This window comes from Lonchura striata, chromosome Z (genome assembly GCF_046129695.1).
Source record: "Lonchura striata isolate bLonStr1 chromosome Z, bLonStr1.mat, whole genome shotgun sequence".
Classification (NCBI taxonomy): Eukaryota; Metazoa; Chordata; class Aves; order Passeriformes; family Estrildidae; genus Lonchura; species Lonchura striata.
This window is the reverse complement of record NC_134642.1, coordinates 4706026-4777925: the sequence shown is the minus strand read 5'-3', so window position 1 is coordinate 4777925 and position 71900 is coordinate 4706026. Positions and strand designations below refer to the sequence as shown.

At 42.4% G+C, this 71900-nt stretch overlaps 2 protein-coding genes across 3 annotated transcripts; one reads left to right on the top strand and one right to left on the bottom strand.

Annotated features, from left to right (window-relative positions):
* Positions 1–47572: 47572 nt before the first annotated feature.
* POFUT3 (protein O-fucosyltransferase 3) lies at positions 47573–58456 on the bottom strand. 2 transcript variants are annotated; one of them, XM_021534807.3, is made up of 5 exons: positions 58310–58456; positions 56230–56435; positions 55283–55568; positions 49041–49876; positions 47573–47820 (listed from the first exon to the last, which is right to left on the bottom strand). In XM_021534807.3, exons 2-5 carry the CDS (start codon positions 56308–56310, stop codon positions 47596–47598), a joined length of 1428 nt encoding a protein of 475 aa, XP_021390482.1. In that variant the 5' UTR covers positions 56311–56435; positions 58310–58456; the 3' UTR covers positions 47573–47595. The 2 variants fall into 2 exon arrangements, with proteins under 2 accessions (XP_021390482.1, XP_021390481.1); XM_021534806.3 differs by having other exon boundaries at positions 56230–56432.
* Positions 58457–62917: 4461 nt separating this feature from the next.
* On the top strand, positions 62918–71426 carry FNTA (farnesyltransferase, CAAX box, subunit alpha). The gene is made up of 9 exons (XM_021534805.3): positions 62918–63094; positions 63739–63824; positions 64382–64496; positions 65346–65450; positions 66141–66267; positions 66606–66754; positions 68708–68770; positions 69274–69445; positions 71025–71426. The coding sequence occupies exons 1-9, from the start codon at positions 62940–62942 to the stop codon at positions 71154–71156; spliced, it is 1104 nt and encodes a 367-aa protein (XP_021390480.1). The 5' UTR covers positions 62918–62939; the 3' UTR covers positions 71157–71426.
* Positions 71427–71900: the final 474 nt, after the last annotated feature.

Sequence of the window (71900 nt, the reverse complement as noted above, 5' to 3'; positions counted from 1 at the left end):
GTGATGTGGGACCATATCAAAAACCTGACAGAAGTCTAAGTAGACAACATCTTTCAGTCTTTCCCTGTTGACCATTGCCATCTCTCCAGAGGTCACCAGATTGAGCAGACATGCTTTGTCCTCAGTAAAGCTGTGCTGACTGCCTTGAATAACCTCATCATCTTTTACTGCAAAATCATCATAAAACTGACCAACATACAGGCCCTCGACAAATGAGAGGGATCTCCTGAAATGCTGGCATACCTACCAGCCTAAAACATTTTTCTCTGGGGGAACTCAGGGTTTAAAGTCTCTCCTGTGAGGTTATGCAACGCTTGTGTGTCACTGAGGTCTTCTTCACCTCCATCTGCTAACTGGGATCTCACAGTTATACTGGAAGAAAGGATAGAGACAAAACCACACCAAGGTGTCCTTTCTTCTAACTTGCATTGCCCAGATCAGTGCTAACCCTTCTCAGGAAAGGAAGAAAAATGGTAGGGGTATCTTTTCTGTACACTGATAATTAGAAGCAGAGACAATTTCTTAGGCAGTGCCATAAATTCTATGACTATTGTGCACCTTCTTTAGTATTCTTTACCTCTACAACATCACTTAAGCACATACGTCACAGGTCTTTCTTTTTACTGTAGCTATGTAACAGGCTGAGGGACTCAATTATTTTTCCTTAATCTCATTTCTAGTTATGATGTTTACTGAATGTAGCAGTTATTCCCTAGATTGTCTCCTTGAACTCAGCCTCATTATTTTATCATTTTGACAATGAACTGCATTTCCCATCTGCTGGCTCCAATTCTCAGTATAAGCCAAATCCCTTGGAATCTGGTTACGCTCCTCCTTGCTATTTGTTCATCCTCTGCATCATCTGTAAACTCTGAGCTCTCAGAGTTTTGAGCTCCCAGAGTCAGACTGTGCTCTCCATCTTTTAACTAGGGTAAATCTGGATCTTCTCCACTAAGGTCTGTGGAATTACTCCAGAGTGAGCAAACGGAAACTAGTGCTGGATATTGCTTTGGTTTTCAACACCCTCATCTAAGTAATTTTATATTTATATATAGACACATGTTATGAACAACAGATGTCCTAAAACTGACCTTGAGGACATTTTCATCTATTCTGTTCCTAAGCCATTTTTCTAGTCGACACTCATTTTTCCTCAGTCCTGAGTGCTTGCTTGAAGTTAATTCAACATTAATAAACATGATCTTACTGTTATGAATGAAGTTTTGGCAAAGTGAATATACTTCAGGTTGTGTTTACACTATTTTTTCCCCCTTTAATTTCCTCCTCTTTATTTTTTTAAATTCCTTTTTCTCAATAATTTTTTTCTTTACTTCAGAGAAAAGGGTTACTGTGCAGCAGACTACTAGACATGCCCAGGGAGAGTAGGTTTACTGTGCTCCCTGGAATAAACTATAAAAAACTTGTAAAGTGCCTGAATGCATGGAGGTTGATACTCCACACCAATGTGAAGGACAAACCTAGTAGAACTGCTGACCTGTCACATAATTCTGCAATTTAGTCTTAGGAAATCCCTTCCCTTCCCCACACCTCTGGAATACCAATGTGCAGCAGAAAGAAAAATACATTTTGTCTCTATGATTCTTTCCCTTCTGTTCTGTTTTTCCCACACTGGTGAATCTTACTGCTGGCCATAATTACAATTTTCAAAGTCCCAAGGACAGACCAGACCACACGAGAATAGTATGAAGGCAGATGAAATCTTTTATCAGGACATTTGTGCCAAATACTGCCACACACCTTGAAGGTGTTAGATGTCAACCAGATTAATTTCTTGCTTACACCTGTTGCCAAACTACCCTATTCCTCAGTTTTCTGTTTTGCATTTTACCCCCTTTTAATTTAATTTAATTTCTGCCACAGGAACAGGAGAGATGTAGAATCAAGGCTTTCCTCCAGCTTACAGCACCTAGTATTGTCTGACCTGTGGAAACAGGAGTAATGTGATCCTGTAAGTAGAGACTGTTTCATAATATGCACACACGAGGGAGTTCAAGTGTTTTTGGCATTACCTAACTCCCAAGTACTCAACTTTTACCTCTTATGTTCTCTTGGCAACATGTGGCGCAATATATATATTTATATATGTATATATATATGCAGTTTCCTAGGTTTTTAACACAAGAAGATACAAATAGTGCCACGTGCAAATACAACAAGCCCACCCACGTGATCCATCAGGATTTGAAATACAAGAATCAGCAGACATTGCTGGTGATCGAGTTAAAGGTCTAAGGTCACCAGCTAGCTGCTCTGTTGGGTGGTTTGGCTTTGCAGACAAGGTTTGGAGAAGAGAGGCACCACACTGAATAATAAATCAAACAGCGTGGGAGAAGAAGTGTGTGTTTTATGCATGTTTAAATATACAAGTTTAGGAGATCTGGGTTGGAAGTGAGCCCAAGAAATCACAAATGACATCTCTCCCTGCATCATGCTCTGCCTGGATCACCAGTGATCCTATTCCTCCTCTGCAGTAAAAGATTTGACTGAGGTCTTGTCTTCTAGCTCAAATGCTGATTCTTCTCTCCCTACAAATAACATGGTAAGAATACCAGGAAGAGTACATCTCAAATGGATGCTAAATGTGGGATAACCTGAGGACCAGATAAAACAACTTGTCCAAAGACAGAAGTTACTTAGAGACAAAAAAGAGAAAAAGTAGTCTATTTCTGGCAGAATAACATAAAGAAAGATCAGAGTAGCATGAAAGGTGAGGAAAACAGCAACAAAAGCATTGTCCCTCTCACTCTCCCAGTGTGAAATAATTCTTCCAGCACCTGGGCATCTCATCTCATCTCATCACCAAGATGTGCAGAGCTGCTCTACTATCAGCAAATGTAATGAAAGTCTAGATTTCAAACAATGGTTCTGCAGTATCATCTGGCATCCATGGAATCTGTATACCATGTGCTGGAGACAAAGGTGCAGAGGGCACAGTGATAATGGGACTCCAATGCATTTTATGCCACTGAAAGGGAAGGATACACCATGTTTTGCCCCTGTCTGGTTTTATCTGTACTCCTTTTCCTCCAGTTTCTTTTCCATTTGCTTTCATAGGATGAAGTATCTCCAGTGTGCTGAAATGCAGGTGCAACTCAGAACCCTGGCCTCACGCAGTGTGTCTCCAGTACCAGGGCTCAAAACCAGGGTTGCTGTGATCTGCCTTGTGCAGCTCCTCCTTACAGGGAGAACATCCTCCCCCGGCTGAGCAGCTCAGTTCTGCTAGGGCCCTTACCTGCCCTGCACTCTGAGTCATGCAATGTGCAGAGTAGCAGTGGAAAAAACATTCAGAATGTGTTTTCTGAAGTGTCTCCTGCTGCTGAAGGGGAATTTAGCAAGGTAGGAAGTTGTCATGGTCCATTGAGGAGCCGCATGGAGCCATGTCAGACACAAGGCAAAGCCGGAGGACAAAACCAGGTGACGCCTAATTCATGCACTTGGAATGATCTCCTCTGTCAAAAAAGCCTCCTCTGAATTTCAGGAGAACCTACTAGGGTTTCTGATAAAACTGTCATCTCTGATTTCAGTAAGCTTGCTTACTGTTTTAATCGAAACATGAAAACAATTATTTTTATAGCAGCTGTAAAGCACCATAAGCAGCAGAACTGTGAGGGCAGGGATTTTGCTGTAGAAAAATGTGTGCCATGTGTCAAGGAGAGTGGGACTTCTCACAAAGTCAGACAACAAGGAAACAAGAGGTGCCATGTGAGTTTGAAGTTGAAGAGAAGTGATAATTCAACACAGTGGGAAGTTGCAACATGTGTACTCAAGTGCAGCATCAGCTAGATGCTGTGGAGAATGTTTTTTAATTTGGAAGTCTCTTCCCTTCAGTTCCAGCAGCTACCTCTCTGATAGAAGCTAGGAGATGTATTTTTCAGCATTAATCAATACAAACCATGATTTCCCAGCCATATTGCCTTTTCAGAATCATCTGTAACAAGTTCCACTGCTATGCTGTCATTTCAAGAGGACTTAGAACAGTGGCTACTGGAATATATTGAATATATATTTTCATTAAAATAGATTGAAAATATATTAATATATTGAAAAATTACTCATAGCAGCTTAATTTAATTAATGGCAGCCTTCCTCTTCATCCTATAAATTTGTCAGTGGAGTAATCCAGCATTCCCAAAAACTTCATGAAGAATGCTATGCAAATTGTAATCCTGAAAATAAATTGGCAGAGAGCATGCCTGTGCATCTTATGGACCTAAGATCAGGAAGAAGCCATGGTTTGATGAAAGCAGTTCAAAATCATACCTTTCTCACGTCCATATGTGATAGTGTATTAATTCTCACAAGTAATCTGCAGTCTGATATCTAAAAGTATGAAATGCACTAATCTGGCTAAAGTCAGCAAAAGGTAATTGTAGTACAGAAGAAAACTTAAGAAAAAAAGCAGAATAATTGATGTCCATTTCAATTCCACATGGTATGGCTTCTCTCACTGGTGTTTGATTTAGAGTCTGTTGAGTTGCCCATTGAGAAAACTAACCTTTAACTCCTTCTATAATAGCTATTCTGGGCTCTTATGTTCCCAGCAGCAAAATTTATTTCCCAGTCTCAGGCCAAAGAAAATTGTTACAAAGAATGTAGCTGAGACATGCTGATGTCTGCACTCTCTGTATGTGCACACACACATCTGTGCATGCATGTGAATGAATGTTCCTTGCTAAGGACATGCCTCTGGTAGCTAAAATCTTAGATTAATGCCACCATTAACCTCAACAACATTTCTCTGAATTTATTCCCTTCTAAAAGGAACAGAATCTCACCCACTCCCTTGATTGATTAGAAATGTCATTGATCCTGATGTCATGCCTAGTGTGTGTTCACAGTCTGTGAGCTACATAAATTCATTCCACATCATTTTCAGATTGAGAGTTTTTTGTTAATTTAATTAAAGTTAGTTTTCTTAAATTTGCTGGAGAATAAGGTTTGGGGATTTTTTTAATCTGTATGTGCACTTTTAAAATATATTTAAAGTCAGACTGTTACTGGTAAAATTGGTTTTCATAAAACAATATATTATGTTGACATATTCTACCACAAAAATTTGACTGTCAACATTTTGATTGAAACTGTTTTTAAGAAACACTTATACGTTCTGTTCTACTACATCTGTTAAAATTCTTATTCTATTTTCTTTTTTTTAAATTGCTTTTATGAATAAAGGAAATTATTTATATGTATAGTTATGTGTGTGCATAGTATTTCCTAGGAAAATGCCTTTGAAAATTCATTGATCTAAAAAGGAGTTTCTTTTCCTCCTTAGGAACTTAATTCTCCAAAGCAAAATTGCGTGCCTACATTGAGTTACCGAAGAAAAGTTCCTGTTCTTTAGATCTTCACTGTCAGGCAAAAAGAAGTTTTACTTGAGTTCAGCATGAGCTGAAAATACAGGAAATTACTTTAGAAAAGCAGTGCAGCACCCTCTAGTGTGGACACATTTACATTAGTAAATAACACAGCTTATTAATACCTGATTAACTTGATGCTGACCCACTACACAGCCCAATGTCTAATTCAGACTCTTACTACACTTCTCACTGGCCTTGGGTAACTTGGTTCACTTTGTCTCTTTTTCTTCACCTGTAAAAAAAAAAAAAACAGAGAAAAATTACCCTTTCTAAAACACATTACACTGTCCTAATGGCAAGATCCTCCTGAACAAAAGGCAAACTGCAATCCTGATAATAACAACATGATGATGTCAAGTCTGTCCTTTCTACCTCCAGAAAATGTACTGTGCAGTACCAGGGCTAGGCAAGCTCCCTTGTGTCATGCTGCACATCATCTTTCAGGCAACAACTTTGGGTTTTTTTAGTGTGATTTGCACCACCAAAGCCATGCTTTATGTACTAAGATCATAGTCTACTGCCAGGTTTTCAAAACTCATCAATAGTGGACTGGTACTTCTACCCCTTGGAATGTCTGCTGCACATTCACTCATGTAGCCTGGAATACCACTCTCTCCCATTAATAAATTACATTATCTTGCACATTATTTTGGGACTTAGTTAAACGACAGAACTTGCTTGGGGAAAATGAGTGAGAAAGAAGGAACAGAGACTTGGTCCCTGTATGATTACCTCTCCTAATGAGGTGAACAGATCTTCAAAATGTCTGAGCTCTTTAGAGAGACAACATTTAGCTATAAAAGAGACTATATGAGGAGCTGATCTTTCACTTCTACTTTGTATTGCCCTTTTGTCATTCTCCACCATTCCTGTTGATGGTTACTGAGCATAGCTATTGCTAAAAGCTGGAGATTATCATATATGCCAGAGAGAGAATTTCCCAGCAGTTTTAGTACACTGGAAGTGATGGGGAGGGGTGGGAAAGAAGATTAGTGTGCAGAGTTCTTTCTTTAGAGTGATCTCCCTGGAGTTTGTCTGGGACTCTGCTCATCCTGCATGTGTATGTGATAGGCTTATACATAGGTATATATTCTTTTCAAGCCATATTGCCATTCCAGTGCATAGCCAGATCCATAAATCACAGGTGGAGTTAGACTGGATATCTCCCTGTTGATATTTTATTGACAGGACTGTGTTGCAGGACTGGACCTGCAATGTAATGACCAAGAACTTCTTTGCCAGAACTTGCTGGGTACAAACCACCAAATCTTTAATGTCTTTGACTCAAACATGAAGAGACAAACTAATAAAGTAATTAAATTCCTGTCTAGGCTGGACAAATGCAGAGCAGACGAGGAAATAAGCACCAACACACACAGACAGTTCAGATGCACTGCTGCCATCTCAATAACTGGTTTTCCCACTGCTTAAGCACATGCAAGAAAACCAGGTCCAGACCAGTCTCCTTCTAGTTAACAAAGTATTTTATTATTGTGAGAGGTGGTATAAACTTTTCTTCCTGTCTCCTAGTCAGGTTCTTCTCTCTTTGCTGCCAGCAGTTATGTCAGTCAAAAGGCCCTTCCCTTCTTCAGTTCTTTTTAGCCCTTGTGAGAAAAAAAAATTATCTATCAAAAGTAGACCAGAGGATACAGCAGACCTTTTTGTTTTCCCTCTGCAATAGGATCCAAGGCATAAAGTCCTAAGGGAGAACTCTTTTCACCTGTGAAAGACAGGAACTGGGACATACGCAATATCCAGGTTTTTCTTAGCACTATTCCTGCTTTTGGATCATACTGTGAAGTGATCATACTTCAAATCAGAAATCTGTGGTTTCAAAAAAAGATGGGGAAAGATATTTTCTCTGTCTTGAAATCAGCAGTGTTCAAAGCCAAAATTCAGATTTTCAGCAGGCTTAAGTTAACACATGCTATCTCCAGCAGGCAGAGAGGAGTGAAAAAATTGTGAAAAGTAGTAAGATTAGAGATGTGCTATAAGGAGACAGAACATTCTAAGGATTGACAAACAATGTATTATTGGATTTGATACCAGTTACATATTTCTTCTTTTATTTAAAATAGTGGTTTTGGAGCATCAGTTTATACTGGGATCAAGTCTTTCACTGATGGTACCGGTGGTTTGGACATCTCTGCACTACTGGCAGGAGAATTTGCACAACTTGCTTATACACAGTCACAAAAAGCAGCGTGAAAGTGACAGTGAGAGATTAAGAACATTATTGGACCTAGTTATCACAACTCTCCACTATCTTTAAACTGCTTTTTTTCTATTTCAAGCAGAATTGATATATTCTGATCCTGTAAGAAGGTAACATTCCAATTATCCCTGGCCTTGCTTTGGACCAGTTGCAGGTCAGGTAGGACTCCATGTGCAGAAAAGTGGCCAAAATACCTTATGCATGGGGCATAGGAGGATACTTTCTTGAACACAGTGCAAGCTTTTCCCTTAATGAATTTTAGGTGTTATTAGCTGTGTCTTCCAGTATAGTTGAATTATCTGTTCAGTATTGTTGCACTTAATCTGTGGGTCAGGCCTCCTGACTGGCAGCATGTCCAGAAAAAAGGGGATGTGCATACTGCCCAGCTACCATAAAGCTGGATATTGTTATTGCTCTGTCTGTGTCCACCAGCTGGGACCAAGCCCTCTCAGAGCAACATAAGGCTAAGGCCACATATAATCTAGGATTTAGCCAGAGGATTTTATCTTCTTCAAGATAATTAATGTATTTCATAAGGCTAGATGAAGCAAACTACTTGGACATGAACTTGTGATTATTTCAGCTTCAACAGAAAACCTTGGCAAGTCCAAGTGATTCAGGCAGAAATTTAGGAGGCTCTTACTGATCTGAACTATGGCTGTTTAAAGCCAAGGGCCTGCATTTCATTGGATGGAAAACAGAGGTTTTTTCTAGTGTAATTGTGGGGATAATACAGCAGCAGTTAAATGGGGGGTGGGGAAAGAACAGCAGCATTGTGGGGAAAAAAAGAAAAGCTGCAGAAAATCTGAAATTAAATCAACAAAATGCATATTGGATAGTTGGTAATTCACAGGTGTATTTTTCCTATATGGAGCAAAGGATTTTTTCTGTGTCTGCTTTGTGATATGCTTAACACAGAGAGGAAAATTCCAGGCCAGGATGTGCCTGTGCTACTATTGCCTTGTTGCACAGAACTGAGCCACACATATGTCTAGGTGAATCAAGTCAAGTGTGTGCTGGACTTCTTTTGTTGATGTAAGGGTAATAACCTGCTAGATTGGTGAGCCTGTGCTTAGATGCTGCTTGGGAAGGTTTTCGTCCAGTCTGTGCTCATCTGCTTCTCATACAGCTGTGCCCACATCAGCCCACAGCTGGGTCCCTCTGTGGAGCCTGAGAACCTCAGCCAAGACTGAGAACTGTGCAGGAGCATCCCAAAGGAGAATGGAGCACAGAAACACTGACACAATGTTGGACATCATTCCCCTGAGGGGAAAAAATACATACTCTGACGGATGGCAAGACAAGGAAATGTCAGAAATTTCATCATCTGTGCTAGCAGGATTTTCATACATGCTTCTAGCTCTGAGACACACTTCGGGGAGGACACCGGAGGCTGACCAGATGGCACTGAGGATATGAAACACACACAAGGCAGATGCTTTCAACAGCCCTAATCTTCGTTTTGCTTTCTGAACAGATCTCAGAACGATTCTATGTACTGCTGTTACTCAGAGCAAGCGCTGGGACAGTAATGCACCAGCTGCACCTCTTTTCTGGGTATTCTCCACATTTGGGCTTTCCCACCATCATTTACATCTTGTATGAGCCAGATTCAGAGGAAGATTTTAAAATCTTCTGATAGCTATGTGCTTACTGAGCAGCACTGTGTTAGCAGTCTCAAGAAGAAAAAAAAAAGTGTTACTTCTGATTGTGAGAAACCAGGAAAGTTTGTCAGAAACATCTCTTTGGAATAGTGTCAAATCATTTCTGTACCAAAATTTATCAAATCACCTAAACTGGCAGAACATGCCTCGTGGTGCTCCCTCAATGAAATAGGATGTGACATTTTCAAGCTATCTTTCACTGCCCTCCACAATCAGATTAAACAGAAAATGCAGAATGTTCTGTTGTAATTGGCATTAGTGTTTTTAAAACACTTTCAGTTGCAAATCAGGGTGAGACCTGGTAAATGCAACATACACACCGTGGAACCTAAATGAAATTTCAGGAGCAAACTTCATGCAGTGCAGTACCTCTGCAATGCCCAACACACAGGGGCGATGTGGGAGACAAAGATACCACTATTAAATCACATGTGCAAGCACTAAATCATGGTGAAAGCACGTATCTCATGGACTGCTTCCAGTAATACAGGTATATGAAGATATTAATGCAAAGTTTTTTCATTGTGATAAACTTGTGTAGGCAAACCTGTGTTATGGACAGGTGAACTGGGTGCAGAATTCTCTTGATTCTTTCACATGTCTAAAATTCCTTCTTCTTAAACTGAAAGCAAAAAAGAAAGCCAGAAGAGAATAGCATAAAATTATAAAATGTTCTGCTCTGTGCTCACTCTAGATTTTTCTCACCTACTATTTCATCAATATATGTTTTAGTACTCAGCAGGTAGCAATTAACCTTTATTCAACAGGCTCATTTATCATATTAGTTTCCCAGAAAAGCAGTCCAGACACAGAAGAGTCCATTCTACTGCTCATTATTTCCTCAGTCAGGCACGGCTGAGGCTTTGAAAGGGTTTAAGAATTTGCTTATATTTCATTAACAGCAAGGAGAAAGTTCTGTTACACCATAAATACGTACCAGCAGCAGAAAATAACACAATACCGAAAACAAGAATTTCATTACTGAATTAATGTTTCTTTCTAGTTAGAGGTGCATTTTGTCAGTTTCATCACCGTGTCTACTTGTTCCCTCTCCTCCTCTGACCCCAGAACCAGGTTGCTTCGTGGGGCTGTAGTCCTTGTGTCTCACTTGGAACATCTGTAGCTTTATGTCTAATCCAGCCAAGACATCTGATGCCTGTCTACGTGGCAGGACACCTCCAGACTGCAATTCCTCCAAAAGAAAGCTGACTAGGATGAGTGGACTATGTTGGAGGTGCCTCTATTTCTGCCTCTCCTTCCTCAGATGTGCAGGACATTTGGAGACAGCAGTCAGACTGCTTAATTTATATTTTGGTTGTTATTTTGAAGAGAGAGAGCTCCATGCCTCAGTGAGGTTCTTCCTGCAGCACCTGTCTATGCAGTGCACTGCAGCAATTCTATGCTGGAATTGGGGTCCCAGTGTGGCACACACCCTGAAAACAGAGACCTGAACCTTTCCTAGAGAGACAAATGAAGTCTCTCATTTGGACTAAAGAAAAGCACATAGAGGCAAAGTGGTTCCCTGAGATCATACAGCATGTGAGTGGCAAAGTGTGGAGAAAATCAAGGCACCTTTACTCCCAAGTGAATACCACACTCCACATCAAATCACACACTACTTCACATTAAATTTTTTATGTTTATCTGTCCTTTGGATCAGAAAGGTTTCTCTGTCTTTCTCCAGCTGGAATGCCAACCTAGCAAATTTAAGTCAGGTTTGACAAAAACTAAATGGGGGGGAAAACATAATTCTGTCTTATTGGGTGAAAAGTAGCATGTGGACCACACTTTTGCCTGTGGTGTGCTCAATTCAGATAGGTTTCTGAAGACTGGTCAGTTAGCATGGAATATGTTTTTCTGAACATCACAATCTTTGACTGAGTTATAATAAAAGGAGACAGAGAAAATAATTAAGACAGTGTGCAAGGGAAGGGAGAGGACGTGTTTTCCATTAAATTATTTCAGTGGAGTCCTGGCCAAATGAATAGTTTCTTCTTCAGTTAAAAACTAGAGAGAGAGTTTCTTTGGCCAGGTCATCCTTTTTGCTTGTTCTTGTGCTGAGTGTTTTCTGATTCACTTTCTTTAGATTAATTGCTTGATTCCTCTCTGTTTCTCACCTTCAGATACAAAACCTGCTGCATGGTGTTTCCCAGTCTGCTAACCAGTGAAGAAAAGCCAGAGAAAAACGGCTGTGCATTAAAGTGCCAGCCTTTGTTCCACTGGAAAAAGACTGGCTAATGCACTGTTAGACAGACTCTTTATAGTAATGATGTCAGCTGTGAAAATTCGGTGCCCACATGCAAAAGCACTTCCTTTCCATGGGGCTATGAGAGTTCAAACTTCAGCATTTCTGCCCTGGTGTGTGACCATCTCCCTGAAAGAAGAGATGATTGCTAGGCAAAGAGCCAGACCTCCCTACACGGCAAGATATCCATGCATGTCTTCCTACACATTCTGGAGAAGGGAACTTGGGATGCTGCACCCACGCAGCCCCTGCCTCCTGCATACTGAGGCATCTTTGTGCTCTGCCCTTGCCTTGGTGCAGCCCAGTCTACAGAAAGCTCCCTGCAGCCAGCAAAGTAGCTGGCAAACTGGCTGTTATCCCACTTCTCCACTGCTCAGACTGGGAGAGGGGAGAAAGAACAAGGCTGTGTCTCATATTCTGAGTTATTACTCCAACACCCTGGTTGCTGTGGTGCCCCAGTGACACCTGTCCATGCAGTGACACCTCTGTGTAAGGACAACTTCAGGAGGCCATTAGTAACTGGCTTACCTCAACTCAATTTTGGAGCAGAAATTGATCAAGAATAATTCAGTCTATATGAAGTACTATATTAAAAGAGAAAGGTATAAAGTAGGCAATGAATGAGGTGAGTACAATTTTGCTAGCCACCTAAGCAGAGGTGCTGCCAAGCACTCAAACCTCCCCATCACCTTTCTGCTCTATTCTTCACAGCCACAAGCCACGCATCTATATTTGGAGGGCAAAATGCAGAAATTCTCTGCAGCAGGGAAGAGCTGTCTGTGTGTGGGGAGCTGTCTGACTGCTGGGCACTGCTGGGACTGGTGAGCTTGGCTGCTCTCAGCCTGGCCAACAGTGGACACCGAGGGGGATGCAAGCTAATACAGGAGTAAAATGCTGCCTCATCAAAAACCTTTGATCTCAACCTGTGCTTTATTCACCTCAAAGTTATTTCTGGATTAGATGTGGGCACTGAAGCCTCGCTTTTTAAATGAAATATTCTTCTTTGCCCCCCTTTTTTTTTTTTTTTAAAGGAGAGAGACATTTAATTTCTTATATTAATTTCTTCAATAAAGCACACAGTATTTGTTGGATGATTAAAGGCTGTACTGCTCTTTGGCAGACAGCATAGTTCTGCAATTCCAACCTATTCACATCCCTCAGCTCTCCCTTGAAAATGCCAAGATTTCCCTTCCTTGCCAAATGATGAAAGGGATCTGCCAGCTGAGAGGGGGTTTTAAAATAATTGCAAGCACAAAAATGGCAAGTAGGGAAAAACTTGCTGGGCAGAAAAACCACCTGTCACTAGTGCAGCCCAGAAGAGCCCTTTCTCATTTTGGGCCTGTTTTGACTGATTCACCTGGTGACTTCTAAGGTTCAGCTGTGAAACAGTGAAACTGGCATGCTCTTTCAGCTCTCAGAGCTGCACAAGACAGAGCTTTTTGTAACAGTATTTGGGAAAGAGAAGGGTGATGGCATTTTGGATGGTGCATACCTGTAAGGCTCCACACTAGTGCTGCTCCCCTCAAGGGAGCTAACAGGAGGCATAGTACAGAGAATGGTCATGTCAGAGTCAAGGAGCAACACAGGTTTCCCATGGTACACAAAGGTTTGCAGTCCCTGTCTGAAGGAAGAAAAAGCATGTAATTTGTCTTATACTTAACCTCCATGGGCTCTGGATTAACTTCATCTACATATTATTAATCTTCATTGTTACTTTGCTTCCCAAACCTAGCAAGGTTTTCTGATGACCTTCCTGGCTTCAAGATTTCCTCCATAACACTGAAATACAGCAGCATAGGGCAGAAGCCGGGTATGAAGGTTTAGCTCTTCAACAGCCCTCTCTGTGGCATGAATGACAAAGGATATATCTGCCATAGGCAATATAGAAGGAGTTGTTGGGACACCCCACTCCCCCTGACACAGAACACAAGGACTTTCTACTGAAAAGTGAAGATGAGAGATTGGTCCTTGGAAAAAGCCCCACAGACCAGAGCTGTACGCCACTGGAGACTGACTACCTAATCAGCCAGGCCTTTATCCAAGGATCACACTGTGTGTACCTGCATAGCCATCCTTGCCAGCAACATCCAGCCCCAATCCCTTCTCCAACTCCAGCTTTCAAAAGGGAGGCAGAAAATGAGGGAATCTCATCAGAGTTCCCTTGTCATACACACGGTGAGGAGAACAACCTTCTCCTCCTCTGCACTAAGAACAGGGTGGTCAGAGGAGAAAAAATAAGTCTCCCAAAATATTTAAAGCAGGGATCACTACATCCCACATCTCTCTCAGACACTTGATTGATTTGACTCTCATGGCAGGTGGCAGCAAAGACCTGACCTTACCCTTTAGTAGAAACATGGTTTGTCACTCACAGGATCAATCCTATGATTGGTTTAACAGCATTACAGTGCATCCAGATCATCAACCAGCTGGCTGAGGGCAGCCTAAATAAAGGCATCAACAAGGTCCAAAGCTGTCCTTTAATTTCAATTATGAAATATCCATTTTATAACAAGATTTTTTTATAATATATGTGTTTTCCTACCATGTTATTACTTTTGTGTACTTAAATAATATTTAACTTCAAGGGCAGCCTCAGTCATCTGCTCCAAATTTATTCATATGCAAGTAAATATCAAACAATAATGCCACTGTCAACAAAAAAAAAAAAAAAAAAAAAAAAAAAAAAAAAAAAGAGAGGATAACAGGAATATATTTGCAAACTTGGGATGACAGTCCAGAACAAATGTCAAGAATATACCAGCAGCCATAACAAAAAGACACCAAATGTCTTTTTCTTTATTTCCTCCCTCATCCCACCCTCCAAAAGGCTACATTAAAATAAGCATTTTCTAGCAAAGTGTTTGGGTTTTTCCAGCACACTGGGATCAATACTTCCTCTCCAAATAGTTGGAAAATGAATCACTGATCAAATGTCAGCCACAATTTATACATTGTGCAATGTTCTGATTTCAATGCAAGGCCTGCTCTGTGAATATTTCCAGACTTACGGAGAGCCTATTCTGGTATTTCTCCCTCTTTAAATTGCTTTTGTTCTTGAATGTCACCAGAGCATCTTAGTGGACACATGCAGTCAAAGCAGTTTTCTTAAGAAAGCCAATTGTTTGCTAAATAATTCATCAGCTACACAAAAGCCAAAAAGGGGCAGAAAAGCTCCAGAATGAAACACCACTTTATGCAAATCAATGTTGCTCATACCCTTCAGTTCTGGAGGCCAGTGGTGCTTTGCACAGAGCTTGCACAGCACAATGTGTTCAGCAGCTCACCCTGGCCACACAAGGCAGGCTGGAGGGACAGATTGGTGTTTGCAGCCAAGGGAGTGACCTAGCTGGTGGTGGGCGAGCTGCAGACCTCTTTGCCACGGGATGGGATATAAGTTGCTAAATTTTGATGTGCTTTCCACATCCCTAGTGGATTTACAGCAGTATCCCCTCCCCTCAACACACTGCACAGCACTCTCACCCCACTGTCCCACCCCAATTTGTTGCTACCACAGCACAGCATTTTGAAGTTCTGAGCGCAAAGAATCATTTTCTCCCCTTGAGAGAGTAAAATGCAAATTTTCTGCAGATGATAAGTGTCTTGCTTCCTTGTCCTTGGTCAACTCTTTTTTGCCAGGGTGGAAGAAGTGAAATGAGCTGAAGAAAAGAGTTGATGTCCTTCCAGGTGGAGAAGTGGAGACTGACTGGAAACCCTCACTGGTGGACAATACCTCCATGTTTTTTCACAATCTGGACACATCTGTGAACATCTGGGAGTCTGTTTCTGGAAAACCAAACCATGCTTTGAGCAATGGAAAGAACAAAGCACATAGCCAGTGTGTCTCCTGTGTGGGCCCAGTTACCCTCTCCTCAGCAGGAGAGTGAATCAAGACTTTTCTACCTCTCTTCTAGGACTGGGTAATGTCACTACCACTGAGATCTCTCCTCTTCAAACTGGGTTGTAACTGGCCAACATACTCACAACTTGTTAGAACTACTGGGACACACACAGATTGTTACTGCATAACATTCATTTTCTGAAGAAATTAGTCTGAAAAGATTTCTCTGCTCTTAAGCAAGCAGAATGTGCCTGTCTCCCTCTTTTCACCTTCATGTTCATATCTGGCTGTGCAATTTTTCATTTGATTTGTTTGGTTTACTACTGTGGATTTAATTTAAAGAATTAGTGTTGCTAAAATTACACGTGGTAGTCTTTGCTGTAATTTCATTAAAAGGAATGTGCAATTTTCTGTCACAAGGGATGAGGGTGTGGGAGTGGAGAGAGAGCAAGACCACTCCAAAGATTACCCGCAATAGAAGTAAACCTGGCTTTGATTTAACCAGCATCAGCCTGATGTATTTATAGATTTTCAATTACATATATCATAGCCTGCAATACAGTCCTAAAACTACTTTGGAATTTAAATCACTGCCTTAGTTTTTTTTTCCCTTATCTGTTTCAAGTCTAGCAGTTAAAAAAAAAAAAAAAAAGAGAGAAAAAATAAAAAAAGAGAGAGAGAGAGAGAGATTACGTAATGGTGTGTCCAGAAGAAGGAGATATCAGTTTTCTGTGCTATTGAATTGCAGAGGCAACAAAGGACTGCCATCAACACATTAAAGAATTAAATTTGGACTGGCAGTTTGGAATGGATTTTTCTGCAGCACTCAGCGTTTTCCTATACCAGGATTCTTCTGGAACAGCTACCCCTGATGGTCCACTTTACTACAACACTTGCTCCAGAGCAGATTAGATCAAATTAGTATACTTAGGCCAGCATGAGAATGGCTCATGCACAGGGACTGAATCACAAATCACTCTTTTTCTTTATGTTAATCCCATAACATTAACCAAATTAATGTCCCTTTGCAGAAAAACATTTGTTCTTTGTCAGCACAGGAACATTTGAGGAAATTAATTCAAAATAACTTTGAAAAGGGATTTGTTAAATTCCTCTAAAGGCCTATGACCTCAGTTTAGTTTAATTGGGCATTAATTCGTTGAACTCAATTCTTGTCCTAAGTCAATTAAACTCAACAGAATTGTGACTGTTTCAGCTCTGAAAGAATATATCCACACTGTGCTCTCAGCAGTTCAATTACAGCAGTGGAAATGCACGTCTTTTGTTAAATTTGGATGATTTTTCTTCAGTGTCCTGTGCTGACAAATCCTCTGTGATGTCCCAAAACCAAAGTCCACTTGATTTGCAAAGGTTGTAAGGATTTGACCTCAGATCTTTGGCTCCTGTCCTTGCTACCTGTTGTCCACTGCTCCAGCATTCCTCCCAGTACTGTCCCTAATACCACAGTGCATTTGGAGATGGAGTCAGTAGTCCTTTTAATTTGTACAGACATTAAACTCCTCTGAGCTTACACAGGACACAGAAAAACTCAGTGGGGTTATTTTTGCCCTGGATACATCACCTTGAGTCATAAGCAGACCCTTTTTGCTCAGGCAGATCCTTTGTACTGTTGAACAGTTATTGGAAAGGTCTTGGTGGCCTCTCCATGCATCCTTGTTTGCTATGGCTTTTTTGTTTTGGTTTGGTTTTGTTTGCATGGCTGATTTTACCAGCTGATTTTACCAGCAAACCAGTTGCATGGCTGATTTTGTTTGCATGGCTGATTTCACCACTCTCCACATACGGCAGGTCACAGAAGCAGAATCTTGATTTAGGGAGCCTCTATGAGACCAGGCCATAACAAGACAGCAGATGGGAGCCCAAGGGTCAGTAGTAGTTGTGAAAGAATGAAAATTAGTTATATAGCATCACAAAAGTAAAAGAAAGGTTTCCCTGCCACTGCTGTGAGATATTATTCTCTTAGGAATGCTCAAGAGAAGCTACATTTTTTGCGAGGTACATTTCAGATCACAAATGGATTTAAGATAAAGAAGTGTAATAGCTGTGCTACATTTTGCCTTTGCAACTTTTTTGGTATCCATAAATACACATACTCTCCAGATAAAGCTGTATCATTGTATTGGGTTTGCATGGCAAGGTTTTGCTAGTGGAGGAGCTACAGAAGCAGCTCCTGTGAGAAGATGCTAAATGCTTCCTCTGTGCTCAACAGAGCCAGCGCCAGCTGGCTCCAGGATGGAGCCACAGCTGGCCAAGGCTGAGCCCATCAGCAACACTGGTAGAGCCTCAGGGATAATGGATCTAAGGAGGAAGGGAGATGGGGAAGCAAAACAACCGGGTAGCAACAATTCCAGACAGAGAGAGTGAGAGTGTGTGAGAGAAACAACCCTGAAGACATCAAGGCCAGTGAAGAAAAAGGAGCAGAAGAAGTTCCAGGCACAGAGCTCATAGTAAAGACCGTGCTGAGGCAGGTGCACCCCTGCAGCACACGGGGTCCACAGTGGAGCAGGGATCACCTGTAGTCCAGTGAAGGAACCCTGTGGGAGCAGATGGAGAAGGAAGCTGAGACCCCCTCAGGAAGCCCACGTGGAGCAAGTTTGTTGGCAGGATTTACAAACCCCATGGGCAAGCCATGCTGGAGTAATTAATGAAGAACTGCAGCCTGAGGAAAGGGCCTACATTGAAGAAGTTCATGGAATACTGTCTCCCATGGGAGACACTCCATGCTGGAGCAGGCAAAGAGAGTGAGGATTTCTTCTCCTGAGAAGGAAGGTGCAGCAGAAACAATATGTGATGAACTGATCACAGCCACCATTCCTGAGGTGTGGAGGATGTAGAGAATTTGTGAGTAAAGCTGAGCTTGGGGAAAAGGGAGGGGTGGGGGGAAGGAGTTCTAGGATTTGGTTTTATTTCTCATTACCCTACCCTGATATGATTGGTAGTAAATTAACCTGATTTCCCCATGTCTGTTCTACCCACGACAGTAATTGATGAATGATGTCTCCCTGTCCTTATCTTGACCCCTGAACTTTCCATTATATTTTCTCTCCCCTATCCAGCTGAGGAGGGGGATAGAGCTTCTGACAGAATAGCTTTGGTGGGTACCTAGCACACAGCCACGATCAACCCACCACCACCCCACTGCAAACAGCAGTTCCACAAATGTGGAGACACGCAAAGCACACAAGCTACACAGAACAGCTGAGCCATACAAGGAATCAGCAGTTAAAATAACTCCTTTTCTATCTGTTCCCAATACTTTTTTTCCTCCAGCACCTTGTGGAAGTTTGGCAACTTTGCAGTAGCTAACAAAAAACTAGAAGATAAAAGGCAGCATAGGCATTCTGTTAAAAGTTTCTTGTAAAATTCTCATTAATCATCCAGCAATTCTGCATTTAAAAGTCATCCAGCAAAATGTCTGCTGGCTTTTTGTCTCAAGATGAAAGGCAGAGAATAGTAATACTCTTTCTTCTTTCCAGAAAAGAAATGGGGGAGGGTTGGCATAGCCACATGCAAGAGAACAGTGGCTGGTGGAATATGTGACAGTGTCCTCCACAGAAGTAGAAAAAGGTAATTTTCCTGCTGGGTATTGGTAAACAGAGATCTAAAGAGGGCATGGTTTTCCATTAAGTAGTGACATTGTTTTGCTTGCAAGGCAGTTTCAAGGCTTGCTTAGTTAAAGGAAAACATATTCTAATGAATATACAGCAATGGTAACAACACCCTGACAAATGCACTCTCTGCCCAGACAAGCTAGAGTTCTGCACAACCAGTTCCCACTTCAGGCTGTCCTGTAGGCATGTCCCTGCCCCTCAGTTTTGCAGCTATGCACAGTTACCATTCTCCATCAGCTTGGCCTTACATGACTTTTGAACCTGATCAGCATGAACACAGCAACTGTGTCTGGTTTGTAGCTTCATTGCAAGGTGGAGGGTGCAACAGAATTGGATAGATGGAAATCAATAGAGGCTAGCACCAGGAGTCTGTCTATGAATCAGCCTGACACACATTCAGAAATTTAAGGAGTATAAAAGATTAAAACTGGGAGCTGCTCTTGGGTACCTGAGAAGAGGCAACCTGAATATCTATAGACCCTTAAAAAAGGTGAAATATCCTGACTCAGGTTAGCTGTGACCTGCTTAGGTCTTTGGAAATTTACCTCTGCCTGCACGTGACACTGCATGGTATGAAGTGAGCTGGTAACATCAGAGGCAACCTGCTGGGAGAAGGCAGTCATTCATTATTCCATCACCTACTACATGTAGTTGTCCTGTCAGTCTCACCTGTATTTTCAAGACCACTTCTCTCCTTCCTTGCCTCTTCTGCTTCTCCAGGATCTTGGCTGTTGTTTGATTTCCTTCTTACAGTTTGGTGTTCTCATGCAATTACATATGGTTTTCCTCCTACCATAAAAGATGTTGCCACTTCCAGCACTGAGAATGTCTGAGGGGCAGGAGGCAATAAATAGCAGAGTGCAAAGGCCCCCTTTCCTTGAACTGGCAGATCAGAAATTTGAGCTGGAGTGAGTTTCTGCCAGGTTTACAAGCAAGACAATCAGCCCAAGAACAATAATTGTTTTAGATGTGTATCTGCAAAGAATAACAATCCCAAATAAGGAATTACACCTCTGACAGTGTATAAGCCCAGTACTCTACAGCAACAAGTTCATTGAGATTCAAGTTGTATTAAGCCTAGTTTCTCCAGTTTGACTTTACTTCAGCCTTTTGCTACTACAGATAAATTTCTTCTTCTCAATCAGTGATGACTTTCGCAAGAACAGACTAAGACCTCATGGAAATCCATAAGCACACTTTTAAAATCTAGCCCTTATGGTAGCTTATGCTATCAATGTATGCTCACACAGCTTTGGTGAAAAGTCAACCTGATGGTGCTAAGTCTGAATCTTCAGGGTTTATTTTCAGCATGACCCTGTGACTTCTCCAGCTCCTGGAAACAGGTAGACAAAACCACAGGACAGAAGTAACTGAAATCCTGAATGTGATTTCTGAGTTCGGTAGTTCAGTCCTTGCAACATGTGGTCTTGAAAGAGTACACTCACACATGTCCATGTGTCCCAGGGCATATCCAAAATCTTGCAGCTGTTCTTCTGAGGGCTCTGCAGAGGGACCTGGACAGTCTGGATAGATGGGCTGAGCCCACCAATATGAAATTTAACAAGTCCAAGTGCCGAGTCCTGCATTTTGGCCACAATAACCCCTGCATTGCTGTAGGCTGGGTACGCTGTGGCTGGACAGTGCCCAGGCAGAAAGGGACCTGGGGCAGTGGCTGCCAGCCGGCTGAGCATGAGCCAGCAGTGTGCCCTGGGGGCCAAGAAGGCCAATGGCTCCTGGCCTGGATCAGGAATGGTGTGGCCAGCAGGAGGTCATTCTCCGCCTGTACTCGGCACTGGTGAGGGCACACCTCCAGTGCTGTGTCCAGTTCTGGGCCCTCAGTTTGGGAAGGACATTGAGATGCTGAAACGTGTCCAGAGGAGGGCAACGAGGCTGGTGAATGGCCCGGGACACAAGCCCTGTGAGGTAACTGGGGGCATTTAGCCTGGAAAAAAGGGAAGACCTTACCACTTACAATTGCCTGAAAGGTTTTTGTAAACAGGTGGGGGTCAGTCTCTTCTCCCCAGAAAGAACTGACAGAACAAGAGGACACAGCCTTAAGCTGTGCCAGGGCAAGATAAGGTTAGATGTCAGGAAAATATTCTTCACTGAAAGAGTGATTGGGCACTGGAATCATCTCTCCAGGCAGGTGGTGAAGCCACCATCCCTGAAGGTGTTTAAAGAAAGACTGGACGTGGCACTCAGTGGCATGGTTTAGTTGACATGGAGGTGTCTGGTCAGAGGTTGGACTTGATGATCTCAAAGGTCTTTTCCAGCCCAGTTCATTCTGTGATTCTGGGATTCTTGACTCTGAACCAAGCCTATACCAGAAAAGGTACTCCTTAGTTAATAGTACATCACACAAGCAGCTGTGTTCAAATCCTCTGTTTGCCTGGAGACAGCTGAATGTGCAACCTGCCCCATCCAAGGAGTGTATTTTCACAACACAGGATCATGAAGGTTGGAAAGGACATCCGTGATCAAATCCAATCTTTAACTGAACAGCATGACGTCAGCTAAACTCTAGTTCTAACCACCACATCCAGTTGTTTCTTGAACACTTCCAGGGATGGTGATTACTTTTCTGGGCAGCACATTCCACCCTTTCAGTGAAGAAATTCAGTGATTCTTCTGACATCCAAGCTGAACCTCTCCTGGTGCAGCTTGAGGCCATTTCGTTTTGTCCCATCACTGGGAAAAGAAACTGACCCCAACGTGGCTAGAGCATCTTCTCAGGTAGCTGTAGAGAATGATAATTCTCCCTTTTGTCCAGGCTAAACAACCCCAGCTCCTTCAGCTATTCCTCAAATTACTTACATAATGACTGAGCATCTTCTGTCTGCCTACCTTCATGCAGTAGGTTTAAATTGTGAGTGATATAGGCAGACAGTATGTTGTGTTGAATGTGTTCTAACCAGTGATAAAGTGAACAGAAGATGGTACACCATGCCTAATCTCCTTCCTTCTTACTATGCAATGCCCTCATTTCCCCAGTCACCCTTTCCTTCTGAAGGAAAGAGCTCACCTGATTGCAAGGTGAGCAAGAACATTCTTGCAAGGGTAACAAAAAAATAACATTTATGACTCCACAGGAGCACTGCACCTTCCTTGAAGGTTTCATGGCATCTCTTACCAACTGATCTCAGCACTCAGTATTCAAGTGTGCTGGATTTCATGAATAATAATCTCAATTACCCACCTATCCATATGCATCAGAGGCAGCTTGACTGTAAAATATCCAAAGGAGAGATAAGTTCCCCTCATTTTCCCCTCTCGTTCCACTATGTTACAGCTACTATAATGGCCATTCCTCTGCTCTGTACAAAAAAGCAAATTTTCAGACTTCTGAAGTCAACAGCCCCAAGGAATTCTCCTGGCTTGCAGATTTCCCATTCTCACCACATGTGTTTCAAAAAGAGCTGCCTTGATCTTGTTTTGAATATTCATCCCACATATTTGCAATGGAAAGATAAATTGCAGATATGCATAATATATATTATACATAATAGCTTTATCAGTAGATAGATAGATAGATGGATCTGTATACTAGCATTATATAGAATTATATAGATAAATATACATTTTTCAGTATCCTCTTGCCCTTGCACTGAAAGCTGATGGTTATTTTCTGGCAAGCCTCTGGTTATATTTTTTCTCATCTAAATTTTGTCTTCCTATCTGAAATCTGCATCAATCTCAAAGATTAATAAAACAAAGAGGCACTACTGGAGGCTGCTGGAGGACATTTTTCTTTTAAATTCTGATAAACTTAAGTGCTGGTCATTAATTTTTGTGTCCCAGAGGAGTGCCTGGAGCCTCCAGAATAATTTCATTCCAACAACTTGCATAAAATTTTGCAGTGCACTTTGGATCCAAGCCAGGTTGTCAGGATTGTTATTTATTGCAGCTAGTAAAAATGATTCTTAGCTGTTGTAATTTGGAGACATTCGAATGACTTTGGTGGAGCAGTGCTCATTTGGCTTGGCAGCCCAGCAAGTACCCTGTAATAAGAACTAACAATGCTGACATATCAGCTACTGTCACAGCAGTTACCAGTGGATTTTTTAATTACTCAGGGGAGGAAGGGCAAAAAGGAGAAGGCAGCCTTCTTACAAAGACACTGTGAGTTAACTGCCTGGTTCAAGGCTCCAACATTGTAAATCTCCACTTCTGAGCACTTTCATTCTCACATACTGCCCTTTTTTTCCCAGTTTTTCATGCAATCCATTAAGCAACCTATGGCCCATCTTCCTTCCCTATGGGGAGCTAAGGCTGTCCTTGGGTCTTTGCAAACAAGACTTAAAGCAAAGCCAAAAGACATTTACCCAAGAGGGAAGGTGCAGCAAATGAAGGGGGAAAGGGCGTGGTAAGGTGGTGATGCTGAGAAGCCCCATCAGTCACCACTGTTAAGAGTGGCCAGTGGTTTGAGGCCAGGAAGAAACCTGCAGGGGCAGGCAGGCTACCACGTCCTGCTGTGCAAATGCTTCAGGTCAACTTAAACTGTTGTCTGACATGAGAACTCATGAAAATTCAATCTCTCCATGCAAAAGATATCTGCTCTACTATAAAACTGCCAAAGGGAAGCAGAAACCCCTGAAAAATGTTGAAAATGTGTCCAGGTTCTTCCCAAGGCAATTAATTCTTCATCTCAGCCACTGTTTGCTTGTAGAAGCAGAACTTGAATTCATGCTGTGCCTGGAGAAACACGAGCTAAGGGCTGACCTAAGCTACAACCTTCATCTCCTTGCTTCATGGAGAATTTGCTTTTAGGATTGTTGGCTGGCTTGCTGACCCTGAGCCCTACCAGTCAACCTACATCTGAGCTGCATGAGCACGGGAGATCGAACTTGTCTTCTTCCTGTGTGTGCTTAACTCCTGGTCTAAGTGAAGAAAAGCTGACAACTGTGTCTTTCTAGCTGATATAGACTAGGTGGCTGACTCCATGTTTTTTCTGTAATGATCTCTCCTCACATTAAACCTTTCTAGCTGACATAGCTAGACAATGATGTCATTCTTCCACTCAAATAAACAGAGTTCCAAGCTCTTAAAATCAAAGGCAATACCTCCTAATATTCCGCCTGTGCTAGATCCCAGTGTCTTTGCAGACTGTGTATTTGTGCCCCCTCTTATTTTTGCATTATTTTTAATGTGTTGCATTTGATTTTATGTTTCCCTATTTATCCTGGCCACCTGATCAATCTGTTAAATAATTACACAGAATCACAGAATATGCTGAGTTGGAAGGGACCCACAAGGATCACCAAGTTCAGCTCCTTGCCCTGCACAGCACCATCTTCAAAAATCACACCAGTGATTTTTGTATTGTCCAGACATTTCTTGATGTGTCATACTGGTGCTGTGACCACTTCCCTGAGGAGCCTGTTCCAGTGTCCAACCACCCTCTGAGGGAAGAATCTTTTTTAATACCTAATCTAAACCTTCTCAGACACAAGTTTAGGCCATTCCTTCTGGTCCTGTCACTGGTCAGTCCCTCTCCTCCAGGCTGAACAGACCAAGCAACCTCAGCTGCTCCTCATACAGCTTCCCCTCAAGACCCTTCACTTTCCCTGGTGACCCTTGGTTGCCCTCCTTTGGACACTAAGAGGTTAATATCTTTCTTACATTGAGGAGTGCAAAATGTCACACAACATTCAAGGTGTGACCACAGCAGTGCAGAGCAGTAGAAAATCTGAGGTGACACGCCCCTGCAGAAAGTCAGACCTGTTAATATGACAAGTTTTCTGTGCTCTGTGGTTTCTGACATCAAGATTCTTTGAAGTGGCTGTAAGTTATGATGTTCAATTAGACCATTTATTGCTTTTGAGGTCTCTGCAGCCATCATGGACAAAAGCTTAACTAGGGTAGTAGCTCAGTGTGGATCCATTGACTTCAGTTAAACAACACAGATTTCTGCCTTCTGAAATTCTGATCCTGCATCTCTTTCTCTTTTTCTTTTGCCTTCTCCTCAGAATCTCTGTAATTATGAGATTTTCAAAGCTGCTGAAGTGCACGAGGTGACAAGGTCTCACCAAAACTAATGGGAGCAAGACAGCAGAATGTCTCACTTGTTTTGCAGATTTAAACTTTAATGTTCAGTAAGTGAAATGGGTTCGTTCCCACAGTGCAGTGTTACAGAGTTACAGTGTTACAGAGATCCAAAACCATCCAAAGTCAAGATAGCTTTGCATTGATCAGGCAACTTCATGACTATCATGATAAGCTCATCCCAGCTTAATGACTTCTGCAGGTCTGCAGCACCTACAGAACTGCTGGCTTCTCGCTCTCTCTTTAGTATAAATCTGACATGCTGGGTGCAATAGATCTGACTCAGCAGCTATCAAGTGTTTTAGTCCCTTTCCTTTTCTTTAAAGTTAAAAAAAATATTGATTGTAGCTCATGTTTCCACCTTTTATTTCACTCCTTGTGGTCAATACCACTCTTACTGGAAGAGCACATTGCAGAGCCTGCATTTCTCTTCTGATGTTATTTTTATACACCACTTTTGATCTCAGGAAATCTCATCTTTGCTTCACTGATGTTTAGTAACATTTTAACTGCATGTACTTCAGTGAATACATCCCCACTCTATGCTTTAAGCACATGCTGTCCCTGTGGAAAGAGGGGAGGGTAGTGAGGGTGGAGAGAACACAGGTCATGGCAGAAATCAGGATTTGAGGTGAATCTGACATGTGCATTGGCAGTATAGGCAGTTGAGGAGAATCACAAAAAAACTAGAGCATAAAACCATCAGGATTACAGAGCTTCAGATGGGGAGCAAGTAAATTAACTCCCAAAATCCTTCCAGCTGGGATTTACATCTGCTGGCTGAACAGACAGTGGCAGAGTGGACCCAGAGATTCCTGTACCAGCTTATGCTTGTGATCACACATGAGATTATGTCCCATGTGCTTCCATGTTGCTACATAAATTCAGAACTATGCAGCTTCCTTCTACATCTTTAGGATTTAAGCAGGCAAATAGTAAGGAAAATAAAGTGACAGACCCAGAAAAATGTGAAAAATAGGCTCAGAAATACCTACTGTCGCTATAGTATATTTCTGGTAGAGAAAAATTATCCATTCTTTATCAGACTCAAGAGCACTCAGACCTCTGCCGATGTCTCCTCTCTACTGGACAATGGTGACATGAACCCTAAAGGGAGAGAAATGTTCCTTTAAAGGACCACGGTCAGGTTTACTACTCATATGAAGCAAAACAGATGACACAGCTGTTGGGCTCCAAAAGCAATGCCCTTCTTCCCGCGGCATCTCCAAGCAGCATAAGTGCCAGGCAGGTGGGTCTGCCAAACACAGGCATAAAATGTGCCACCTGTGGCTGGAAGTATGGATCCAATGTGCTTGGATGTGCGCTGGAAAAGGGACAAAGGACTTCTCTACTTCAACAGTGTTAGGAAGGGGCAGCAATTCCTCCCTCATACCCAGTGTTGGTGGGGGGATGCAAAAGGCCTTAGCGACATCAGGCAACCAGCCAGCCTGCTGAGGGCATATTCATCTTGTGAAGCTTGGCTCAGCTTTGAGCAGCAACAAGAAAGAGTGTCACCATTTCCCAGAAGTTTAGCTGACAATAGCAGTGATTGCAAATGCTTAGCAAAGTGCTTTTTGTCACATTTTGCTAACAAAGCAGGGGTCAGGTCCTTTCTGCCTGTTGAGATATAAATATCTTAATTAGATCTTTGAAAAAGAAAATCTAAAAGCTTGGAAGGTATTTTATTATTTCTTTGTTATTTTTAGTATTAAAAGTATAGTTCAAGTAGTGCTGGCACCAGGATGCATAATCCACTTACCAGGGCAGAAAGGGCTCTGAAGCTGCACCACAAATGCATCATTTGATAACAGTAATGAAAAAGACACCAATCTATATCTGCAAATAGCATTAGAGCTGACTTGGTTTGAGGACCAAAGGAAGCTGATGCTGAATTTATGAGGCTGACATCTCAAACGTTTTGAGACCAGAGCTTTCTTTTCTCCTCTGTTCTGTTTCATCCTCCCTTACTTTTTTTTATTTGCAATAACTTGACCCTCTTTTTGGGTCAGCTCTTAGCCCTGTAATGAAAGCAATTTAGTCAGGAAAGGTCGCAGAGTGATTTGGGCTGAGTGGGATCAGCCAGCACGTGTTCAAGCACCCTGCTCTGCAGGCCTTGCTCCAGCACTGCATGGGGCACACTCCACACACTGCTTTGGGATGCCCACTCCACATCAATCCATGCCTGCAGTGCAGCACAGGGCTGGGAAAGCTACAGAGCCACAGGGGAGACCCATCCAGCTAGGGACCAGATAGGATCTTGTCCAATATAAGTGTCTCTCTCCATCCCATCTGACACTGTCCAGCACACAGCTCCTCAAAGGAGCCTCCTAAAGGAGGAGTGGGCTGTTGGAGAAAATATGTGGGATCAGGAGTGAGCAGACATGGTTAAGAGAGAAAAAAAATGTATACCACTGATGCAGCACAGTAGTTCTTTCAGCTAATACCATGTCTCCAGCTGTGGCAGCAGGAAATGCTGCATCAGCAAGAGGCACCAGCCCATTCCCTTACATGAGTTTCTCCAGCTCTTTGTGAGACAGTCTGCTGTCAAAATCTCCTATGCCAACAAGTTCCAAGAATTCCCTTCCCCTCTGTATACTCCTCTGTACAGAAGCAGTTTCTTTCTTTTCTGTTTTAAACCACCCCCTTGGATCCAGTGTTGCAGAATTTGATGAGCTATGGTTCCTCTTTAAGTTCCTCTTACTGATTTTTCATGTACCTGTCTCATATCCTTCAATTCAGTCCCAGACTAATAGCTCCTACCTTTTTAGTGTCCTTTGAAAGTAACTTTTTCATCTCTACAGACATTTTAATTGTTCTTTTCTTTCTGTTCTCTGCAGCCAGCATGCTTTCTTGGAGACAAGACCTGCATTCTCTGCACAAAATGCATTAAATTTTCTCATTCATATAATTTTCCAACATTTTTATGAACATGCTGAATAAAGTGGTGCCAGCACTTTTTTCTGGAGGACGTTCCACAAACACCCATCAGGCGAATGGGACAGCACACAGCTTTACAAAACCATTCCTTTTTTTTTTTTTTTTTTTTTTTTTCTCAATACAGAGTGTTTATCCATGTGCTCTGTGATTTTACTCTTGACCATAGACTTTTATCATCTTCTCAGGAGTCTAAGTTAGTTACTGTTTAGTAGTTCCAGCAGCACCTGACACCCTTGCTCTTTGCAATGACAGTTTATGCAGCTCAGGCAGCAGATCAGGGAGTTCACACCAGAGCTCCCACTCAGTTCTCCAGTGAATCCACCTGGTCATAGGAAATTGTTAATATCTTATTAGCCATGGAGACAAACACTTTTCAGGCTTTCAGCCTCCTAACTTTGATGAAGACTGGCACTTGTTAATTTGCCCTTGATCTGTCTCCTGGCACACACCAAGCAGCTGGTAGTGAAGATGACCCATTTTTCAGTGTGACTGTGCTCTCTATTCCTCTACTGACACTTAGATACAACAAGTGTTAGTAAAATCCCCTCTGTAGGCCATGTTAGTCTGACCAAAGTGCTTGCTCCCAGCTCAGAGATTATTTACTCCTCTACAACTTTTCTCATTTCCTGTGCCAGCAGAAAAGTTCCATTATGATGGGCAACAGCCAATCCTTTCTGCATAGGTCCCTCTTCTCCAGCAAGCTGTCCTGGATTATTACCATCTACTTATAACATCACCTAACAGAATTTGAAGGTCTGAATTTCTCTGCTGCCTCCTTAGCCTCACACAAGACAGGATTTCAGACAGTGTTAACAGAGAGGTCATAGCCTCCAGTCTCTAGTTTCAGCACTGAAGTAGTATATTTCACCTCCCAAGGCAGAAGTAGCCCAGAGAAATTATGCTCCTCAGGTGAGGCCCACTGCAGTGCTTCAAAGGGGTCTGCCTTATGATCAGTGGGTGTTAGGGATGGCCCAGGCACCTAGGAACCTCCCAGTTATTCTTGATCTGACCCTGCCAGTAGAGGTCTGGCCTCAAAGATTATATTTCCATTCAGTGCTTTGCATGTCCAAGCAGATTTCTTCAATCATGCTGTAAGACATGGAGTCTGACATCTTTGTGACAGCAGCTTGAAGGCACTTGGAGATTTTCACACTATGTGAAGCCTCCCAGAAAAATGACTACTGGCCTCTTTAGCTCCATAGCTCTTAACATCATGGATTATTTTAATGGGACTGCTAACAAACCTTAGGAGAAGACTGTAATCTGAATGGGGTCAGACAGTGGAGCAGGGCCTAGCTCAGTGTGTCTGTTTTTAAGAACACAGGGAGCTGGCAGTACCTTCAAGGCTCTTGAAAAATATGGGGACTCAGTGGGGGTAATTTTTTAAAAAACACACCTACACATCAAGCCTTGTCACTTGCACTTATTTCTGTGAGTTCTTCCTTATTCTCTCACAACAACATACAGGAGGAAATGACATCTCCTGAAATCTGGCTGAGCTGCACATGCTGCACAGTGTAGCTAAGGAACCCCAGAGATTATGATGCAAAGGTCATTCAGCAGGTTAGTGCTGTAGGGACAGCCAGGAGAGCTGGCAGAAGAAGGGGCAACCATAGATAAACAGTGAAAAAGATTACTCCCAGGAAAGCAAGGCAACTGCATCAATATTTCTGATCTGGTGATGAAACTGATCTGTTTTATCCTCGGATTTTGTAAGGTACTGGCACAGGAAAGGATAGACACCTTTCTGCTTATTATCATCTAAAGCTGGGTTGCTTTTTCTTTATTTCTGCTGATGATTTGGCTTTTTTCTGGTTTGTTGATGGGAAGCTTCCTTAGTCCTTTTATTTTGCTATATTTAAGCCAGGTTTTCAGGCTAAGCAGCTCCTGACTCTCTTACATGGAGGAGGGCTGCCTGTGGTTTTACACGGTCTTGCAAAAGTCACAAGCTGGCCCAACACTGACTGTGGAGTTAGGGAGCTACAAGCTTGAAGTCATCAGAGAGGCAGAGGAGAGGTGAAGCTCCTAACAGGAACAGCTAGAGAAGCTCAAACCAGCTAGAAAAAACAGCAGCATTTACTTGCAAGTCTTGAGGTGTTACTGTTGAGAAAGAAGTAATCTGGTACTTTATTGGTTTTGCTAAAAACATGTGTCCGTGCACCCTGGAAAAGGAATGATTTGTCTCTACAGTACCTTGTTTGCAGCAGTTTACTCGGTTACTCTACGGTGTCAAGAGCTCCAGCTGGTGTCCATCGCTGTCTTGGGAGGAGCTCAATAATGGCATCTGTGCTCGTGTAAAAGGATGTAGCAACCTACACAGAGCTCACTAAAAGACACACAACTGTCCAGGCATCAGGATACAGGGAATGCCTAAGCTTTCCACTGGATTGTAGCAGAGATAGCAGTTGTGTCAGGTGTGATCAGGTGGATAACTTGCTCTGCCTGGTAGCAGAGCTGCAGGATGAAGTAGAAAGGTTAAGGAGTATTAGAGCACCAGAAATTGCAATAGACTGGTGGAACCAAGCTCTGGCCTCCATGAGACAGGAGCATCCACCAGAAGCAACGCAAGATCAAGGAAATCCTCTGTCCATCCTCCAGCAAGGAGGTAGTAGTTGTAAAGAAAGGAGCAAATGGAGTGTAGCCCCCATTTGGGGTGCGAGCAAAATCATTCTTCATCTGCCTCCTCCCCCAGTGAGGTGTGTCTGCACAAAAATTACGAGCCTTTGTACATGGAAGACCAAAGAATGAAGAGGATGAAAGTCTGGTACCACCAGAGGTGTCACCATAATTAGAAATGTGTATTTCCTCATATTACAACTTCCAAGAGGAAGAAAGCAAGGGTTATAACTGTAGGTGACTCCCTTCCAAGGGGAACAGAGGACCCAATATGCTGACTGGGCCCAACCCCTAGAGAGTGTCTGATGACTCTCTGGGGCCTGGGTTAAGGACACCAGCAGAAACTTCCTAGCCTGGTGAGGTCCCCAGACCACTACTGAAGCAGGACATCTCACCTCCCACAAGAGCTTATCTGTTGTTTGTTTACTGGCCAGATAACTCAAACAGGACAAGCTGTCTTGTAGTGAGTTATTTTGGTGCCATGGGGTTAACACTAGCCTGGCATCTCCCAGCTGCCAATAAACATGACACTACCAAAGTGAGATTTGGAAAAAAAACAGGATTTCCAACTAACAGACACCTCCCTTTATGATTATAAAAGCGACACCAAGATCTCACAAAGCAGAAATCTACACATTTCCCTGGAAATGTATGGAGTTTCTCCTGTGAGTAGGGATGTTTACTTCCCAGGTACTCCCCGGGGGTCAAGTGAAAGAAATCTGCATATGTTATTGTCATTACTGTGGTAAAATTGACTCCTAATGAATACTGTTTCTTTTCCTGGCTTTAATATAGGTATCTTGATATAGTGCACTCCTTTATGTTATGCTGTAATCTACTAATAATTCTTTTTAGTTTTATATTTTGTAGTAAATCTGATTAAGCTCTTTCATCTGTTATCTCATGTCTAGTTAATAAACTATTCATTTTTTAAATAGAAATGATATGCCAGTCTTAAAACTTGTGGGCCAGAGTAATTTCTTACATTTAAACTGCTGCCAAAATCTGAGACTAAGGCAAAACTTGCCTGAAGCTTACACTTGCTCCATGACAACTGCTCAATACTGATCTTCCTCACTGGGGCTGTTGAAGTGGCAACAGAGAGTTTGAAGGAAGTCAAAAAGATCTTCAGGATCTTGGGACATTTAGCAAGGAAATCTGAGACACAAGTTCTATTCTCCTCTAAAATTACAGCTGAAGGCAGCAGCACTGGCTGAGCCTATTAGTACAGGGCTCAGCAGCTGGTGTCACTGCTAATATTTTGGTGGTGTTGATAATCAAAGGCCTATGCAGCACTAGGCATGCTGGCATCAGACAGGACTCATCTCCCACACTTTCTCAGTGAACAATCTTTGCTCAGGAGTTAATAGGGCTGATTTGCCCCTGGTGAGCTGTGGGACAAGATGCAAAGGTTAGAGGGACAAGGTGCTAATGAAGGAGGTCTGCCAGTCACTCTGAACTTTGAGACGTACAAGAGCACACTTGCAGTCTTACAGAGACTAGCCAGGGACCCCCGAGGTAGCAGAAGGCAGCAGGGAAACACCAGAGAAATATCTCAAAGGAATTGAGAGATGTTCCTCTAGGAAGGTGACATGGCTGACAGCCCTGCCGAAGTGCCTGTACACCAAAGCACAAACAACAAACAGGGCAAAATTGGGCAACAAACAGGAGGAATTGGAAGCCACCAACTGGAAAGATGGTACTGGAAAGTTATGACCTTGTTGCTATAACTGAAACTTGGTGGTATAAATCCCATGACTGGATTGCAACTCTCCATGGCTACAGACATGTTCTAGAAGCTGTGCTCTGGCACATGGAGAACAGGGAGGTAATTCAAGACAGCCAGCACAGCTTCACCAAGGGCCAAGTCCTGCCTGACCAACCCAGAGGCCTTGAATAATGGAGTGACCATGTTAGTGGACAAGTGAAGAGTTGAGATGTCATTTATCTGAACTTCTGTAAAGCCTTTGGCACCGTCTCCCACAACTCTAAAAAGCAAAGAGATGGATTTGACACGTGGACTGTTCAGTGGATGAGAAATTGGCTGGATGGTCACATCCAGAGGAAAGTAGTCAATGGCTCAGTGTCCTGATGGACGTTGATGACAAGTGGCCCCTCAGGGGTAAATATGGGGACCAGTGCTATTTATTATCTCTATTAATGACACAGAAGAAGTGATTGAGTGCACTCTTAAGTAAATATGCAGATGACACCAAGCTGAGTGCTGTGGTTGACACACCTGAAGGATAGGATGCCATAACAGAGAAACCTGGACAAGATAGGAAAAGGGACCCCTGGGAACCTCATGATTTTTAACACGTGCAAGGTGCTGTACCTGGTCTATTACATGGCAAACCCCTGTATCAACACAGGCTGGGGGATAAAGGGATGGAGAGCAGCCCTTTGAGAAGAATTTGGGGGTGCTGTGGGTGAGAGGCTGGACATGACCCAGCCATGGGCTCTCCCAGCCCAGAAAGCCAAACGTGTCCTGGGCTGCATCCAAAGCAGCGTGGGCAGCAGGGGAGGGAGGGGATTCTGCCCCTCTGCTCTGCTCTGCTGAGAGCCCACCTGGAACCCTGCATCAGCACTGGGGTCCCAGCACAGGGAGGCTGGAGTGAGTCCAGAGGAGGCCACAAAGAAAGGCTGAGAGACTTGGAAAAGAGAAGGCTTAGGGGTGAACTAATTATGGCCTTCCTGCGGCCACTCCAGCAGATGTCGATGGAGGTGACTGGTTTCCCAAGAGCGCTTCCCAGAAAGGACGGATGGCTCCACGAACCACCAGACACTCAGGCAGCCAGGTGTAATGGAGTAGTGTGACTCAGAGGAACAAGAGTGACTCTCTGTATAATGTTCCAACTGCTGTTTATTCTCCAAAGGGTAGGAGGGTCCAGGGATGGCAGGCTGATCCTGCAAGACAAAAGGTCTCAGTGACAGAGTGCTCCAAACAGGGGAGGGTCCAGTATATATAACAGGGACAAGGTAGGCGGGGCATGGAAATCAGAGAGCCAATGGGAGAGAGGACAAGAGGAGGTACAAGCGTGAGTGATGAGACAACAACCAATGGGGACATAGAAGAGGAGCGACATATAACAGGAACCAATGGGGAAACATAGAACACTGAACTTTCTAGAAGGGGGGAGTGGACCACAGTTGTTGGTGGGTGCCACAGTTTTACATGAGAAAAGGTTTCAAGTCCTCACCATAACTTACATGTGTCTTCCCAGGGCATTCCTGCACCTCCATCTTTTATGTGGCTTGCTACTCCTTCCAGTATCTGAAGGGAACCTACAAGGAACATGCAGAGAAGGGCATATTGTGACAGGGCAATGGGGAATGGCTTTAAATTGAGAGTATGTTTAGATAAGAGATTGGGAAGAAATTCTTTAAGAGTGGGGACTTGATGAAAGACGTTTCTCATAGAAGTTGTGGATGCGTCATCCTGGAAGTGTCTCAAGGTCAGGTTGGATGGGGCTCGGAACAACCTGGTCTAGTGAAAGGTGCCTGTGTCCATAGCAGGGGGGTTGCAATTAGATAGTCTTTAAGGTTAATTCCAACCCAAGACATTCCATGATTCTCTGTTTGATCTTTCTTTCTCTCTTTCTTTCTCTCTCTCTTTCTCTCTTTCTCTCTCTCTCCCTTCCTTCCTTCCTTCCTTCCTTCCTTCCTTCCTTCCTTCCTTCCTTCCTTCCTTCCTTCCTTCCTAACTCATGCTTCATAATCCAAATTTTTAAAATAGAAAATATTTAAAACAATGCTGCAAAGGGGTCTGCCTTATAATCAGTGGGTGTTAGGGATGGCCCAGACACCCAGGAACTTCCCAGTTATTCTTGATCTGACCCTGCCCATAAAGGCCTCAAAGATAATCTGTCCATTCAGCACTTTGCATGTCATTGGGTCATTGGGCACCAGATAAAAATTTTTTGTTTCAGATATTCTTTCAATACAACCACTAAAAATTAAAAGCAATTACTGCTGCTGCAGTGAAGTGCTGGTAAAAAAAATTCCTATATGTTCTATAGGAACATATGTTCTATAGGAACATCTAGGACCCTCAGCTAAAGTTAAGCTACATGTTTCTGTTAAAGGAAGTGGAGAAATTGCTTTTCTCAGCATCAGCTGCTAAAAATAACTCATTGCTTTTCTCAAAATGCAGTGCATGTGTTTTCTCTGCCTGAGAGAAGGAATGATCATACCACAGGGGAGGTCAGGTTTCCTCTCCAAGTGGATGTTCTCAAAACCTTCACTTAATAAAAAAAAATAAACAAAAGAAAACCTGGTGTTCTGCTCCTACCTTGTGACTCCAGGAGCTGGGACATTGGCTCATATCTTGTGACGGTGCTGCATTGGATTATGAACTCTTCATCCATCAGCCCAGAAACAGGTCAAGTTAGGCAGTCAGTACCACTTCCCATTTCACATTAAAGTTTCAGATTTTCGTTAAAGTTTGGGCCAGGGCTGTGCAATCTCTGCCAGTATAGTACTTGTGGGCAGTACAACAAATGCCTAGGCTTCAGAGGGCCATGGCCACTGTCCTTGCCATGCTGCTGAGGCTGTGCATGGAAGTCACCTGCCCTGCAGCAGTTCTCAAGTCCAGCACACACACTGTCAGAGCATTTTGAAGACTTAGAGTATATTAGGTTTGCCTTTTATGGGGATTGCTCACTTGAAGCACATCCAGTGCTGTCAGGGGTGACAGCACAGAGGGCTCCTCATGGCCAAGCTGCCTCCACATTACATGCCACCATCACCAACCCTTCTGCCATGAGGCAGCAGCTATTGCTCAGGTCACACAAGGGCTCAAAGGAAACACATATCCACTCCTCTGGGAGAGATGACTTGCAATAAACACCAGTCCTTTCTCCTCTTCATCAGGAGGTAGAAAATATATTGACTTACCTTTTCTTTCATTTATGTACCTGAAAATATTAGTAATTTCTCTTCATATCAAATTAAGTGAGTGTAGTTTAAAAACTAGAGCTGATGTCTGAAGAGACAAGGGATCAATGAGGCAGTAGAAATCCTTAACTGTGCTCTGGAGAAAGGGGTACTTTGAAAAGGTGAAGTGAGTTTGGGAGAGCAATCACTTCTAAAAGCACAGAGAGAATATTTTCCCCATTCAGGATCACTTATTTGTCTGATCAGAGCTGAGAAATGGAAAGCAAAAGGAAGGGCAGAAAAGTTTAATTTTCCTCTTCTAATCTATGAATGTAAACAAGACGTAAAATGAGATTTATTACTGTTAAAATCTTGGAGGTCATTCTGACCAGGAGCTAAATTCAAATAACTGGCTAGGGATCATATTATTTTTGTTTAACAAATCACTTAGTTTTAAATGTTGGACATGTTTTGATAAACCTTCCCTTTCACATTATTCACTCTATGAAAATATGAAAGCAAAAAGAAGAAATTAGGTACCATTGTTCACACATACAACACCCCAGCTAAAAGGCTGTTTGGAGGCTAACTAAATCCCAGTTCTCTTCCAGAGTTTAATCAAGCTCATAAAAACAACTAACTAGGAGAAGCAAATGAGTCTTCATCAGCCTCCAGAATCATAAAGAAAGGAAAAATTTTTAATCTGAATAAACATGTTAAACCTTGCAAATGAGTGAAAAATAGCTGTGGGTCCTGAGTGTATCCCTAGCTCAGCCAAAAGACATACTGGATTTTATCTGCAAATGAGAATCAGAGTTTTTTTAAGGAAAAAAAATGAAAGCCCACACATGGCAAAATGTAAGCAATAATTTAAACTCAAATGCTCTGCTTTTTGATTTAAATCATGATTAAACATTATGCTTTGAATCTTCATGATAGATTAATTTCCCCTCTTAGCAGGACTCTCCTTGTTAAACTGACACATCTAAATTCTCCATCAGAAAGGAGTGGAGCTCAGCTATTAATAAACACAAATCCTCTTGATGAAGGGGGGCACAAGTGGAAAGTTTAATCCCGTTTTCCCATCCCCCTTTTTTCTATTTAATCCCACTTTCTTCTATTTCTTCAGTTATTATCACAGATTCATGGCTTCTTTGTCATAAGGAGTGCCACCTGCAGTTAAAATGCCACAAGCAGACTAGAGATTGCCCAGAGCATGTGGTAAAGATGTTTATCAAGCAAATGCAAATGAAAGTCATATTTCTTTTAGGATATGTGTCCATGTGAAACATCCTCCCTGTCAGCCTTGCCTTTCAGGTTTCTGTTTCATGGTGCTCAGACCAAACAAGGTGGAAAAAGATGTCCTGTGCAGCCTTGTTCCTTCCAGAGTTACCCAGCAGGTCCCTGGTGTAGCAGGAAAGGACAACTCCTCTCCAAGCCTCTCAGCTCCTGTCATCACCACTTCACACACTCTGTGTTTGAGCAGAGGCTGTCAGTTCCTTGTGAGCTGGGAAGAAAGCAGTCTTGCTTTCTCCAATATCCAGTTCAGCAGTCAAGCATATCTCGACCCTCTCTGCCTGATTTTGGGCACCACATTTGGGCACAGAGAGTCATCTTACAGCGCAAAACAATCCATTTACCTGGGGACCTAGGCCCGGCTGCATGGCAGCAACAAAACCTGCCTCTCCATGAAAGTGGGAATGGATGCAGAGGCATGTTGCCAAACCTACAGGAATTTATCTTAATGCAACATTTCCCTGGGCCTTGAGGGGCCATTGCAGGAAGCCTTCCCCTCCCCAACCCTGTTTATTTGAATACAGTGCTCTCCTGAAATGTTCAGAAGTTCACAAGCACTGTAAGATGTACTTCACTCATCTTATGTAATTCTTCTGAATGATTTTATATATGCCATCAGAAACCAAATGAGGAGGGAAATAGAAAATTTTTTACTAAAACACTTTTTCCTTTAGTAATCTCTAATGATCCTTTTGTAAGTTGTGTTTTATGCTGCTTCTGGCATTTTCTTTTATTTGCCAAGGGTCCATTATACTTGGGTTTCACTGCTTTTAGGTACCAAGAAAGAAAAACCATATGAAGAATCCCTAGTACATAGCAGGCTTTTTCATCACACACATGGCAGCAGATACACAGTGGTGGGGCAGAAGGGTGACTGCCAGTGAGAACTGTGCAGATGACAGTGGCAGACAAGAAACTCCCAGCCTCAATGACTGAATTGATTGTGGGAGGGCAGAACCAATGGTTTTGTCACCAACTGTGCAAAAACAGAACTCCCTGCAGATATCAGGGAAGATGGGCCAGAACTTACTGACTTAATGGCAGAAATGCTTGTGAAACAGCACTTACCCATTTTCTTAATTTGTGTAAATAAACTGTATTATTATATACAGATTGTTACTAATTTAGTACTCCTAAGTAAAACTACTAATGGGATATTATTAAAATGGTCAATAAACTGCAGGTAACTACTGCTCTGGAGTGAGCCCAGATGTTTGGAAATATGGCCTCTCACAATGGGATGTGTTACTGTGTTGTATGGATTTAACATTTTCATTTTCCTCCTTTTTGTGCTGCATGGCTGTCACTGATATTGTCATTTTGCAGCTTACTTAACATGCTTGCATCCCAAAGAACCTGCAGTGGACTGAAAGGGAATATTTCCACTAGCTGCTATCTCTTGAGCATAACACTTTTTAGGATGGTAAGGGGAGGTCCACATTCATAGGATTTTGCATGCCACAAGTGCTGTTGAACTCAGTCCTCTGTTGTGTTAGGCAACACACAGTAGGTGTACATCACAGACAGAATTTGTCTGTGATGACTGCCTAAGCCATATACCCTGCATGTGCTTCAAAAAGCTTCCTGGCACAGCCTAAGGGTCATATGAGCTATTTATACAGAGTACTGTCCTGGATCCAAGAGATACAGCAGCATCAGGTGATCACAAAAGCAGAGCACACTTTGTTGTACAGTGCAGAAAGCATCAGTATCTCTCCACAAATATCTCCTGAAGGGAAAGCTGTCTTCTGAATCCAGTCTAAAGTTTGGTGTTAGATCTCATTGTGTTGTGCCAGAAATATCCACATCAGTGGAAGGCTCATACCATAAGAAGTCTTCACATGACTGTGGTCAGTTACAGGAGTGGTGTTGTGGAATGGTAACATTCTTCACATCTATCTTTTAAAATAATATTTAAATAACACACACTTTGGTGTGAATTTGTAAATAGACCATGAAACAAGCTAGCAATTCATGCTTTCTTGCACCTAACACAAAAGCAGTTTTTGCCTTTGCTGTACAAAGAGGATTGTGAGGAGACAACAGTCCATAAAGGCAGCATACTAAAAGCCACTCACTGCTTGCTCACTTTTGCCTGAACTTGCTTCTTCTAGAAATCTGAACAGTTAACTAACTTCTTGTCTTCACAAATATTTGGACACATCATTCCCATGACTATATGTAATGGGAAAATAAACAGCGCTTTGAGTACCTCCTTCAAAGCATACTAGAGAACACTTGTGTTTTATGCCAGCAATCCTGAAGGATTCCCTGGGCTGACAGGGCAGGAACCACAGCTGACTACGCCAGAAGATGCTTCTCATGTGAAGGACCATGCACTTTCATTTTCCTGCCCAAGGTCTCAGCTGAGAAACCACCCATGTGAGGGCTGGTTCCTCTCTCTTTACAGGTGAATAAGATGCAGAGCTCATACATGGCTTTAAGAGAGGTTCCCTCTGTTCAAGAAGAGTGAGGCCAACAGAACCAAGAGGAAGAACTGCGGGGCAGGTGGCAGCAGCGGGACAGCGGTGGCCTCTAGAGGGACGGTGCCTGCCCTGCAGTGGCACCTGGTGGCCCCGCAGGACACCTCCGCTGGCCAGCAGCGAGATTTGCTGGGATATTTTTTGCTGCTCAGGTAGCCGGGAGAAGGTGGGGAGGGGAGGGGGGCAGCGGGGGATGGGTATTGTTAAATATTGATATTGATTCTGAGGATGTGGTTGGCTGAGGCATCATGGATGTGAATTCAGGCTAATCGACACAGGATGTATTGACCGTGAAATGCATCCGCAGGGCTGAGTCAGTCCCCTCATCGCTCAAGGTTATCTTGCCCAGGCTGCTACTGCCTGTCTGGGACAACTTTACAGTCAGTCCTGCTGCTGTCTGGGACATTGGGATGTTGGTGCACTGTACAGCATTTTGGGTACTCACAGCTGTCCCTGGTACCCGTGGCAGACCAAAGGATAGATCCCCCTATCTCTCCAAATTATGCAATCTCCACCCATCCACTCCAGATATCCTTCCTGCACAATTATTGCCATCCAGCCCATGTCAGGGCAGATGTCAGGGCTTCCTCTGAGGACAGCAGGGCATACCAGGGGACATATCTACAGATGAAATCTCATGTTTGGTCCCTTTACAGAAGAAGTCAGTTTCTGAAAACTGGACTTTTAAAGTGTCAGAGTATTCAGATAATTGCAGGTGAATTAGTTTAGTCCTTTTCCAAAGACATCTCTATCAAAGAATACTCCAGCAGGACACCTTCCCGAGTCTGCAGAGAGCCTGGAAAGAAACCAGGATTAACAAGAATAATGTCCTCTGGCATTTTAGCCATACATTCAGTCATGGGCAGAGAAAACACCATCAGGAAGCTGATCACTTCCATAGAAATGAGAAACATCTCTCTGATGGCTTTTGCCCAAAGTACGGGTAGGTGTACTATCAAATAGCAGCTTGTGAAAAGGTAGAGCAGGCAGAGTACAGCCTCTGGCTGCTCTCCATTGATGCTGGAGTGTACTCAAAGGCAAACTACAGCCTAGAAGGCTGAAGAGAAAAGGAGTCACACATACACACCCTTATTCTGTCTTCAGAGAGCTCTATCTGATTCTCCACAAGTAGAAACATTTCTATAGTCTTGTAGCTTTCTATAACACCCAAATCACTGCTGCTGCTCCTGTAGTGCTTACTAACACTCCCTGAGTTTGTTTCTGGCCCAGAAAACTAATCTTTTCCTCTAGAGCCCTAAAGTGAGGTTGGAGGCATGTCTTTTGGACAGGTGGGAAAGGGGATGGATGCTAGAACTGCTGCAGCATGTGGTCTCAGATTCACCCCAGAAACCCCACTTGATAAGACTGGGTGACTCTGTAGTCACCACCATTCTCCCATGATGCCACAAAGCATTTGCATTATCTACAGTCTTCTGTGTCTTGGAGCTCTCACCAGCTCCCACACTGTGGGCTGGTGTTTCAAGCATTAAGCTTTTACCATGGATTTACATTTATGCTATTCTGATTATGTACAGCAACTCCTGAGTATGATTATAATCCATTACACTTAGTATAAGCCCCTTTGCATGCCCCAGTTGTATAAAGAGGATCCAGTGACTTGTGCTTCCTTCATGGCTGGTTCTCCATCACCAGGTTATTGGACAAATTTGCTCTTGGATGAAGCTTTAATTAGTTTTGATTAGCAATCCTAGAGCAGATGACACACTGCGGGTCACAACAGCAAAACTGAGTTTTGTATTTGTAAAAATAAAGTAACACTATGACCAGAGAGGGAGATAAGTGTGTATACAATCTCTCACTCATTGTGGGGATGGAGTAGCAGCAATTTCCACCACACCTGAGAGTTGTGAGAGTTCTTTCTACAGCAGCAGGAAAAGTCCAATCATTCTCTTAAAAAAGGATTCTTAAAAACCCAGTAATTATAGTAATAATAATATTAAGAAATCGTGTAGACATAATCTTCCATCATCTCTGAATTGGGCAAGCCTCAAAAAGATGAGGTTTTGTTCTCAAGTGCTTGCATCTATTTGCTTCTTTCACACCCTAAAATTACATTTAGGTCATTACATTTAGGTCATCTTTATAATGGCATTTCCTATCCACCACAAGAAGCACCGTGCTGGACACTTTGGTCTCCTGCAGGAGGCTGAGGAGGGGCCAGGAGCAGGGGCTATCAATTAAAATGCTCCACAGCAAGGGGGCAGAGACTCACTTTTCTTTGGGCCCCAGCAAGGCTGTTAAACAAATCTGAGATTTGAAGATATAGCCTCAAGCTGCTCCAGAAGAGGTTCAGGTTGGAGATTAGGAGGAGTTTCTTCACAGAAAGGGTGAATAGATATTGGAATGGGCTGCCAGGGTGGAGTCATCATCCCTGGAGGTGTTTAAGGAAAGACTGGACATGGCACTTGGTGCCATGGTGTGGTTGACAGGGTGGTGTTCAGTCATAGGTCAGACTTTATGAACTCAGACATTTTTCTCAACTTATTGGTTGGAACTTACTGGTTTTGTGATTCTGTAAAAGTGCAGTCCCTCTGTCATTCAAAACCAACAGTGATAGTCAAGATGTCTGTCTGGCCAGTGCCTACTGCCTGGATTCCTAGTCACATTTTGACTGTGAGCATTGATTTTAGTCATCAGACTAATCAGTCTCCTGTCTGATCTCTCAGACAGGAGAAAAATTTTTATTTAATTCTAAGATTAAGTATTTTGGGACAGTGAAGGGTCCTAGAGTCTAAATCTAATTCCATTTTTACTGGGTTTTTGTGTGTACTGCTCTTACTCCCAGAATTAATCATCTTGGGTTTCTGTGGTCTTTGTACAAAACACATGGCATGGAGAGAAAGGATGTAATTTTGCTGACTCTAGGAAAATGGTAAATAACCAAATGTATATGTCAGGAATAGGGAGTAATAGCTTCAAATGCAAACAACTGTTAGCACCACATTTTAGTGCATTAATAATTTATATTCCATGGAAAGTTTAATTTATGCAAAGTGAGAGTTTTGTGGTGTAGTTACTAAAAGCATACATGATTCTGGGGATAACTAATCTATAGTGAGCCTGTGACTGCCAGGACTCTTGGTTCCATCACAGTTTTTGCATACAGTTTGCACAGTGTCTTTCTCAACACACCTTACTGGACTCCTACTGAGTCCAGTCTCATCCATATTAAAAAAGCTGAGGCATGGGGAGCACAGCAGAGGCACAAAGCACGAGAAAACTGAGGCACAGGAATGAGGGAAGGACACTTGTCTGAGTCTCCAAAGATTTAATTCCTGAAGATGGAGAGCAAATGAACTTGAAGGTTAATAGGTTAATTTGGTGTGTGTGTTTAGTTTTGGTATGGAATTGGGAAAAAAAAAAAATGAACTGGGTTCCATGGGCTTGATGGTGCCCAAAAATTAATGTTTCAGGGGGATTTAAGAAGACCAGTTACACAAATGTTTTTCATTCTACTCTGCCTTGCAAACTTAAGCAATCTTCAGGTCAGATTTTTCCTGCAGAATATATGTGCTTAAACAAGATTGATTTCAAGACATTTGATTGATCAGATGCAAAATAATGTCTATACACCCTATCTTCTTCCAAGGCCAGAAAGTGAAGAGATCAGCAAATGACTGCAGGTTTTTAATAATTTATTCATTAACCCTGAGTTTAGAAAACTAACTAAAAATAAGGTCTGCACATGAGGTTTAAATACCTGTGGTTTAAAAACACTAATGGGGAATGTCAGCCAGCAAGACGGAGCAGCATATGTCCATTCCACCCCACCCTACGCAGCACTTCCTTGTGCTCTGCAGGAAGAGCACCTAAGAAGGGTAGTTCACAAGCTCTCTTTTTGCATTAATTACAGAGCCTGGCTTTAACACTGGTCTGGTTTGTGCAGAGTTGTGCAGCACAGCACTACAGTGTCAGTCATATGAGCCCTCCCCACTGTCACCTCATGCATCCGCAGCAGTGACACACTTTTCTACAGAAGCAGACAGCCACCCTCATTGTGTTTCATGTCAGGCTGACGCCGTGCTGCTGACAAAACAGAGCATCGTGTGCTCTGCAAATGTGCACTACCAGCATCGAGATCTTTGCTTTTCTTTAATGTCTACCATAAGCAAGCATTTGGCTTTGTTTCTCTGTAAATGCTGCATGAGGGAGGAAAGCCGGGATTTGACCTCTGAAGAACATAATGCACAGTTGTGCACCCACAGCATAGGATCAAGGTTTGTCTTGCACTGAAATGAACACAGTTAAAGTCCTCCTTATGTTTTTAATTACTTCTTCAGTCTTTAGTTTGTTGTTCATATTCTAGGGCAAATACTCCATTGTGCCTTTAACATATTCCAAGCACACCAATCTCATATGATCTGCTGTGTTAACATCCCCACTCCACTAGGCCCTTACAAAGTGTTTGTTAGTGTCAATGTTAAGATTTTTGAAAAGCTAACAAATATGCAAATTTGAACCAATATGGGAAAAGCAGGTCAAGTGATCAGAGTTCAGATGAAAGAAATTTTAAACCTCAATTCTGTGCACACCTGGGACCAAAGCAATGTGGCAAGAGAGCCCCATCACTGGAGTGCTGAAGGAGGGCATGGAGGAGGCAGAGCACTGTAGGCAATCAGCAGCCCAGCTCACAGCACTCTGCCGTGAGACAGGGCACTGTCAAAGGCTCATGGATAATGGCCAGGGGGTCACCAAACACAAGGGGTAACATGGGGATATCTGCTGCAGACAACCTCAACAAGAGGTGAAGCAACTCATAGGAAATTGGAGGAAGCTTCACAATGGCAGGGCCAGGTCTTCCAAGCAACATTCCCCACTAGCTGTAACTTCTGAAAGGGCCCTGTGCTGGGGCACAAAAAATCCACTGGGAGTGGAGCCAAATGGGCAGTATCTCCACTGGGATGGACACACAGGGCAGGGGTGTGGTCGAAGGCAGGGTCAGTGACAGCCCAGCTACGGCCAAGCAGGTCTGCAGGAACAAAAGAGATGACGATTGAGACAGAAGAACTGGGAACAGGTACAGGCATGGCACAGTACAGCCCAGACAGGATCTTGCTACCTCAAAAGGTATGACAGGGGAGAGCCCAGGTGAGGCTTCTCCCAGCTCCTTCTCACGCTCACCTTAGCTGTTTCCCTGCAGCTTGGCTCCAGATACCACTGCACTAACCCAGAGCTTGCCTCGAGCACAGGCAGCCATAACCCAAGAAAGACAAGTTTGAGGATCAGGCCTTCAATACAGTGAAAATAAATTGGAGAAATGTTTGCAGTGAAAAAACTTGTGTTTTGTTTCCCTACACAACCAGATGTCACAAGGACAGGTGGTACAGGTATATCAGAGGGATCTGGTAAAAGGCAGAGGCTGGAAGTAGTGAGGACAAGAGAGAGAAGTAGGAAGGTTAAACACAGTCTTGAATCTTAGCTGTCTGTGCCCTGTCCTAATTTTCCTCAGGGTAAAATGAAAAGGATTATCTCTAAGGCTGACATCCAGGGTCACCTCCTTCCCCAGACTTTCCCAGTCCCACCAGGGAGATGCTGCAAATGTCTGACACACCTCCAAGTTGTACACAGGCATCTTCTGAATGGGCACTCTGGTCTTGAAGTTTTGTACTTCCAATGCAAAGGTCACTGTGGGCTCAGAAACCACAAATATTTATAACTCCAGGGGTAGCTAACAGGTATGAGTTCAGTGGAATAAATACAAACCCAGTAGGAACTGTCTTTGTCATGTCAATATGCCACACCAGCTGAAATGAGCACATCTTGTTACCACTGTGTAAGAGGTGGGAAGCATGCACTTCATACAGAATCAGCTGTTCATAGAGAATCAGCTTTCGTTTTTGGAAGTAGAGTTTTTCTCAAGTATTCTGCTATTGTCTTTCTAGGGCAAAAAGTAAACAAAAAAAGAAAGGACTGTACCACCTGTGTCTGCAAACAAACTGCATCCCTCTGTTGGCTAGAATTACAAACTTATACATAACAGAAAAGCTAGCAAATCTACTAAATAAAAAATTCTGCTTATTCCTTCTCAGAGCAGTAGAGGGAGAGATCAACACAGAATTCATGATGGTCAGTCTTTCTTACACTTGATAAGTCTGCACAAATTCTTGCCATAAATCTCCCACGGTGACATTCACAAACCCTCCAGCCAGCACAAGAAAAAAGATTCTAGAAGTTGATTAAAAAATGAAGAGGCCAAATGGAGGTTTGCCCTGAACTAGCTTGTGGGACTCAAGAGTTTACCCTGCAAAAACAATGCAGTGTGAGAGGACTGACAATCAAACCACAGTACACCTCTAGGCAACTGCTCTGGAGACTCATCTTTCTGCTGTGTCTAGCAGGGGATGAACATGTTACCTCTTCTGAAACACAGGCTGCTGACCACTTGAAATATCAGAATGTGGGTCACAATCCTTCTTTCCCTCACACTCCACCAAATTAAAATGAAGGATAATAAACCACTAAAAATTGAGATAAATATGTCTTATATCTTTGGCTAATATCTATCTACCAGACTGCGCAAGATGGTCAGGATCTGACAGATTCCACCATAAAAACAAAGGAAAAAAACATCCAATTGTGCAGCTCCTGAGGTCTTTAAACAAAATAACTTACATTCATGGCAATAGATAGGCATTCAGCAGTTCCCTTTGCAAATGTTTCGGGGTTTATGGCCAGCCTTCAGCCCTGATCTAGGGAACCCTGTAAGTCACTTTAGTTAATGTCACTTTCCTGAAGAATTTCATTTGTGGAGCCTAATCAGCATTTGCACTGCAGACACTGGGGAAAGTGTTTAAGATATGCCCAACAGATGCTGTGTGTCACACTAGCAAAATACTCGTGGTGAGAAATTTCAGTGGGAATATTTTGCTTAATCAAAACTAAATACATTCTCATAGAAACAATAACTGATGCTAATGACCAATACTATATTGTTCACAGACACAGAAATTATCTTTCCTTTGACAGATTTTAAAATTCACCAGCTATTCACTGAGGAAATTTCTAGTGAGGAAACTTTCCCAAGGTAAGTAAATTTCGCAGCCAAATTTATTGGTGTAAATGCTATTCGCATCCTTCTCCATTGCCACTATTTGGCTACCCCTTCATAAAACAGAAGTGTGTTCGACAGAAATTTTAAAACTGCCTTACCAGCAATGTGAAGAACCCTGGATTAGTAATTCCACTTGCCTGTGTTATCATACATGGGCATGTGTATGAATGAGTGTCACTCATCTGAATGGCTCCACACAGTTACTGCCATTCTGCAGATCCTGTAAAAGCTGACTCCTCCATAGACTGAAGTTGAAAGAACTTGGGAAGAAAGCTGCAACAGTCTAAATACCAGGTAAAGGTGTGTCTTCTGGCAAGTGATGATTAAAATCACCAAGTTTTATACTTTGTCAGATTAAGTAATTTGAGGCTTTGTGTGTTAAAAGAGGAAGGCTGCCTATTTCTCCTTGGGTCTACTTAAGACTTCAGTACCAATGGACTCTGTATTATCTTTGCCCTTTTAATCATATAATTTCATGTTTATACATAATACAAATCCTACAATCAGAATACAAATACATCATCAGAAAGGCAAGAAGATAAGTCAGATCAAAGCCAACCCTATTTCTGTGGAGTAGAGATACTCATTGCTCTGCTTATTTTTAGCAAAAGATGGTGGGTAAATCTGAGCCAGCATGTTTTCATTCAATCTGTCCCCGGACACTAACAGATGGTGCTTCCTCGTGCCAACCACTAATGTACGTTACATTGGCACTCAGTGTCAGGACACAAAACCCGCCAAGTCCCTGCTTAAATCTGCTGATGCCAGGAAATTTGATAATAAACAGCTAGCCAGGGACACAGTCCCAAGTTTTTAGTCTACCTCCAAAGCAGCAGAGAAGCTGTACCTGTGCAATGGTGTCAGCTGCTCTGCACTTTGTGGCTATCAACAGAGCAGAGGGTCCTGGACTGTGGAAAAAGGGGACTTGAGACTAAGCAGGTATGTATCTAAAGATGGAGGGAGGGCCATCTGCTTCAGGGTAATTAGCTGTGTACTTAAATCTGGGCTTTGAGAATCCTGACAATCAGGACCTTAATGTTCAAACCTTTGAACAAATGACAATTAATATAAATCGTTATAAATATAAATATATGCATATATATGTGCATATATTACCTGGCAGAATGATTTAACTGTTTAGCATTTCTCAGTGCCCCTTGAGCACTGACCATATTAAATTCAGTCTCATGGATCTACTTTCCATGGCTACTAATCCAAAATGATAAGGTCACCTGCAAAAGAAAATTCCACACAACTCCTCTGAGGAGCTCACTCTGTTTCACAGGTCTGTTGTGTTTATTCTTTGAATACAAGCATCCAGAATTCTTCAGTTGTAAAATTCTTGTTCCTTTCCACCAGGTGCCTCAGTGCCCAGGCTTCTTTCTTGGATTGCTCAAAGCTTGGTATCCACATCTTTTGGAGAGAAATCCAGCCAGGGTTTGATGATGAGAACCAGAATGCCTCTGGTTTTGGGCAGCTGAGATGATTAACCTGAGCCTCCCACCTCTGGGGCAGCCATCCCTGGCAATGAAGACAAATAAAAGGGGTTATTCATGGATCCAGGCAAACAGAGAAGAAAAGTGCTATGCCATTAATAAACTGTCAAATCACATCAGTTACACTTTCCTTCCCACTGCAGGCTCTACCTGTGGAAGGCCTCTCCTAAGTGACTGGGACAAGACCAGTCATGCTGACAAGTCATGCTTCTGAGTCTCATATAAGGTTTGACTGCAAATGAGCAGCACCAGCCCGCACAAAATGAAATTATAAGACAAGGAGTTATATTTTCATCATTATATTTTGTTTTCATCTTACATATGCACACACTTACTGAGATTATTTTTCTAATGGAAAAAAACAAGCCATGAATCTGGCCAGGAGAGTAAACTGGTCTTCATAATTTTATTGACTAGAGAGCCACAAAAGCACAGCGAAGGAATATCTGTATCTAAATATTCTCTATCTTTCCATTGCTGCATTCCTAGCTCAAAGAGAGAATATATGTCCAGATTTGCACTGGTCTCAAAGAGCAAAGTCTGGTTAAGTGTAATGCTTAAGTTTGTAATTCTCATCACTTCAGCTCACCTTAATAACTTCAAAAGTTTTCTCCATCTCCCTTCTACTGGCTGACCATTTACTGCATTGCTCAGACGGGGATCAGCTAAAATACAGCTCCTCACAAACACACAACCTGGCTTAAAAATTGTTTCAGTGTTTAGTCACCAAAAGTGGCCACATACATATAGAACCCAACAGTCATAGAGTGCTTAAAACAGACCAGAAGACAGGGCTCTCTAGTTCAGCTCACTCTTCCAAACAGGTGTAATCATATATCATTGCCTAGGGCAAAATTGAGTTTAGTCTTAAACACCTGCAAGGACAGAGATCCCACACCTTTCTAGACAACCTCCTTCCAGATGTTCCAGGTCATCTGAAGAAAGTCAACATATGTGGCTACTTTCTGCAACATGAAGAAAATCTCCTCCCTGAACAAGTCAAGACTTTAGCTGAAAATGACCACCAGCTCAGTGGTCAATGTCATGTGCTCACAGACTGCACTGCAGCACTGTGAGGAACACACGTTCTCAACACCTGTTTACATGAGAGTGCACAACCCAATGGCACTGGAATACCATGGCCGTCAGCTAGCCGGAAATCTGTTAACCAAACTTCCTGGGACAAACCTGACCCTCGTGCCATTTTAAAGCCTCTCTGAGACACAAACACAAATTCACACATACCTTTTCTTTCCGCCTGATGTTTTCCCACACTCTGTTACAAACCATGCACTCAAAGGTGTCAATGTAATTGTCCTGGGTGATATCTTGCACTCCCCACTTGCGTTCCTTCATTGCTCTAAGCAGTCTTGGGTTGGAAATGTCCCCTTTCAGTTTCCATTGTAGATAGGACTCATATTCTTCATCATCTCTATCCAGTGTTTTGATATAGTGGGCCAGATCCCGAGGGTGTGAAAAACTGGATACCAGGATTGCACTCTTGTTACTAGGAAGCCAGTCTACAATGCTGGGAGACCCGAAGTACACTGGCACCACTCCCAATTTCAGTGGCCGCCAGAGTTTTTCAGTGATGTAATCTTCACAGATAGCATTTTCAAAAGCAAGAATGAACTTGTACTGTGCCAGTATTTTTAAAAAGTTTCCATCATCCATTGCAGCTGGATTTCTGAGATGCTGAGGAAGGTCTCTGTTATGCAAGCATTCCCCATAAGAGTCCACTTCAATGTGGCACATCAGCTCACGCACATAGCTGTCCCGGTCCGAAGGGGGGTTGCAATCAGACTGCACGTACACAAGCGGTGCAAGCCTTTTCCTCAGGCTGTTTTTCATCTGCAGGGGGATCATGAACCTCAATGACTTCAGGACCTCTACGCCCTCAAGATACTGAGTGGTCAGTGGCAGGTGAGAGTGGCGGCTAAATGTTGCAGTGTGGTTGAATAAGGTGATGGTTGCTTCGTGGAAGAGTTTGTAGTTGTTTTTCGGTGACTCTTCATGAAAAAGGGCCCAGTCATGATATTCTTTACGAGGGAGAGGTAAACTGTCTATACTGAAGTCAGTACCTAAACAAAAGCAAACAGTTCATCCTGCTCTTGTCATGTGACACTAACTACAATAACACAGAAGTCTAGTTTTAATTTAGTATCAGCGCTACAACCATCACATTTCTGACACTAAAAGGCAGTTATTTCAAAGAATGCAATATTTGCAAAGGCACAAGAGCATAATGACAGGTAAAATTGAATTTCACAGCAGAAGAATCTAGAGAAGTGGGATCAATAGTTAATATTAGAAGAGGTCTCCTTTCATGTCATATTAGTTTAAAGGCCTCTCATTTCAAAGGATCACTAGGAATTCTATATTTTAATGCACTGAAATGAGACTAGTAAAATGTTTCATAATCCCCTAGTTTTCTAAATAGGAGAACAGATGGTATTTCCTCTGTGATGTGAGGAAAATGGTTACTGCGGAACTCAGTTTGGTTCTAGTAATAAATGGATGCTGAAACTAAACTAAATGGATGCTGAAATCCTAGACAGGATTAAGGAGAAAAAAATAATTACTTAAGTTTTGAAAAAACATTGTACAGTAAAGATTTAGGAAGCCAAACTATTAACTTTTCAAAGAGAAAATTAAGAGGTGATGTATCACAGCTGCCTACCAGATACATGAAGAAGTAGCTTCTAGCAGAAGACAGCTCCTCAAAGTAATGCAAATATTAGAAGAAGAATAATGTCTAAACTCTAAAACAAGTCAACTGCAGAAATTGGGAAAACTGTGGTCAAAGCCTTAGGACAAACCTAGGTGACTTTTCTCAAAGACTGATCTGTGCAAAACTAAGTTGAAAGTACCAGCTCATTAATGCAACACTTGCCCTCCCTTCACTACTTCTGCACTACACTATTACAACCAGCCTTCCTGCAGATTAAATGCAAACTTGCCCCATTTCTGTCAAGGTACTTCCTCACTGTCCTAGAACTGTATCTGTTTTCTACTTAAGTAAAGGCACTGAACATGCAAAACTTTTAGCTAATATTGTCAAGCAAGAGAGGTTCAAAACCTGAAACACTGAAGAGCTGGTTTGGAAAATATCACAAATTCTATCTTAGATAAACTTCAGTGGCAACGTAACCTTTGTGTAATAAACTCCATGGATGATTGCATCTAGGACAATTGGGAATATAAGGTCTTAAACAAGTTGTGTTCAATCCAACTAAGGAGAATGGCCAGCAAGCAGCAGATTCTGTGGAGGCAAGACAATGCTTTCTCCATGCCAGCTTCTCTCTTTCCTATAAGCCAGAGATGCACAGTCACAAGAAGCAGGGTCAAACAGTGGCCATATCTCTACAGGGGGCTAAAGACCACAAACAGCCACAAAGCACCCCAACTCTCCATCAGAAGACTGCACATCCCTTGTACTGTTGCATCAGACACAAAAAATTCCCACCGTGGGAAGGGACTAGGTGTTCTCAAGTCAATTTAAATGTATATAACCCAGCACACTCCTTGTTTTGCAAGCCCCTATCCTCAATGAATGAAAACTGCAACCATCACTCCTATCATAAACATCAAAATTGCAATGATCAAGAATCATCACTGGATTCATCAGAGGCAGTCTTTTTCCTCTTCACTATCTACTTCCTCTCTTTTATCCCTTCCTCCTCTTTTTCTGTTTGTTTTCCGTACATATTTTCTTCATGAGATTTTTATACTTTTATAGGAAAGAATCAGAAGAGCCACATACCTCCTTTGCACTGTAATTAAATTGTTTTGAAATAAACCTGGCTGATACATACACACCAGTCATTCAGAGTTGTTTCACTTTAATTCACCCAAGGGATCTAGTAACAGGAACTTCAGTTACCATCCTTCAGAGGTGGGTCATAACACTATCTCACTCACACTTGTAACTTTTCACTCTCCATTCTCCCCCAACCTCAAACCACTGATGGCAAAAATAAGGGGGTGCTAGCAGAAGTCTAATGCAGAATACTGATCTAAAAACTAAGATATAAAGATTTTAAAAAATGCCCAGTGGTCCTTGCAGCTGTATAAACCTGCCAAAATGACTCCAAGGACTACCTTATAAAACTAATGTGAGACTTGATTACTGCAGCAGAGGTAGAAGTTAGCTGCCAGAAATATAAAAATCTATAGAGCAAGATCCTTCAAGAGCATCAGGTGGGGTTTTTTTAAGGCCACTAAACATCGACCTTCTGTCTTCTACTCAGGTCCTAAGTCCTCAGCACTTAAAAGGATGAAAGGCCATGCCACTCAATGAAAAATGCTATCTGCTTCTTGTTTTCTTGTTTTTGATGTGTTATTTTGTAACAGAAGAAGTGATGAAAACTGAAAGTTAATCAAATTCTCATGGAGAAATTCAAAAAGTCTGTCTGGCTTTGAAAATACTTTGTTCTAGGTCGTGCCAAGAGAAGTAACAGGGCATACCTACAAAAATTAAATGCTGTGGATGGAAATCACAGCACTGCAGCTCAGTCTCTCACAAGGTTGCTCCCTCTTTCAGGTAGTAATGCAGGGAAAAGGGAGTGGAAACATAGGCAAGAATGGGAGAAAGACAAAAAGGCAACATATAAAACTTACCAAACTAGGAGACAGTTAAGTCAAGCAAAGAGAAACTCAAAAATGCACTGTAAAATCACAGAATCTCAGAATCATTTAGGTTGCAAAAGGCCTCAAAGATTATCAAGTCCAACCTTTGACCAATCACCATATTGTCAACTAGATCATGGTACTTAATGCCATGACCAGCTGTTTCTTGAACAACCCCAGGGATGGTGACTCCACTATCACCCTGAGCAATCCATTCCACTGTTTATCAACACTTTCCATGGAAAAATTTCTCCTGATGTCAACCTGAACATTCCCTTGGTTTAGCTTGAGGATGTGTCCTCTCATCCTGTCACTGCTGCCTGGGAGAAGAGACCAACCCTCCCCTGGCTACAGCCTCTTGCCAGGCAGTTGTAGAGAGTGATAAGCTCACCCCTGTGTCTCCTTTTCTCCAGGAGAAAGAAACTGAAACTTCCACTGAAATTCCAGGAACAACCCCAGCTCCCTCAGCCATCTAGCCATCTTCATTGGACCTCCCCTCCAGACCCTTCCCCAGCTCTGATGTCCTTCTCTGGGGCATGCTCCAGCACCTCAATGTCTTTCTTGAAATAAGGGGACCAAAACTGGGCAGAGTACAGATCAGAGCACATCAGAACAACTGAATTTATTACAACGCATAATCAATATCAGTCCAGCAAGAAGACAAAAAGGATCAAAGGGAAGATAACATCAGCATGCCCCCTATCCCATGAGATGAAGGAAATAAGGAAGCATATGATGGAATTTTAAAAAGCACCACAAGACTAGAATTATGAGCAATTTCACTTCCTAACTACTAATTTGGAGATCTTAGATATGCAATAGAGAAATATATATAATGCTAGGAGAAGCTGTGCATTTCAGGAGACATTTTTCACTCAGAAGTCATATTCCAAGGATTCAGTTATGCATTTTAGAAGACATCGTCCATTCAGAAGTCATACTCCAAGGACTCCAGTACAGAACAGAGGGACACCCTTCTCTCTTAGGAACAACACCCCTGAGGCTCTGACAGATCCAGCTCATGCTGATTCAGTCACATTGGCAGCTCATGCTAATTACTACACTCTATGAATTATGTGACACTGAAAAGGTGGAGTTGGGAATCTCTTCCTAAAGCAGAAACAAAGTCTAGCAAGGGGATGCCTCATTTAATTTTAAAACAAAAGACAGTGACATTTGACAAAGTTATCGCCTACACTGAGGGGCTCCCCAGGCCAGGACAGTGAGCTGGGACAAGCTGCAGGAAAGTTGGTGATCCTAACAAAGAAGTTGTGCTGGGAAACATCTACACCTTGTATTTTTGCACAGTACTTTTCTTAATCTTTGGATCATTCTTCTCTTGACTAGCTTACTGACCAAGTACTTGGGAAATTATTGCATTTTCTTTATAAAGTGAAACTGTGCTCTGATCCAGCCTTAGAATGGAAATTCAGATATTCAAGTTTTCACTCAGCAGGCTCTTTAGAGGGAAAATCTGTAAAAGTAAAATATACCTTTTTCACAGCTCAATGCATCATGGCAGGGGGCAGAGAAGGAGAGGAAGAGAGACTGAGAGAAAAACTCCCTGTTCTGGCATTGTGAGATCATTTACTGTGGTTTAAAAATAAGCAACCATTTTGTGTATTTTGACACTTATCTTTACAAAGTTTGTAGTCAGCATCACTGTAAAAAGAAAAAAAAAAACAAAAAAAAAACAAAAAGCTACAGAAAGTCTTATGCCCAGTATAAATTGTCTCTTAGAAGTGTGAGAGTAACCTGTGTCCAGAAGTCTGCTAAAAATGAAGAATAACAATCCCTATAACACTGAAAAAGACAAATGAAACTGCTACCAGAGACCAAAATCACCAGACTTTACAGCTTTCCTGTGATGCAATTCAGCTTTCTTTGTCTTTAATTGGGTCAGCTTCTCTTCCTTTGCTGTTATTGCTTTGCTTTCATGGTTAATCACCATATTATTTGACAAAGCTGACCTACTTGGAGATCTAAAAAGATTAGTGATGAGAAGTTTTTGTTTCACTGCTAACTACCAAGCTTAAGGCACTTCTTTCCTATATTTCCAGTTCACCTGTATTCAGATTGAGCAAATGAGATTCAGTATCCTGATTTATTTTGTTTTATTTCCAGACAAAATATCTGAACATACCAGTCAAAGAAAAGTAATTTACTTATTTTTCTACCTAAAACTCAGGTTTTCTTTCAAAAACAACTGTGTGGGCGGGAAAGAACAAGGTTGATGAAGGTCTATTTTTAAATGATGCATCTTTCATGCTCTGTAGACTCACTTTACAGTGTACATAATGGGAAGTCCCTGGCAGAGCCAGCACAGCTCAGAAGGTTGCACTAGCTGCTGCTCCCTGTATGGAATCAATAGGTTTCTTTCACTACATTCCATTTAGAGTCTGCTAGCAACTTCTTGGCACGTGAGGCAGGGGAGTTGCACTGTTACCAAAGAGTGCATTATTTTTAGACAAAAGACTTGCACAAGTGCAACAAAGGCCTTGCAGAACCTCTGCTAGGGGTGACAAGCCAGAAGACTGGAAAAAGTTGGCTTGATCTCAGACTGTCTTTAAATGCCTTGGCAATGACATGAAATTGTCTTTTCTTCCACGAACAGGGAGTACATGTGACTGGAAAGCAGTATGAGACAAGGCATCAGTCATATCACAGATGTGCATGGTCACTTTTTGGAGTACTTTTAGAGAGCACTCTTAGTGGTATTCAGCACCAGGCAAAGTTTAATCCAATGAGCTGCAAAAATTTCCTGTTCTAAATCATTGCCACGTAGAATATTTAATCTCTATGGGGAAAGAACTAAGCGGGAGGAAAAGTGACTTCTTTAAAAAGAAATGGATTCTTACCATAGAACAGAAATGCTCTTGTCATCTGATTGTGCTGGTAGGTCTTGTTTATAGTAAAGAAGCAAACATCCTCTCCACACTGACTGAATCTCCCTGTCTCTCCAGTCAGGGGAGACCACCAGAGCAGGACAGGATAACGATTTACATCAGACTCTGTCTTAAAGCTGCTGTGAAGTTCTTCCTTCTTAAACTGAAAAGAATGTCTCTCCCCAGGCTTCAATGGGCTGCTGTGTAAACTGGAGATTACTGATACCTTATTCTCTGAATTGCCCAGTTCGGTGATAACCTTCAGGGAAATAAACATACACATCACAACACATCATTGTCATTAGCCAGGACATCTGCTTGCAAACCAGAATTTAAGTATCAAGCACTAAGTCAGTATGTTAAGTTTCTGTCAATCAAATTGGATGCATTTCACTGACTGCAGACATCAGGTCATCTGATACCAGAACAGCAAAAGCTTTAATTTGAAATTGTAAGGAGAAGGCAGAAAATATATTTCTGTAGTGAGATATGTGACTTAACAACACAACTTCTGCTTTCTCCCTGGAAAATGCAGAAAACAGCCCTTCAGTAGCCAGGTTTCTTCTGAAAATTAGCTGTTAAAAAACCCATTAAGTTTTCTGTGGGTCCAGCCTTGTCCGCCAGCCTAACGAGTTCAAACATGTGAAAAGCGGAGGCAATGCTGGATAGAGGCAACACAACATGGCACAGTGTGGCAACATTTCTGAGAAACTCCTCCAGGAGCTAAGAATATATACAAGAAAGGTATTTTCTGGGTTATGTCAGAGTCAGCTATCACCATGAGGCCAATGCTGCTAACAGAGTAACTCCTGGTGAAGCACAGACTAGTATGGAAAATGTCTGTCACCTCTCTGATCTGACAGAATTGTGTCCTGCTTTGACAGCAATCTCATGCATACCCCACCCCCTTGCCCCTGTACCTGGAGTGTCAGCACAAGGAAAAAGGCAGCTGCAAAGCAGAAGCAAGATGCCCAAAGTATCTTCCTCCTCATCCTAATCATGCTGCACTACCAGGTCTGCCAGAGCAGTTACATCTAGGCATTAGCAAGGTTGCTCGTCCAAAGTCTTCACTCTCTGCTGCTGGGTTTTCCCACTTTATCATTATTGCTCTTCATGGTGGCTGCTGCTGAAAAAGAGTAGAGCATCAACACAGACAGCTCCTTCAAAGCTCAGTGGTTAGTTCCATGTCCACCCATAAACTTCTGTAGGTGCCAGAGCCACATTTTCAGCCAGGTATCCAGAAAGCAGCCTGCACAAGACAGCACTCTTGCTCACAAAGCCCCAAGCACCTACTCTCCCTGCAGTCATCCTGGACATCCTCTCATCCTTGTAGTCAGTGTAAGGAATGCTGATGGCACTGGCTCAGTACTGGGTGAGGGCCACTGCTTTCATGAGTTTCCGATGTCAAGCTGTACTGCTTTTCAGCAGACTCACAAACAGGGAAGCAATGAAAGATTTTCCTTCACTGGGTAATCTCTGAAAATGTTCCTGGAAAAGGCACACAACTACCTGCCCTTGGACTTTACTATATTTCAGTCTTCTGGGACTTCTCTTCACAAACATAAAGAGCTCATGAAACATGCTCTATGTCCAATGCATAGAGAAAATAACCACACAATATACACACAATTCTGTCCACACATAAACCCAGTTAAATTTAACAAGTTCCCCTTTCTGAGTAATCTGCACTTGTGTTGGTCTGCCTCTCTTCAAATAACTTTCCCTTCCCCAATGCTTTATTTTAGCTTTCAGCTACTGTTTTCTCACATGATGGATGTTTCTGTACAAAAATCCCAACTCCTGGCAACAGGAGAAGTTGTAAAAGTCCAGCCAGGTCTTGAAAAATAAAAATAAAGGACGGTAGAAAGATAGGACTGTAGCACTCCACACAGATATGTAAAGTTTGAAAATGTGAGTGTTCTGGAAACTCAGAGATATGAGATTTATGCTGTTTTTCCTGCCAGATTTGCCCTCATCTTAATCTCAATCACAAAGTTCTAAAGCCCTCACAAAGAGGGATGGGTCCCAAACCTACTGCCTGCTGTAGTACTATCATGGTGGTGCTGACAGCTAAAGGGAAAAAATTATTCTTTTTCTGCTCCCACTGACACATGAGTTCATCCATTTCCCTCAAACACCAGAAAGGCCTCTTTAGCAAAAGCTGACATGAAACCCTGCTGTGCAGTTCTGCTCTGCACAGGCCAGCTGCTTTTGAAGGTCTGTGTGGGTGTGAAAGTGCATGGCTGCCAGTTAAGCGCTTCTCAGATCAGGCAGGATTTTCTATAAAGCCTCTGCACCTTCTGTGCCTCCTGCAGTACAGCCAAAAAGGGGCACCATGAGGGGAAGGGGATGAATTCTGCCCACTGCTGCATTGGCACACCTGGAGCTGGACAGTACTTTTTAACACTATGTATCTTACCAGGCCAGTGCATGGCAAAAAGCAAGATTCTGATGATCCACTTAATACCACCCTAACCCCTGGCCTGATAAAAGAGACTACTCTTGTAGTAATTGTCACATTTTCAGGTTCTAGAGGGGGAACTGACCACAGCATGGGTGTACACCACCTATTAACCCAAGGCATCACTGAGCCATGGCTTCATTTTTGCATCTGCGCCGCCCAACATGCAATACTTCTGCCGAGCACTGCGGCGCGTAGTCGGGCTGGGCCGGGCAAGGCTCTGTCCCGTCCCAGCAAAGCTTTCCCACCTCTGTCAGTCTGAGCAGAGGTCCTGAGCACTTGAGGGAAGGAGGATAAATCACCACCCCAGGCTGCCCTGCGGGAGCAGCAGCTCCCTGCAAATCCTTCCAAACTTCCTGCCAGCTCTCCCCGCCGCCTCTCCTTCCAGCTCCGTGTCGCCGCAATTCTATGGGCTCAGCATCCCAGCCAGGGCTTTTCCGGCTCCCTGAAACGCTGCCCCTTCCCGGAGCTCTGCGCATCCCGCAGCCGCGGCCCTGCTCCCGCCGTGGGTCAGGCATCCTCCGGCCAGGCGTACTCACCCCGAGGAACTCGCTGCCGCCTCACCTCCGCCGTCCCCGAGGGGGTTTGGGGTGTTTTGCAGCTTTTTTTTAACTTTGAGCGAGCGCACCCCGCGCGGGCGGCGGGCGCGGGGCGGGGGCGGTGCGGGGCGCGCCTCCCTCCGCCCAGCCGCGGGGGCGGGGAAGGGGTCGGCTCTGCCCCGGCTCCCCGGGGCCTGCACGGGCAGCGCGGAGCAGCGAGCGCCGTCAGAGCGACATCGCTCCCGCCCCGCCCGGCGGCTCTTCTGCAAGCCCTCCCTGCGAGCCCTCGCCTAATTCCCAAAATAAATCCGCCCCGACACTGATTCCTATAGCTGTTTGCATAACAACGCAGCAACGGGTTTGTGGGGGTTTTTTTACAGCAGTGCTGTCCTGACGGAGAGTTTACACTGACTGCATGAGACCAGCGGGCAGTCGGAAAGAGAAATGGATCACGGCAGCTGGGAAGCCCCGAGGAGCGGAGAGCCGGCCCGCATCCCTCGTCCCTCTGCGGCAGGCATCCCGCAGCTGGGACCGTGCCTTGCTTCCAGCCTTGCCCAGGCATCCCTACCCGACTGTCTGCCCACTCGGGGCTTCCTGAGCCTGGGAAACACTTTGTGCGCCTCTTAACTCTTTGTAGATGCTTACTCTCCAAAAGCCTGGTTCTGCAAGGTCAGCTCCATACTCATCTGCCAGATACAGACTTAGGAACCATCCATTCTTGTATATGGAATTAGTGTATCGCATACATACACATTTGAAATACCTGATACCTATATGCTTCTCCATAGGTACTTATATTTATACAGAAACACTTGAAAGTGAAGTATCTGCTGTTTCTGACGCAGACATGGCAAGCACGGGTGGCTGCAAGGGGCTGATTACCTGAGGGAGGGGAGGGAGGAAGAATTCCAAGGAGGCAGAGAGGATACCTGCGCCTCAACTGAAATGCATGACTGATAAAAACTGTAGAAATGTTATGCACACAGCTCCTGTCCTTACTCTGAGTGGGTAATGCCAGCAAGCCTTCCTGAGGTGATCAGAAGGGCACCCAGCAGGCAACCTGAATCCAGCCCTCTGCAGCAATGTCCATGACCCTTGCCACACTGGCTCTACTCCCTTTCCACTAAGCTACTCTTGCCATAGCCCCTTTGGAGCAACACACTCCTCTTATTGCACATATTGCACCAGAGAGCTCAGATTTCTCTCTGAATTACCAGTCTCCTCCTAAGATGAAAACTAGCAACAGGCACTACAGCGCTGGGACATACAGATTTACTCATACTCCAGTATTTGTTTAGTGATTAATCCCAGCTCTTGTCCCATTTGTTGCTTCCTCACAGAAGTTTTAGCTGTTGGAGTAATATTTTTAAGTAGAAGCTTTCAGGCTGGGTTTTAATATTATCTTTGAAGCTGAATATTATCTTGAAGTCTTTGCAGTTACTTGACCTGGAACATGAAGGACCTGCACTCACTTCTAGTCATGAGGGATGCAGCAAGAATCTCCAAGTATTATTTTGCAAAGATTCATGTGAAAGCAGAACCCTGCTTTTGCAGGCCTTATTAAGAGTACCTAGAGTCTGTGAGGACTGAGGTTAGCATGGCACAATGAGTGTGTAGTTCAGTAAATTAAATTGAGTGGTTGGAAATGGATCAGAGACCTGGTATGTTTTATGGAAGGACTTTCTGTGATCCCAATGCATTTCGATCTAATCTGTAATTTTAAACTTAGTTATATTCCTGGCTTTCACATTTCCTCAGCTGGCAGACTCCTAAAGTGCTCTCATGAGGACAAAACTTAATTGTAAAATGCTTCAGCTTCCTTCAACAGGCTTGACTTTTCTCAGTTACTGTCCCTCAAACCTTTTGAAGCAGCCCACAGATACAATAACCCACGCTTTGAGACTGAAAATACAGAAGTGAGTCCTGAGGGCACTCCAGAGGGATAGCTGTATGTCTGCGGTCTGTCCCATGCCAAACACAAGCTCTTCTTGGACCAGCTCAATCCAGTGGCTGGCATCAGAGAGACTCACTTTTGTTTCTTGTCCTGTTATGCCACTCTGAGGAAATAAGCTCTTATTGCAGGATCTGGTTTGTCTTGTAATCCATATTAAATAGCTGGTAAAGATGATACCAGCATAACCAATGGCAGGGCCAAATCATCACATAGGAATTCTGGATGAAAATGACCAAAAAACCACAACTGTTGCTCAAATAGCAGAGCTAATAAGCCAGATTTCTTAAAGATCTGCATTTTGTGGTGTCCCCTGTTCATGGAAAGCTGTTGGTATCTAGCAAACTTGCAATGCAACTTGTCTTTCCATGGGTCAGGAACAACAGCCTTTCTTTCTGCTTCATCTCTTACAAACAGGATTTACTGCATTTGAGGTTTCTCTCATGCAGATGTACACATTTCCTCTGATCTGTTTTTAATACACTTTGGGGTTTTTTATGCCTGTCTTTGTTCTTCCTCTCTTTTTTATTATTCTGCACTTTAGAACATTTTTCTTTCTCTTAGGTCATGCTGGGTATACTTTCTGTCTCTAGATATGCCCATTCTCTTTCTGTTGTATTCATAATCCTGTTATTCAAAGTAGATTTTCAGTAGATTTCCCTGGTTTTTATCCTCCATTACATTAGTATAGTCTATATTACTGCAACACCCAGAAGCAGCAACCACACTATGCACTCCAAAGAGTCATTGTACAAACATTCTGGCAGGAAAAAATAAAGTCCTCAGAATAAAATAGGGCAGAAGAAAAGGCAGGGAGACAAGGAAAGCACAGAGTTCAAGTGAGTTCCCAAAGGAGAAAAAGCTGCTCATTGAGACAAGAACCACCTGTGGGCCTGATTCTTCCTTGTCCTGGATCTTGTGTCTCAATTTGCAGCTGTGCATTTATACTCCCTCACTGTCACTGTGACACCATTCTTCCTCCCATAAAATCACTGTAAAACACATGAAACACACAACAGTCCTTTCAACTTGAGCAGCTCAAAATTAAAGACTTTAACCTCTTCCACCACACATGGAATGATTTCCCACTTCCCTAAGAATACAGCAGAGATGCAGATGTATGCACAGCCCTTGCTACTGCACATGCTCTCTCTTTCTTTAATTCTCTCCATGCTAATGCATCTTAAAATGCCCTAGATTACAAATCCCTACACTGTATCAGCTCTTTCTAAAGATTGTCCTTAGCTACTTTGTCCTGCTGACCAACAGCACATCAGGAGATCACAGAATCATTTAGGTTAGAAAAGACATCTGAGATGATCCATCTTGTCAGCTAGAACATGGCTCAGTCTGCCCTGGGTAGTCTATTTCAACGTCTAATCATGTTTTCTGGGAAGGAATTACACCTGATGTCCACCCTGAACCTCTCCTGGTGCAGTTTGAGACTGTGTCCTGTCACTGTTGCCTGGGAGAAGAGGCCAATTCCCACCTGGCTACAGCTTCTTTCCAGGTAGCTGAAGAGTGATAAGGTCACCCCTAAACTTCCTTTTCTCCAGGATAAACACCCCCAGTTCCTGCTGGCTCTGCTGCCTTCTCCAATTTCTCCCACTCAAAACCTTTCAAAACCTTCTCCAGTTTCACCTTTTTACAGTGGCCAAATTCCTCTGTGTGAAAAATGCGTATTATATGGCTCTACCCAAATAGTTACTATATATGCTGTATTTACATTTTAATAGTATGGTAAATGTAGTTTTGTAGTTAAAATGAAGCTTTAGTAGATGAAATAGAAAATATGTATGTGAAGGGGTTGTTTTTAAGGAATGAGATGCTCACTTTGAGGAACACCTAAATCTTCCAGAGAAGAGGAATTTAGGGTTTTCTTATCAGAAGAAACTAATTTCTTCAGGCCTTGCTCAGACTTGAAGATGCCATGGGGATTAAAGGAAATAGTTGACATACAACAGACAGAGTTTCTTGTTTTAAATAGGATGTATGCGTAACTATGAAGGATATATGAATATGCAACAGCATATTGTTTTAAGGGTGATTCCTTTGCTCACAAGGCATGCTTTTCACAGAATCACAGAACCACAGAATAATGAGGTTGGAATAGACCTCTAAGATCATCAAGTCCAACCTATGCCCTAACACCTCAACTAGACTATAGCACCAAGTGCCAAATCCAGTCTTTTTTAAACACATCCAGAGATGGTGATTCCACCACCTCCCTAGGAAGACAAATCTAGTATTTTATTATTCTTTCAGTGAGGTTTTTTTTCCTAATATCCAACCTAAACCTTCCCTGACGTAGCTTGAGACTTAGTGTCCAAGAGCGTCTGGATGTCCGTAATTCTTTGCTTTTTATTGCCTTGTGATTGCCCTAACTCTTAAATTTCATTCCTGCAATTGCACCACTATCTTTACAACCGCTTCATTATTATTAAACGTTTAAAACTTTTAAACACGGAGCGATTGGCGCTTTTCCCACCCCGCCCCGCGCCGTCAGCACGGGCGCTAAGATGGCGGCGGGCGCTGTGAGCGCTCCCTGAGGAGCGCGGCGGGCGGCGGCAGGCCCGCGCTTTCCCGGTCCGCCGCGCCGGGGGCGGCGCTGTCGAGCCGCCCCGCCGCCCCGCCGCCGCCCCTGCGGCGCAGGCGCGTCCCGGAAGCGGCGGAGCAGCGATGGCGGCGGACGGGAGGGCGGCGGCGGCGGTGGAGGAGCTGCCGCCGCAGCCGGAGGGCGACGTGGAGGGCGGCAGCAGCGAGCCGGAGGGCGGCTTCGGGCAGCTGCTGGAGGAGGAGGAGGATGGGGAAGATGCCGGCTATGTGCTGTACAGGTGCGATCCCGCGGAGCCGGGTCGGACCGGACCCTCGCGCGGGGCGGAGCTGGGGCCGGAGGAGTGGGTAGATTCTGGGAGGGGCGGGGACACCTTTCACCGTGCTTAAAGCCTTATCCAACATGGCTTTGAACAGTGCCGTAGCTGCTGGATACACAGTTTCTCTAGGCAGCCAGTGTCTCACCACCTTTACAAATAATTTCTTCCCAATGTCTAACATAAATTTCCCCTCTCTCAGTTTGTACCCATTATTCCTTGTCCCACCATGACATTTTCTGACAGAAAGCCCCTCGCCAGCTTCCCTGTAGGCTCCCTTTTAGATACTGGAAGGCTGCTCCGAGATCTTTACACAGCCTTCTCTAGGCTGGACAGCCCCAGCATTTTTAGTTTGTCTTTGTAAGGGTGGTCCAGTCCTCTTTTCAGCATCGTGGCCCTGCTCTGCTCCAACACTTCCACGTCCTTTTTATGTTGGGGACACCTTTACGTATTATATGCTGGTCTGTGTTACAAACAATAATGCAGCTAAAATAGGGACTGTTCAGAGCCAGGATGTGTTACTGGACACAGGTTCGTGCGTGACAAAGTTTGAGTAGCATTTTGTGGTTTTTAGAAGCATTGAAAACACAAAACACATGTATTTGCAGGGACAGGAAGGAATGGGCTGATATTGAACCTGTTCCTCAAAATGATGGGCCAAATCCTGTTGTTCAGATCATCTACAGTGAAAAATGTAAGTCTTAAATATATTCTGCCCTTAACCATTGATGAAACAAGACTTTGTGTCTTGTATAACATTTTCTAGAGATACTGTGAAGAAATTAATTGTGTTATGGTGCTTGTGTGTGGTGTTTTCACCAAGCATCTCTGAAGCTGAATCTTCGCCTGAGATGTTAATAGCCAATTATTAAAATCGTGTGGCTTAAGAGGTAATACAGGAGACAGTGTGGTTCATGCACAAGGCATTTCCAGCTCACAAGTGGAAGCAAAATATGAAGTTCTTGCAGCTGGTGAAGTAGTGTGAGTAAGGAGCACAGACCTTTTATGATTGTTTTGGCTATTATTCTGATGGTGTCTATGTTTTGGCTATTATTCTGTTTTGGCTATTATTCTGATGGTTTCTAAAATACTTGTGCAGCTTTGTGGTGTGCTAATATCCTGCACAGGTCTCCGTGGAAAATGCTTTCAGATCAGTAGGTATGATTCATTTTGCAGAGGTGTATTCAATTTCAAAGGATTATTACCTTTTCCCCTATTCAGGCCATTGGCTAAGATGCTATTCTCTTTTAGTCCGAGATGTCTATGATTACTTCCGGGCTGTTCTGCAGCGGGATGAGAGAAGTGAAAGAGCTTTCAAGTTAACAGCAGATGCCATTGAGTTAAATGCTGCAAACTACACAGTATGGTATGTAGTAATCTTGGGATTATTTCTGTGGTCATTCAGCTGCCTACCTTTTAAGTCTTTAATATTTTGTTCGCTGAATTAGGGCATGCCTGGTTGAATTTACACAGAGGAGTAGAGTAGCCTTCCAGTGAGCTTCCAAAGAAAGCCTTTTTCATTATTTCCCATGCCTCATTTTAAATGAGTGGTTTTCATTCATTTGGTTCTAAAGATACTGTCAGTCAAGGCCAGGGGTAGCTGCAAAAAGGACTTTTTTGTTTAAAATTAGATTACTTGCCTGATAATGTGTACATGACAAAATGCTGAAGGTGCTCTCAGTTGACTTTGAGAAGAGGTATGAAAACATTACGGCAAATAATTTATGTATTTACTAATAATAATAAACTACTAATACTCCGTGCATTTTAAAATATCTGTCAACTTAGGTAATAAATAAACAGTGAATTTATGATATTCAGAGTAGGGCCTTTTACTCACAAGCTAACAAGTACCTCTTGTACATCTTCATTCCACTAATTTCCATACAATCATAAAGTTTGCATTGTTTCAAACACAGAAGTCTTTCTGTGACAGAAAACCACAATGGGTACAGGTTAACTTGAACATGATTTTTACAATCTTAGATAATGTACTGTTGCAACCAGTCGTATTCTAGTTCTCTGCTGTTCAATAATTGAATGCCCTTTAACAGAACTAGATACGTGGTTAAGGATTTTGCATTAGTTTTAGCTTTCTGCATTTTTTTAGCTCAATATCATTTACACAAACTGTGAACAAAAGTGATTCCATGTTCTTGTCTTTGAATTTTAGGAAACTCCTTTTGCAGTGTTCAAATGCTTGACTTTTTTACAGGCATTTCCGAAGAGTCCTCCTGCAGTCGTTGGGAAAGGATCTGCATGAGGAACTTAAGTACATTACAGCTATCATTGAAGATCAGCCAAAGAACTACCAAGTCTGGTAAAATCATACTTTCTTCTCTGTTCTTAATGTTTTTGTAGATAATATTTGTTTTGTAAATAGTCCATTTGTGGTGGTGGCGTTAAATGGTGTTGCATCATGGCAAAGCTCCTTTCAGATATTTTTTGTAAGCATATGATTTTGACATGCTAAGCAGGTGTTGTTTTCTTATTAATTTCAACTTTTAGACTGCCAAAATAAGCCTGACAGGTTAAAAAAAAAAAAAAAAAGGCTTGTGAAAAGGCAACCAAGAAGACAATAGAAATTAGTATTTTTTTCTTTTATTGTGTTTTGGAGTTTTCCTGCCTTGTTGTTGGGCTTTTTCCAAAATTAAAGGGAATAGGCAAAAGAGCAGCATCATTTTTTATTGCTAGAGAAATTATGTAGCACTAGAAAACTTTACTCTGCTGAACACTTAGACCATGAAACTTAACAACAGTTTCAAGTGAACATTACTTCTCTAAAATGAGATGATTGGCCATTTTGTATTGTGGTTAGAATTTTTTATAATATAAATATGCATCATGCATTTCTCAGAGCCAAGTGAAATGTTCTGGTATGCTTAATTTGAAGCATTTAACTAGTGGGGTTGTTTTTCCTAAGTGGTGCGCTTCCTATAAGCTGCTGTTATATAGAACACACACCACACACTCCTATAAAAAATTTAGACTTTGTACCTCTCATCATTAGGCATCACAGACGGGTGCTGGTTGAGTGGCTGCAGGATCCATCCCAAGAGCTTGAGTTCATAGCTGACATTCTTAACCAAGATGCCAAAAATTACCATGCCTGGCAACACAGACAATGGGTTATTCAGGTATTGTATCCACAGGACTCTTGATTCATTAAATAACTTGCATTTTAAGTGTGTGGCAGAGGTTAGCTGTAAACTTGTCTTTTAGGAAATGAGTTCAAAGAATTGGATTGTTGTCTACTTACTGTTGCGTGTGTGTATTTAATGATGAGCTAATACCCATTTTGTACCACTGGGTAGTGTAGCATGTTGCTAGTTCACCTGTACTTTTTTTTTTTAACTTTCTGTTGATTTCTTCAAAAAAGGTTTTATCTGATATTCAGGCAACTTAAGAACAAGAATGTATTTTAAAAAATAAAAACTTTTGATTGTGATACTCTCTCTTCCTTCCCTTTCTGTAGGAGTTCAAATTATGGGACAATGAACTGGACTATGTGGACCAGCTTTTGAGAGAAGATGTGAGAAACAACTCTGTTTGGAACCAACGGCACTTTGTCATTTTCAACACCACTGGCTATGATGACCCAGCAGTCCTAGACAGAGAAGTCCGGTTAGTAATTATATTCGGGCTCATATTAAACAATCTCCATTAGAGGAAAGCAAAGGAATACTTTCACAATCCCCATGGGCTTTGTTCCTGATTTTTATTCACTTCTGGGACTAACACTCACGGTTAGCAGATCAGGTGTCAGACTGAAGCAAGCTCTGCTTACCCTGGGCAAGCCATTACCATGAATCTGTTTTCCTGACCTGCTGTTTATTGTGCAGACAAAACCTTGGGGTTTGTGATGAACTAGTTATAGTCAGACAAGCTGCAGAAGATCTGTGACACTGCTGTGCTGTTCATTACTATTCTACTCCTAGAAAGTTTGGAAAGAGGCACTGCAGCAAATAAAACTGTACAACCACCTTTGTTTTTTCTCTTAAATATGTTATCACAGAGGTGTTACCATCCTTTCTAATAGGCCCAGCCTTGGGTGGTGGCACATCCATCCTTGGAGCCACCAGGGACTGAGTCTGATGGACATGAAAGAAGCTCCTGGCAGCTTCTCACAGAAGCCACCCCTGTAGCCCCTCCCTACTACCAAGAAACAGGTCATGCAAACACAATACAGTGACATGGATTGTAGGAAGCGGAGTTGCCTTTTGTGAGGGATTTGATGCAGCTGGATAAAGAAAACTTTCAGGAGTACGTGGTTGGCACAAAGAGAACTGCATCTCTGAGTTTCCAGGAAAGAGAGTTTTCTGCTCACTGTTTCTATGTTGCATGTTTGTAACTGAAGGCAAACTGGGCTTCTAGACATATTTTCTACCCATGGTGGTAAGAGAAGCCTCTTCATATGGTTTTCACATCTCAGACTGCTGATTAGGGTTGATGGTTATAAGAAGGTATAAGGTGAAAGAGGAATTAAGGTACTGCAAGTTTTTTATAGTTATTTTTCAGAAGAAAGACTGAATCTCTGAATCCTTTGGTACATTATTCATAGAGGATCCCAGTCCTCACCATCTTCATGGTTGTGTTTGCAACCTTCTAGAACTTTTACTTCTCTTCCAGTTTATAGCTTTCCTATAGATCAGTGAGTTTGAACCATTTCCATGGCTTAGACTTGGATATCTTCAACTTTTTATCTCTAGAATCAAGGCTGGACATCCTCTCTTGATCTTCTTAAGATAATTGGGTACCATCTTAAGAACCAAGCTGGCTAAGATTAGGACTTCCCAGATGTCATTATAGAACTGCTGGTTGGTTTATGAACTTACTCTTTGTTGTAATGACTGCAGAATGTTTAAAAAGAGTTACAGTTGTGGGTAATTTTTTTAGTACCCCTTATATAGCAGATACTCCTGTATCTGCAGCCTCTGAAAATCATCAGGATGCCTGGTTATGCTGGAAAAGCCAGAAGATTAATCTCCTTTGTGCAGATGAAATATGGCTTTATGGCTGTATAGGAGGTGTCTTTTGTTGCTTTGCTTTTTCAACAGTTGCCTCACTGCTGCTTTCACAGAAATGCTGCAGAAGGCTGTGTGAGCTGAAATCTCAAGCTCTGCCTTTATGTGGGTTTGCTTGAGTGCAGCCTGATGGAAAAAGTTCTGCAAATAGGTACAGAACATACCACTTGGAATCATATTAACAGAGCTCAGTTACTCAGACCATTTTCAGCCCCTTACCATTTCTGAGCATCAAGATATAAGTTATTCCTTTAGCATACAAGGAGAGTATATTATGTTGTTTTTTCAGTATTTTTGCTAATAATTTTCAGAACTGATTCATTATTATTGTATAAAGTCCAGAAAATTGAGCACTTAAAACATAGTGTCTGCCTCTTTGATACTCTGGGTGATAATATTGTGGGCCATTTTTGATCTACCCAGGTGAGATGATCTACAAAAAGAGTGAAGTATAGCCTAGAGAGATGCATTTGGAAGCTTCTGAGCACACTCAGGTAATTTCTAACTGCATTGTTATCGGCTGCATTCATGACCTATTACCTTTTTCTTGTAGGTACACTCTTGAGATGATCACAGCAGTGCCACATAACGAGAGTGCTTGGAACTACTTAAAAGGGTGAGGTGTATTTCTCCATGAGGCAAAGAATCTGTGGAAGGTGTCTGATGCCTGCTTCTTAATTGAAAATAACTTAATGCTTTTTGTTCTAGTGTAGTGTGCTTAAGCAGGCATGCAAATACTGTCACAAAGGGTTATTATAGTCTAACCTAATTTCTCTGTAACTTTTCACTAAGCTTCTGGCCCTACAGTTCTTGTGAAAAGACTACAGGTACTTCTAATGCTTTTAAAAACTTGACCTGTAGTGTTACTGTGTTAAAAAGCATAGCTAGGAAATAACTAATATGCTTTTAGTCTAATTCCTGTTCTGTTGAACAAAAACTATACCAGTTTACTACAACATGAGGCTATACAAGTGCTGCATGCTGCTTACTTTCTGACTTACTTGTATTTGCAGCCTGATTTCAAACCTAATCTCCAAGTAAAGGAATCTTAAGAAAAACGCAGTTATTCACACCAGATTTCCCATTGTTATGTGTCAAACCTCTTAACCTCTCTTCTAGGATTTTACAGGATCGTGGTCTTTCTAAGTATCCGAATCTGCTGGAGGAACTGTTGAATTTACAGCCCAGTCACAGTTCACCCTATCTGATTGCCTTTCTTGTGGACATATATGAAGATATGCTAGAAAACCAGTGTGATAACAAGGAAGAAACACTGAACAAGGCATTGGAGGTATGTTTTGAAAGCTTGGTTTTCTTCTCAGGGATGCTGCCTATTCCTGTCTGGTTTTATAGCTTGACAAAATGAGATTGATTTTTGTAAATAGAACAGGTTAGTTCTTGATCATGAGAGTTCTATGAAGAGTTTAACAAAAAATCCAGATAATCACAAGGATCTCATGAACTTAGATATAAATAATAACTAGCCAGTTATGAAATTACTATTAAATTTTCTTAATGTGATAGTGAAGGAAGGTCTCTAATACTACCTGCAGAAGAAAGAAGATGTTTGAACAATTGAGGAGTTTTCAATGTTTATTTTGTAGCATTAACTCACTCTCTTCTCTGTAGGTTAATGAATTTTTCTCAGAATATCCATGTCCAGACAATCTCAATTTAGCTCCCTTGGCCCGTCTTGGCTCTTTCTAAGAAATTTGACAGAATTAGCTGATGGCCAGCAGGGGTATCAGTAAGAAATGTCAGGCTTCACTTCCTACAGAGCATAAATTACTTCTGGCAATGTTGTGTATCTCCCAGAGCTTTATACTTGGCTGTTCCTTGGTGCAGTTTGTAGTGTAGTTTTTACAAGAACACTTCCCATTCACTGTAGGACTGACTGGACCTTGATGTAATTAGATCTGCACTTTTCCCTGGAGTCTGTGTGTTCTGACATTGTTCTTTCTCAGCACTTTTCCATTGTTGTGTTCCAGGACCAGACTGTAAATAAGTGCAGTTTTCCCTTTATACTATTTCACTGATTTTTACTTCTCTATTTAGACATCAAAACTCTTAATTTCTTAACTCCAATTCACTACGGTAATGTCATCTACATAATAAAAGGGAATTTACTAAAACATTTGTAGTGTTCAGACTGTGTAAAATTTACACAGCTTGTCCTGTAAGTAGTATTGACTTCTACTGTGCTGCTTACCTAGATCAAAAATAAAAATTAAAAAAACAAAACAAAACAAAACAACCAAACATGTAGAACTATCTGCAACTCTTAATGTAGCATGAGAGAAGGTTACTGACTTGCATGCAGAACCTTTTGGGGACATTCTGCTGAAGAAAAAACTAGAAATAAAAGATCTCCTGTCAGTCCATCTAGAGTACTGAAGATTCAAGAGCAGGATGATCTTCCAGTGTTTGGAATTAAGTAGTTTACAGCCTGTTAGATGACTGAAAGACATTCAAGAGCAGGATGATCTTCCAGTGTTTGGAATTAAGTAGTTTACAGCCTGTTAGATGACTGAAAGACATTCAAGATTTTCAGGAAGTATACTGTGCTCTACTACAGGGTGCATTAGGCTGGCATGGATGATGAGTGGTAGGCATGGAAATGAGTCAAAGGGAACTCCTACAACTGAAATGGGCCTGGAGAGATTTTTGTGAAGTGTCAGATTGGTTGGCTACCAACTGGAGTTGTCATCAGTTTGGTGTCATTAAACAGTTACGAATCCCATTAATAAAACAAATGTTGCAGAGGAACATATTTTTAATACTGTCTGAAATATATGTTGTATGCATTTTATAATTAAGTATTCTGTAAGCTTTTTGGTTTAATACTGCAGTCTCTCATTTTTCTTTCATAGTTGTGTGAAATTCTGGCTAAAGAAAAAGACACCATCCGAAAAGAGTACTGGAGATATATTGGAAGGTCCCTTAAGAGCAAGCACAGTTCAGGCACTGAACAGAGCAGCACACTGATGGATAAAGAGCAGTAACTGAAGATAGAAGAAAACAGTGTTAAGCTCTCAAGTTGTTCCAAAGCTGTGCTAAGTAGGGTCACCAACAAGTTCGAAGTCCATTTGTAGGTATTGCAATGAAAGAGGAATGCAGACTGCTGTATATCCTGAGTTGCTGCTGCTACTGTTGGTGGCTCTAGCTGCAGTCAAGAAATGTATAAAGGCTTTATTATTGAAATGTACCAAGTAAAGTTTTTAGTTCCTAACTAAAAATGCATAAAGCTATACCTATTACATTGACAGTGCTCAGTTAACGGTTGGCCTTGATCTTAGAGGTATTTTCCAACATAAGTTACTCTACAACTTGTGAAGCACTAAAACCATGTCTCATGTCATGGCTTACCCACTTGTGGTTCCTAACACTGTCTCATGAGTTTGCTGCAGTAGTGACTGCAGGTAACTTAACTATAGGGGATATTGAGTAACCTGGTTAGTGCAAGTAGGCACTGCAGCTGTTGCCTTATGTAGGAGCAGTTGTCTAACACTGTCAGCCTATGCTGTTGTATGCAAACTAACACCAAGTGTAATTTTGTAATAAAAATAGATAACTTAGAGCATTTGTCTGAATGTTTTTAATGTGTTTCTTTTGGTCCTTGTAAGTGCATAGTTTGTTTTTTTCAAATACTAATAGAGGTGAAATATCCCCTTGTGTAAGTATTGGGTTCTATTGCATTGAGATGTCTTTTGCACTGGAGTATTCTTATCCCAGAAACTTCTGGTACA

Excerpts from the sequence above, each read along its gene's own strand:
- POFUT3 (XM_021534807.3), bottom strand. The coding sequence starts at position 56,310 with ATGATTAGGATGAGGAGGAAGATACTTTGGGCATCTTGCTTCTGCTTT. Across the intron at positions 49,877-55,282 it reads AAGAGCATTTCTGTTCTATG|GTACTGACTTCAGTATAGAC; the intron begins GTAAGAATCCAT and ends GCTTTTGTTTAG. Across the intron at positions 47,821-49,040 it reads ACATCAGGCGGAAAGAAAAG|GGATGGCTGCCCCAGAGGTG; the intron begins GTATGTGTGAAT and ends CTTCATTGCCAG.
- FNTA (XM_021534805.3), top strand. The coding sequence starts at position 62,940 with ATGGCGGCGGACGGGAGGGCGGCGGCGGCGGTGGAGGAGCTGCCGCCG. Across the intron at positions 68,771-69,273 it reads GCTTGGAACTACTTAAAAGG|GATTTTACAGGATCGTGGTC; the intron begins GTGAGGTGTATT and ends CCTCTCTTCTAG. Across the intron at positions 69,446-71,024 it reads CACTGAACAAGGCATTGGAG|TTGTGTGAAATTCTGGCTAA; the intron begins GTATGTTTTGAA and ends TTTCTTTCATAG.